The 72,089-nt window shown below is 46.4% G+C and overlaps 1 long non-coding RNA gene and 1 other non-coding gene across 3 annotated transcripts; both read left to right on the top strand.

The window, feature by feature from the left end:
- The first annotated feature begins 27,061 nt into the window (after positions 1-27,061).
- Positions 27,062-53,045, top strand: LOC139034849 (uncharacterized). 2 transcript variants are annotated; one of them, XR_011487443.1, is made up of 3 exons: positions 27,062-27,542; positions 43,086-43,174; positions 49,801-53,045. It is a non-coding gene; the product is annotated as an uncharacterized lncRNA (long non-coding RNA). The 2 variants fall into 2 exon arrangements; XR_011487444.1 differs by lacking the exon at positions 49,801-53,045 and adding an exon at positions 43,603-46,345.
- TRNAC-ACA (transfer RNA cysteine (anticodon ACA)) lies at positions 36,718-36,789 on the top strand. The gene has a single exon. It is a non-coding gene; the product is annotated as a tRNA-Cys (tRNA).
- Positions 53,046-72,089: the final 19,044 nt, after the last annotated feature.

Genomic DNA, 72,089 nt, shown 5'->3' with positions numbered 1-72,089 from the left:
CGCCATGACACTCAATCACCCATTAACAGGACTAGAAGGTATGTTGATTTAAGCGAGTCTGAGACACTAAAATTAACCATTGTATATCTGCCTTTCGGGTGGCTATGAAAATTCATATTTCCTTTGTCATTATATTTCTTAGCTCTTGGGGTCCAACTTTAATACTGCATAAATTTGGCCATTTTCCCAACATCTGTATGCTCTGCACAACCATCATGCCATTCAAATTATGTGTTCAATGCATATTTTGTAACAAAGAAAAACCAGTAGAGGAGGTTCTGAGTATTTAGGCCCACATTTTACTTTGTGGTTGCATGGTCTGTGGTCAGAATTTGTCAGTGGAGACTTCTGGACTTTAGGCAGCTGGTCCTATGGCCCCATCTCCAGGCCAAATGTTCCTCTGGATGTATTATTTTGTTACTCCTACAGATTTTTATTAATTTTTCAAAGCACGTACAGTGATTATGGTGTCCTAGGCACTGTTTTAAGTGAAAATGAAAGGTGCTCAGCCGTGTCCGACTCTTTGCCACATGAGTCAGACTATCCAGTCCATGGGATTCTCCAGGACAGAACACTGGAGTGGGTAACCTTTCCCTTCTCCAGGGGATCTTCCCAACCCAGGGATCGACCCCAGGTCTCCCACACTGTGGGCGGATTCTTTACCAGCTGAGCTACAGGGGAGTGTTTTAAGTAGTAGCTATGTATTAACCCATATAACCCCCACAACAACCTTGTGAATTAGACCCTATTACAATCACTTTCATTTTACAGATAAGAAAATTGAGGTGCAGAGAACTTAAGTCACTTGTCCAAGATCACCCAGGTAGCAAGTGGTAGAACCAGGATTTGAACCTGGCTCTGGAGTGTGTCTGCTCAACTATGGTGCTGTTCTATTCCCCACTTCTCATCTGTTCTAGCTTCCCAGCGTGACCCGAGGTCTGAGGTCCTGTCCAGGTGAAAGAGACTCTGCAGGGGAGATATCTGGAGAAAGCAAAGGCACCTCTGAGGTTCTGATGTTCACACACCAACAGGCTGGCAGGCCCACTGTTAGAGGGATTTTCCTGATGTTGAACAGCCCCAGTGCCTCTGTGAAGCATCTCCCTCCAGCCCTAGGTCACCAACTGCTGCAGAACCAGACCTCAGGACCCTCTGTCATGTCACCAACAGCCCAGTCGTTGTCCCTTTGCTGAAGCTCAGACAATCACGACTTTCCCCTCCCATCTCCTTCTCCCTCTGAGTACTGTGGCGACTTTAAGAGGATACAGGGTGTCAGAAGAGGGGATGATACATGAACTTCTGAATAATTCTGCTTGTATCAGTGCGTAGGCCAGGCCACCGTCAGCCCCTGGAGGCTTTCCCAGGAAGATTAATGATGATCCGAAATCAGCCGGAAACACACCAAGGCCAAAGAGCGGTGAATCAAGCCCCCGATGAACACACACTCGGAAGGCTCGGCCTTGGCCTGTACATCAAACAGCAGTCAGAGCTGTGAGACACGTAAGAAAACTGGAGAGGAAGGGGTGGAGGGTGGTTGGCCGCGCCCATTGGTGGAAAAGGCTTTACTCCTATCATCTCAAACGAAACGGAAAGGCCCACGGGGGAGAAGCTGAGAGCACAATTTATCAAGCTGTTGACAGCCCAGGACCCTTCATTCTGGGTTCTACAGAATTCTGTCAAACACTAAATGGAATCACATTCAGACAGTCATTGCCTGGGATGGATACCCTGATAAACTGACTCTGAGATGGAGATTAGTGCGCAGGAGGTATATCAGGAGGATTATCGGGATCACCACCCCTAGAAAGGAAGGAAAGTAGCCGGCCCGGGCAGAGGAAGGGGTTGGGCTGAGCTTGTAGTCACAACCGAGGCCCCAGCCAGCCCCATGGGGAACTCTGCACTGTAGGGGCCCCGCAGAGCTGGCAGGGTGGGCGCGCAGGGAGGCCAGGCCGTGCGCCCTCCCACCGACCAGCTCCCAGATGGTGGCTGCCCTGGAAAGAGGGCATGGCCTTGGGGGAGGCCGCTCCGCCCAGCCAAGCGAGGTTCTGATGGGGGCTGCAGGCTGTCTGCTGACTGTACTCCCAGCAACTGAGGAAATGGGTCCTTAACCCCGAAGGCAGATCTGGGTGCTGTGCAACGTCACTCACTCCGTTTCTTTATCAACATTTGCTGAGCATCAGCTGTGTTGGGCATTCGGCTCGGGACGGTGAGAATAGGACTAGAGATGAGATATATGTATGATGCTAGTCCTTGAGGATTTTCCGATATCCAGAATAAGAAATCTTCACTCCATAACAAGAGCAAACCCAAAGCCTTTGATTTAAAAAGCACTAGGAGTCAGTTTGTTTTTGTTTGGCTTCAAAGCCAATTTGTTTTCCCTTTCTCTATTTTGGAGGGGAGCTTCAAGAGTTCCTTTAGGAAGGATACAAATCTGTGTCCCTTGGAACTCATTTAGATGGCTTGACTTTTTATTGAGATCAAAGAATCATGGAATTTTAGACTTCAAAGAGACATTAGGGCTTATATGGTATAACCTCTCTCCCAAAGTTGGAGATGTCCTTACTGCAGCATCTCTGACAGGTGGTAATTTGGCTTGACTTGCATACCTCCAAGGACAGAGAACTCACCACCTAAACAGGAACCCCTTTCCATTGTCAGATAGCTTCCACTGTTACTCACGACCTCCACCCACTGATCCCAGTTCTGCTGTCTTGAACAATGCCAGATGCCATAGTCCTTTAAGGATCAGAAGACACCTGCTCATCTTATCATCTCCTCCAGGTTAAACATGCTCACTTTTGGCTGTATCTCATAGGATTTTATCTTTTTAGTATCTTCCTAGTATTTCTCCTGTGTTCTTTCCTCTATAACTCCTGGACTTAGTTCAGATCTTAGCCTTATGCTGTATGTTGCCTCCAACAGGCTCTCCACTGCCCTCCCCAAAACCATGGTATTAAAGGCCAGAATCATCTTTTTAAAACACAAACCTGGGACATCGCTGGTGGTCCAGGGGTTACGAACCTGCCTGCCAATGCAGAAGACACAGGTTCGACCCCTGCTCCGGGAAGATCACACATGCCTTGGAGCAACTTAGCCCAGGCTCCACAGCTACTGAAGCCCACGCACCCTAGAGCCTGCGCTCTGCAACGGAGGAAGCCTCACAATGAGAAGCCCACACAGTGAGGAGCAGCCCCTGCTCACCACACTAGGGAGAGACCACGCAACAGTGAAGACCGTGCAGCCAGAAATAAATAAAAAGACGAAAAAAGAAAACCTCACACGTCTGCTAATCACTCTCCACACACACCTCCCCCCAATGCCATTTGTCTGAATCCAAGACCCCAACCCCTAACATTACAGAAGACCTTTCAAGGTGGGCTCCTGCCTAAACTTTGGGCCTGAACTCCCGCCACATCCAACGTGCACGCTATGCTCAAAACATCCTCCCGCCTTCATCCACATCGTCCCCTCTGCTCCGCCTGTTCTGTCTTTCCCGTGAACTCCTATTTAATCTCAAAATCCAGTTGAAATTTCAGCTCCTCCATGAAGGGAACGCAGAGTTGTTCCCTTCTCTGCTTCTGCAGACCTGCCCAGCCCTCTCCTTCACCGCTCACCACCTTGTTCAGCCATTACCAGTGACTATCAGCAATTATCAATAACTACCAGCAATTATCTAATTACCAATTAGAATGTAAGCCTTTGAGGGCCAAGAATTCTGTGTTACTCTTGCCATATGATAACTGCATACATAAGTAAATAAGTGCATGAGTAAAAAGTAAAAGGATATAAAATACTTTTTCAGAACATTCATCTGCATAATAACTCCCCTCTGAATTGTTATGTTTCTCTTAAGATTTCTTAAGGACATCTTCACTCTGAGTGTACAATACATTTTTGAACCTGAGAACAGAAATTTGCATTTCTCCTGTAAAGTTTTATTTGTAGATTTGTAGCCTGTCATAACAAAGTCCTATCTTAATTCTGATACGTGTTATGTTAGCTAGTTCTGTCTCAGATTTGTAATGTGTACCGCTCTATACCAGAAAAGGGATAACTTTATGTCTTTGAATAAATTACTGACAAAACTGATGACTAGAATTGGGCCAACAGCTCATAACTTTCCTCTTGCAGCTTCCTTCCAGATGCCAAGACAACAAGCTATAATACATCTGCTATAAAAAGTTCAATCATCTCCTTATCTTGATACCACTGGAAAACTAGCCAAGTCATACATTTTTCTTCGTGTATGGTCTATCATTAAAGCTCAGTATTTGTTTTAAAGAGGAGGTTCTAAAGTGATTAGGAAAGCAAATTAGGGACAATTTTCTTAGATTTTTTTCCAAAAGTATATTTCAAAAGTCTTATCTTTATTCTTGACCCCATGCTCAGTTCATACTGATAACGTGAGTCATATCTTGAACCAAGAAGGAAGAGAAAAAGATAATTCATTAACTCATTCCTGGTTCCTTCCGAGAGCCAGAGCACATTCCTCAGCCCCTGCTTCGCGTTAACCTTCATAAGCTTTGCGGTGTGCTCTTACCTTTACTCTAAAAACACAGGCCTTTGGGTATTTAATCCCTCCCTGTAACAAAATGGCATAGCTAGGTTACAGATTAAATCTTGTCCCCTTAATCAGTTTAGAGTATGTCTCTTACTCCAAGGCGAAAAACCTTGTTCTCTTTTAGCAGTTTAAATGTGGGCTCCCTCTGGAAAGGTTCTGATGGTTCTTTCCATTGTTAAGTGTATGCCAGGATCACTGTACTAGAGTCTGCGTCTGTCAAATGGAAAAACAAGGTTCATTCGTAAGATCTAAGAGTTATATGGGGGAGAAATAGATAAGCTGTGCTCACTTTTCCAAGTTCAGTGATGGAACCACAGCTGATGCTCCATAAAAAGTGGCTGAGGAGCTAAAATAGCATGGCCCCACTGGCTTAAAATAGGGACCTTCAACCCTATCTTAGGCCTTTTAGAAATGTTTCTGGTCCGTTCATAATAGGAGCCAAAAAATGTTACACTCAATGGGAGAAATCTGGGAATGAGGGTAGGGAATATACAGAGGAATGAAATTTAGAGACGTCCAAATCCCACTGGAATGTACAAATTAAGAGACATGAAATTCATCCCCATCATGGGTTTCATGCATGTTTTTTACTGACCTTTTCATCATGATAGAGCTTTTAAATCCACAAAGAAAGTTGAAATGTCATGACACTAATGTATTTTCATGTGTATTTTGACTTTGAATGAGTCAATCTAACCTTGTTTTTTATTTCCTAAAAAAGCCATTGATCTATTTGAAGGTAATTGTAACATTGATTCCCCCAGAAATCATTCCCACCAAGGTAAAAATGAGATTAAAGCAATTATTCATTAAATTAGGACATCTAAAGAAAACTCAGTGCTAAATTCAGATGATGCCAATACCTTGGTTGTTCAAATTATATGCAATTTTTTCCAAATAAGCTGGTTAGGCATCTAAGAATGAGGCTGTAACCCATTGCCTTGGTGAAAAACGCTAGATAATGTCCCTTCAGCAGTAAAACATTCATGAAGTCCAAAGCACAGAATTACTCATTCCTCACTTCTGACTCAAGTTTTCGGAAATAATCCTTCTTTAAATGTTGCTGCAATGGGAGATATAAAGAGCAAAGTTGTTTTCGCACAACCTTACTCTTGTTTTGTTCAGTTATGAACTGTGTTTAGTTTCACACTTTTGATCTTGTGCATTCTAGATGATATATTTGCACACATACAAGCATCTCTATATACATTAAAGATAAACCTGCTATGACAGCTCCTATGATTTAAAAATTCTCTATGCAGCTACTCACAGAAATGCCTTTTACCATAATCTATTATTTTCCACCATGGAAATACTTCATGCCATCAAAGTAAGATAAATTTCATATAACATATGTTATAATACCCTTTATTTGAGGGTATGACATTGCAGTTATGTATAAGGAAGAGTTGATGGGAAGTAAGTGTTTATATACAGTTAATTTTACTTATGGAAATAAAAAGGGAAAATGGATTTACAAATGTCAGTGCTGTCAGGACATATCTCCCTAACAATAATAAAAGAAAGAGAAGTGCCTGTCAGTCTAGGTCAAAGGTATTCATTTCTGGGAAATATTTCTAAACCACTCTGGTCTGCTATGATTGTACCCTCCTCTGAAGTCCAATGAAAACTGAATGTTGTTTCACTCATCTTGGCCCTTAACTATAGCCCATCTCATATTCAAACATGGAATATGAAGTCAACTGGGGATAGGCTTGAATCTCATCTTGGTCTTCCTCAACAAAAAGGAGCAACCTTCCACAAAAGGTTATTTTAAGGATTAATAAGCTAATGAATGCAAAGCATTCATCCCGGGGCCAGGCACACAGTAAGAAGAATAAACCTATAGCTATTACTACGATTTGAGGATTATTGTGGATTATAAAGTCACTGAAACATTGGAAGGTGAAGTGTCATGATGTTTGCGACTTACTTTCAAATGGTTCCAGGAAAGAAAAAAAGTGTTTTGTTTTGCTTTGTTTTAATCCCATGGGTACACCACATTTCATGATGTACATGAGACCTCACTGTCAGATGGCTCCCCAATCGCTCCCTCCGTGCGTCTGCTTTATTCACCACGTCACACTCTCAGCTCACCAGCTCTCCAAACCTATGACTCCATCCTCTAGCTCTTAATACTCTTCTGATGGGACTTCTGTTTTGATAACTGATTTAGTTTCTGGCTTGTGATGAATCCTTTTTCATGATTTTGCCAATTCCCTAACTTTTTAAACTTAAAATGTAACCTTTCAATGTATATTTGTGGTAAAATAGACAATTCAGTGTATCCTGAAACATAGAGAGGAAAACAAATAAAGGTCGGCCTCCTCTCCACTTCATGGATCCACTTCTCAAAACAACCACTTTTCATAGTCTAGCAAGTATTCTCTCAGATAATTTTTCTATCCATATTCAAAGATAGGTACATTTCTATTTTTAAAATTTATATATATATATATATATTCTTATCTTATTACATTGGCTTGGACTTCTATAATGATGTAAATTATCAATAATAAATAACCTTAAATTATTTCTGACTTTCCCCTTTTCCAGTCATAGTCCCATTTTTAATTATATTTCTTTTTATAATCTCTGCCAAAATAGTCTTATTTTGGGACTATCCTAATTTCTCTACAGGTAAGAGAAATCGACCAATTAGATTCTTAACTCCTTAAAGCAGGAACTACTTCTTACGCTTTGCATTTCCTTTTGGACATATTCATTCATTTGCTATCACCACTTGTTCAGTAAAAGGACTAAATAAAAGTTACCTTTATCTGGAAGTGAAGTCAGTTTTGCTACAGATTAGTTCTGATGTACTAGAAGTGCGCCATGCCTGTTCTGCAAAATGCTGTTGGAGGCTGAAAACTGAAACTTAATAGCTTTTAGTAAAACATACTTCAAGCAAGTTTTGTCATTTTATGCCTGCTATGACTAAAAATTAGGTGACCACATGCAATAATTTGCCTAAATAAAGGTGTCAAATGAAGAGCTAACAAGACCTGCTAACTCATTTTAATTCATTATTTTTGTAAAATCCAATAAAACCTATGGACATACCCATTTCTAGGGCTGGAGTTGAGATCAGCAGAAAGGATGATTGATGAAAGTAGGACATCTCTATAGTAAACCACAATGCATCCACAACAATATATTTTTCCTGCAAAGTCAGACAGTGAGCTGACCACACAGGCATAATATCCAGTCTGTTAAACAATAGGAATATGGTCTTCCTCAGGAGAAAACTGCACCTAGTCATTAAGTCTCTGTATTTTGCTCTAAGGAGTTTGAGTGGATGGAGTCACTGAACTTTTTGTTGCTGAGTCATGAGAGTATGTTCTGGAGTGAATTTTATCATATTGAATTATATCTTTAAAAGGCGGTTATAAAAAATCCTAAGTCAATGTATCTTGCTACCACTTTTGCTCTTGTGGTAATGATGCCTTTTCAATTATTAGACTTATGTATGAGAAAATTCGTACTCTTGGAAAACCACTGAAGTTTGTCAAATTAAAATACAAAGAAAAAAACTGATATTTTCTTTTAAGAGGTAAATGATTAATTCTGGGTTTTTTATGGTGGAAGAAATGAGTTTTCTCTTTGACAGTGATTAGCTTCATAGTATAGTGATACTATGTAACATAACTGAAACATATGGAATTTCAACCTTAATTTAACTTGCATATTTGCTTTGCTTTGCATCCTGTAGTCAAAAAGAAATGACAGCCTAAAACCAGGTAGAATTTTACGGTACTACATCAGAAGACTCTTTATGTTAGAAAGGAAACTGATTTCTTTGATCTGAGCTTAGGTTTAAAGTAATCGAATTGTCTGTAGAATTCAATTCTCTACTAGATTATCTCAGCCTATCTTCAAAGTTGCCCCCCTCACAGGGTTTCTCCACCTGTTTTTTCATTATTACCCCTCTATAAACCTTTTAAGACAATTTTTTCCCTAATTGCCCCCTCTCTCATGAATTTTAACACTACACTCTATACGTAACATAATCTATGCTTTATCCATAAAAAGGGTAGGTTTTTCACCAACAAAATCAATTTTTACTCCTTTGGGGTGCTATCATCCCTGTTGAGAACGCATGAAGTGAAGTCAAAGTCGCTCAGTCATGTCCAACTCTTTGCAACCCCATGGAATATACGGTCCATGGAATTCTCCAGGCCAGAATATAGGAGTGGGTTGCCTTTCCCTTCTCCAGGGAATCTTCCCAACTCAGGGATCAAACCCAGGTCTCCTGCATTGCAGGCAGATTCTTTACCAGCTGAGCCCCAAGGGAAGTCCAAGAATACTGGAGTGGGTAGCGTATCCCTTCTCCAGCTGATCTTCCCAATCCAGGAATTGAACTGGGGTCTCCTGCATTGCAGGTGAATTCTTTACCAACTGAGCTATCAGTGAAGCCCGTGAGAATGCATGGTGTACCTTTAAAATTCATGTGTGTGTCTGAATGTATGTATTTTACTTTCTTTCCCCTATGCAGAATTCAAAAATTCTTTCAGCAACTCAAATTTAACATTTAAAAATTTAAGTAGATAAAATTTGATTTAAATAGATTAAACTTAGGAAAAATTTGGAAAAATACATAAATATTTTTAGATATGGTAAGCTTGGATAAAACATCAGGCAGACTTCAAAATTATTTTTTTCTGAGAATATTCATTGACCTCAGCACTTGTTCATGCTGTTAACTGGGGGAAAAGCAACATACAAAATTATATAAAGATAGTTTATAAATTTTTTAAAAATATAGACATACATGTATACCAATGATTGGAAAACACTCATTAAAATGTTAAAAGGTCCCCCTGGAGTGAAAGATTGCAGATGAGTGGATTTTCGTCTCAACCTTAAACGTATATGTCCAAGTTTTCTATTATGAGTTTGCATCACCATTATAGTTGAGGAAAAATGGTTAGCAACAAAATATTTATTGATATTAGCTCATACCAGGGGAAAATGGAATCATGTGTATTTTATAATACTTGACGTAATGCATTTCTGTAGCCTTTGGGGAAAAGTTTTGGTTTTTTGTTTACATGTCATAGATAATGGTACACAATTTCCAGTCCTTTATCTCCTTTGTATTTTCAATGCTTCCTCAGCAAAAGCATTAACACTTAACAAATGACAAATTGACAATGACCTAGGGTTTTAGAAACTATCCTTCTGTAGAATAAGCTTTGATGTATTTCAAGGCTACGGGGGAACCAGTCAGCAAGCAAACGTTTGCTGATGAGCTTTTAAAGAGAGTGAATCCCCAAGCAATGACAAGCCATTATGCACTTGATTTCAACAGAGCCTATTTAAGTAATGACTCAGATCCGAATAGCAGCAACTGTGGGGGCTACCGAAGGAAAGACACTTCAAATATCATTTGAGCACACAGTGCACAGAGTCCTCTTACTTGATGCTCCCAACAGCCCTGAGTGTCACTTGATTATCATTTGTGGATACACATGGGGCAAATGAAAGAAGTGGTATCCCAACCCAGGACTTTGACGTCAGGTTCTGCATTCTCTCCTTCTTTGGACCATTCTTCCTTTCTAAATAAAATCAGTCAGTACTTTAAGCATGAGTAAAGTAACTAAAGCAATTAACCAGGACTTGCAAGCTTACCAAGAATGGTTTGTTGTCAGTTCAGTTCAGTCGCTCAGTCGTGTCCGACTCTTTGCGACCCCATGGACTGCAGCATGCCAGGCCTCCCTGTCCATCACCAACTCCCGGAGATTACTCAAACTCAGGTCCATTGAGTTGGTGATGCCATCCAACCATCTCATCCTCTGTCGTCCCCTTCTCCTCCCACCTTCAATCTTTCCCAGCATCAGGGTCTTTTCCAATGAGTCAGCTCTTCGCATCAGGTGGCCAAAGTATTGGAGCTTCAGCTTCAGCATTAGTCCTTTCAATGAATATTCAGGACTGGTGTCCTTTAGGACAGACTGGTTGGATCTCCTTGCTGTCCAAGGGACTCAATTAACCAGGACATACAACCTCAGCAGCCCCGATTTGCTGCAGCGCAGAGTTTAAAGATGCCCCCACTCGCTCCCACACTCCTGGGGCCCCACAGAAAGCCACTGGCGGCAGACGGCGCGCCTGCAGCCAGCAGGAAGGCTGCGTCCAGACCGCCACCCCCAGGCTCTGCCTCAAAGCCTGGGTCCTCTCCTCCGGTGCTTGCAGGATTTAGAGGAGAGGCAGGATGGAGCGAAGGGAGCAGGGATGAGACCACAGCGTTTCAGACGGTCGCGCAGGGAGCCCGCGCCGTGGGGGACTCTCTGAGGACTCTCAGCGCCTGGCGTGCGGCGGGCAGCGGGCGGCGGGCAGCGGGCGGCGGGCAGCAGGCGGCGGGCAGTGTGCCGCAGCGCACGCCGCTCGTCTGTGCAATTCCAGGTCAGCCCCGCTCACCCACCCACGCCTGCATACCTTCAGAACACCAGCCCAAACGCCAAGACACCCGCAGACTACACCTCTGCATGACGGATCCACTCAGTCTATCCTGGGATGGAAAAGCAGCTTCCATGTTAAAAATATATAGGACTTCCCTGCTGAGCCAATGGTTAAGGGTCCTCCTGCCAACTCAGGAGAGGAGGGTTCGATCCCTGGTCTGGGAAGATTCCACCTGCTATGGAGCAGCTAAGCCCAGGAGTCACAACGGCTGAGCCCACACACTACAAGCGCTGAAACCCGTGCCTGCCTGGAGCCCGTGTGTCACAGGAAAGGAAGCCGCTGCAAAGAGAAGTCCATGCACCACAACTGGAGAAAACCCGTGTGCAGCCACGAAGACCCGGTGCCGCCAAAAACAAACAAGAAATATAGGTGGATGTGCACAACAGCTTTGTTCATGACAGCCCCAGGCTGAAAGCAACCCGGATGTTCATCACCGATGAGTGAACCAATTGTGGTATGGATTACTACTCAGTAATTTAAAAGGAGCAGAAACACTGACACCTCAATAATATAGATAAATCTACATAAATCATAAATAAGGTATATAAACAATGTAGATAAATGTCAAAACCATTATGTGAATGATGCAAAAGAATATGCACTGTATAATTCCATTTATATAAAATTCTAAAGCCGGCAACACTTATATGCACAGTGATAGAAGTCAGCGCAGTGGATGCACAGGAGAGGGGTGAGGGGAAGAAGCAGGGGTGGGTGGACTGCCCAGAGGCGGGATGGGCCTGTACTGGGGGATGGGGACAGACGCGACGAGTGTGTGCTGAAGAACAGGTGGACACGTGGGTCACCTCATCAAACACGATACTTTAAGTCTGTGTAAGGACTTCCCCGTGGCTCAGACGGTAAAGCGTCTGCCTACAATGTGGGCAACCCGGGTTCGATCCCTGGGTCGGGAAGATCCCCTGGAGAAGGAAATGGCAACCCACTCCAGTACTCTTGCCTGGAGAATCCCATGGACGGAGGAGCATGGTCGGCTACAGTCCACAGGGTCGCAAAGAGTCGGACACGACTGAGCGAATTCACTTTCACTTTCACTAAGTCTGTGCATTTAATGACAAGCAAATCATGCCTCAATAATTTGATTAATACCAAGTTTTAACACACGTGTTTTCTAAAAATAAAATGTACAATACTGTAACTCAAAGGCAACAAGAACATTCCTTTCACAGAAGCTACTGATTAAAGTCTATGAGTCTTTCTGTCTGGGCACATATAAGGACATAGGATCTCACCTAATCAAGACTTCATTGCATGTGTTTAAATCATATCTATCCTCTTAAGACTGTGGGATCTAAAGCTTTCATTATATTACCTTCCTGACCCCTCTGGGTGTGTGTGTGTATATATCTGCGTGTGTCTATGTGTGTGTTCCCATAAGCAACAGATAGCCAGTTATGGGTCAAAGACGGTCAGGATACATCTCTACTGACATGCAGATAGGTAACACATTTTGAGCTCTGAAGTGACAAACTTAAATCATTTTATTTCAAGGCCTGTGTTTTGTGTGAACCATGGTAGGTACCCAACAACCGTTATTGAATGAATGAGTTATTGAATAAGTGAATAAGTCAATCTTCATCCTTCACTCACTATAAACATTTTATTTAGTGAGCACCAAAAAATTTTACCTGGCTTTCATGTCCCTTGCCACCTAGTCTATGTCAGCATATAATAAAAATAAAGCAACAGCAAAAAAAAAAAAAAAAAACACTGAGAGTGATCAAAAGGAAGTATATATGATACGAACAGGGGAAAGCAGAGATAGCATCTAAGAGGATATTTTCTCTCCTTTCCCCCGACACTTGTTTACAACTAAATGTCTTCTGATTCAAAGAGAAAAAAGTTGGGACTTCCATGGTGCTCCAGTGGTTAAGATGTCCCCTTCTAATGCAGTGGGTGCAGTTCCATCCCTGGTGGGGGAGCTAAGATCCCAAATGCTTTGGGGCCAAAAAACCAAAACATAAAATGGAAGCGATATTGTAACAAATTCTATAAAGACTTTAAAAAAATGGTTCACATAAAAAAGTTTTTAAAAAAGAAAAAGTTGTTTAGTATTTCTAATTAAATTGTAATTCTGGCTTTGACCCTGGATAGATGGGGGGGCATGATAAGATAAAAATTTGAATATGAATATGAATGGTTCAGTATCAATGTTAAGTTTCCTGATTTCAGTAACTTTGCTGTGGTTGTGTAAGAGGGTATCCTAGGTCTTAGAAAATACATGCTGAAAGACTCACGGGTAAAGAGAAAAAAATACTAACAAGTCTATCATAAATAGTGTGGGAAATATAGGAAAGTATAAAGAACATGAAAATTACCCACAATCCCATCCCCCAGAAAAAAGGTACAGTTTTGGAGACACATCGTTTTCATTTCTCATTTAAGTATATGCCTACATCACTAAATATTCTTAGAAAAAATTTTTTCAGTGGTTGGATAGTGCCATGACTGGTTTTACCCTGTACCTATTATTACATACTGTAAATGTTGCAACATCTTCACTATTGAAATTACACGGTGATAGCCTGTCATACATCCCCCTGTCCTAAGAGACTAGCATTTCCATATGATGTTAAGAATGAGGAAGGGAGGTCGGCCTGCGTCACAGGGCTAATGGACGGACTGGTTAGATGGTGGGAGACCAGTGGTCCCTTGAAAGAGCCACGGTCTGTGGTCTGCGGTCTGCGTGAGGCGCCTGCAGAAAGGTGGCCACCCCCCACCTCTGTCCCGCCCAAAACTGCGCTAGTCACGATGCTCACAGGGAGACAGTGGCTACGCTTCACACGCATCCAGCTTTCTCTGTTCAAACTCACTGTATGTCTGTTTGGAGGAAAATGAATTATCACTAGATTCGGTCATCTTTTTTTTTTTTTGCCATATAGCATGTGGGAATCTTAGTTCCCCAACCAGGGATGGAAATTGTGCCTTTTGCATTGGAAGGGAAGCACAGAGTCTTAACCACTGGACCACCAAGGGAGTCCCTGCTCACCTCTTTTTAACACCACGGCAAGCGGGATGTTACTACGGACCTAGGGAAGGCTCGAAGCACACGCTGTCCAAGAGGACTGGCTGTGATAAAAAATGTTTTTTAAACGTGCTGTCTAACCCAGTAGCCCACAGCATGTATGACAAGCGTGCTTTCAAAATACGGCAGCTTCGAGTGAGGAAATGGAAGTTTTAACTCTATTTAATTTTAAGAAATTTTAAAATTTAAACAGTGGTGCGTGGTTGCTGTGTTGGACAGTGAACAGTATGGCCACGAAAGGTGTGGTTCCTGGGCCTGCAGCTTGTTAGAAGAGGGGAGTCTCAAGCCCTGCCCTGGCCTGCTGAGTCAGAACCGGCATTAACGAGACCCCCGGAGACTCACCCACGGTCAAGTCTAAGTAAGTTGCCCTGTATCTCGAAGGAGGCAAGTCCTCAACATCATCTTCTGAAGAGGCCTGAGCCGGGAGCTGTGGGGTTAGAGGAGATGGGAGAACACTTGGAGATTCTCCTTTTTATATCCGTCGCTGTTTCGATTTTGATTCAACAAGTATGTATGGCTTTTAAGATTTGTAATACAGTCAAGATAAAAAGGATGGTGGACTCACCCCCACAGGTGTATACAGTTAACACTCCTGTCTCATGAGCCAGTGAACATGAAAGTCGAGTGCACACCTTCTTCTGATGAGTGGAGCCAATCTGAACTCAAGGACAGAGGCAGGTAAAACAAAGGAGTGAGGGTTCTCTATCTCTCCCCTCATCCTAAGAAAACCCTCCGTATTTAACATAAATTTAATTAATTACACTTCTCGACACCCTGTTGCCTGCCATCCAAGAGTGGTTAATGAAATTCACCCTTTCTGAGCCAACAGCCTAACCACCAGGACTGGTTTGCATCCAGAAGATAAATAGTGTCTGCGGAATTTAACTGAAGCAAGTACTTACGTGAATTCTGGGTTTAATGAGGTTTTTCAGCTGAAGAACACATTTCCTTTCCATGTTGCTAATCCACAAAGAGAAAAAGTTCTAGGAAAAAGTAATTTAAAAATTCCTGACCTTGGGGTTGGGGATAGAAGTTGAGAAAAAGAAATATTAAAACTGAATCAATATGATCTTCTTAAAAGTACTCATCAGAAAAAGATTATTAGCTATATCAAATAATAAAGAGATTTCTTCTTTATTATTATTTAATTTCTTATTATCTTACTATTATCTTATTATTATCTTACTATTATCTTCTTTTTATTATTAGCTATATCAAATTAAAAAAAGATTTATTTATTATTTTCTTTCTTGTTATTATCTTACTATTATCTTATTATTATTATTATCTTATTATTATCTTATTTCTTATTTTTAGCTATATCAAATAATAAAGAGACATAATTTGTAAATTATAACCCAGTGGCCTTCAAACTTTTTGGTTACACTATACAACATGAAAATAATTTTACACACAGATATTTACACCATACATATAACTTTACTAAACACAAAAGTTTATCCCTAAGATGCAGTGTTTTCTATTTTATTGTACATTATTCTATATATTCTATCCTATTTCAGTGTTTTGAAAGCGCTTGTTGTAACCTGCAACACTAGCTTCATAACTTACTAATAAGTCAAGAACTGTAACTTGCAAAACATTTTTTTAGATAAGAGAGGAAAAGGGGGAGAAGAGAAGTTGATTGATCAATTGATTGATTCAAGAAAGACAAAAAGGAAGATAAGGTATCCAAGAGACGGGAAGAAGGACAGATAATGTCAGAAATAGAAGAGACAGAGGAAGAGTGATCCATCCCAGTCCCTTCAGTCTGTCTTGCTCAGGTCAATGCCTGCTGACCCTAGGGGGTGTCCTCTCACCCACAAGCCTGACCACATTCTCCTGCTCCGGGCTTCCATGTCCTCCCAGTATCCCCGATTCCCTTATTCTGTGGCCTGGTACCTCTTAGTCACCTGAAGGCATTTTTTTTTTTTTGCACTAAGATTACCAAGTCCCCCCGGGGGGCCTCTGACGGGTTGCTCTCATCTCCAGTCCTTTCTCCATGCCTCTGCTGATGGTTCTTTCTCCTTGTCTGCTTTCCCCTGACTGTCTAACCTTCTCTTTGCCTCCACTTCTTCTCTCTCTTTGGTTCCTGACTGTGCTTCTCCCATGACTGCCTACACCAGATCCATGTCAAACACCGTGTTGGGTTCACAAATCCAACTGCACGAGCACCGTGGAGGGTAAGCGGGTCAAGCGAAAAGTTACGGGGTGCTGCTTCTGGAACGCTGGGCACCCCTAGGCCTTGCAGCAAACCCTGGCAGACCACCAAGGTGGCCTGGCTTCCGTTCTAAGACACCCTGGCCTGGGAGTTCTGTGGTCTGTGGCTGTGAACAGAACTGATGTGATCGTGGTATTCAAGAGAGAGGACGAATAACCGGAGAGGCTTCTGCAAATGGCGGCCTGTGGAAGGAAAAGTCTGTGAGGATACAGTGGCAGACTGTGGGTAGGAGTCTCCAGCAGGAAGCCCCGTTAGCAGGCGGGACCAGTGCCCACCCCCGGGACAGTCAGGATCCAAACCACTTACAGCAACGGAAGGAAAGACAGGAGACGAGAGGTGCTTTCAAAGAAGAACCTCAAGTTACAGCATCTTGGCCTCCTTAGCCTGGGCCAGGTTAGCATGGGAATCCTGCGAGAGCCATTCCAAAGGTAACCCTGAGCCCACTCTCCAAAGCTCTCGAAACCTCAGAGCACACAGATGAAAATTAAATTACTCCAAGGAGAAAAAACACAGGAGAGGAGTTTTCTGAGGATGCAGAGCTGAAGCCTGGTTCGCATTCAGCCAGGAACAGCTTGCCAGCCTTGGCTGCTAGTTCCTCTTCTGCATCCCTGAGACAGGAAATTACATGAGGCCCAAAATACGCTCCCCCACAACGCCATGACGGAGCGCAGCTGTCCCACAGCGCTTCCTGCGTCCGGGCTCCGCACATGTGTGCGTCGCCAACACGTTTGCTGAGCACCTACCCTGGGCGAGGCGGGCCCGCCGTGAGCACTGTGTCAGCCCTGCGTGTGAGCCTAGCCCAGCAGAGGAGGGTCTGGGCTTCGGGAGGAAAGGAGTGCCCTTCGCCCTCTGGCCAAATCCCCTAGCGCCCCTACTGCCTGGGTCATCGCTGCCCCTCCTCCTAAGACCTGGGGATCCCTCCTACCTCTAACCCCACCCTGGACCCCAGGACCAGCCTCTTTCGCCTGAGGCACTCTCTACCGGCAGGCGTTTTGACGCACCAATGTCTATGAGTGTTTAAGAAGCTCCAGAATAGAAGGTAACACATCGAAATTGTTAAACATGGCTTTCTAGAAGACATGAGGGTGTTTACAGCTCACGAAGTGAGATCTGGGGCTCTTTTTTCCCTGAACTCGTCAATCCACTGCCTGGACCCTGTGTTTTCTTCACCGAAAGAGAAAGATGGGGAAAGAGAAAGAAAAGAAGGGAGGGAAGAAGGAAAGATTGTGAAATATGAAGAAAAAACAGACCTTCCTTCTTTCCCAAAGTGGAAAACACTTTTTTTTTTTTCTTTTAGTGCCTGGCAGAGAATGTATGGTTACGAATGTTACCCGGTACTAAACCTGATTAATTTTCCATTCAAAAAGAAAAGCAAGCAAATTGGGCTAAAAGAGGCGAATTGCATTGCATGGACCTATTATTTAGCATGTTTGAAATGAAAGCCAATACTGCTATTGAAGTGCAGGCTGAGAGCTTTCCCTTCCTCTATCTAACGCCCGCCCACAGGTTGCCTGGCAACCGCATTACAGTGCTGAGAACACTCCCCAGCGATAACTGACCCTGCATTTTAATTTTTGTGCTGATGCTTAAGTGGGACAAATAAATAAATGCCGTCGCCCTGAAACGGTACTCATCTCGACTAAAGAGCTGCATGTGTAGATTACAGGATGGCAAATAGAGGGGTTAAAAAAAATTGGTGAAGTCTTTCTCTTTTCAGGAAGATGTTGTTTAAAAATTATGAAAACTCTGGGTAGGCGTGTGGAAAAACCTAATCAAACGGTGGAATGAAGTTAAGAACAAATGATGAATTTCACCAAAAGACTTTTAACATCTATAGTAGCATAAAGAATTAAATGTTAATTTTTATGATCCCTTAATTGGAATAGTTCTTCCAAAACTAGGAAATAACACTAGATGTGATATGCTAAAAGGATCTGGTGGGCCACATATGAGCCTAACATGACCCTCACGTGCAGGAAATACAATCCTTGAAGTGCATGGTAGAAAAACAGAGGCAGGTTAAGTTGGAGGGTTTCACGTCCACATGTAGACGCTGCTATGTGTTTTGAATAAAAGACTTCAAAGGGAACAATCTCCGTCCATCGTTCTTTATTGACAGCTTTGAAAGATGTGTCCCCTATAGTTATTTAAGTGTTCCTAATCTGGGGGCTAAGAATGTTTTTGCCATTTCTGAAAATCCCATCCTTATAGTTCGCCATGAAGATGAAAACGAAGCGTGTCACGCCACTTATCACACAAACATGCAGCAGGATTTCTGCCTGGAAACTTAAGCTCTTACCTGAAAGCACTCTTTATGTACTTAACCAAACAGCAAAGATTTAGGATTCAAATTCTGGCTCCCCAGCTTATCGGCGGTGGGACCCAGTGAGTAGCTGGCCATCTGATGTCTTCATTGGTAAGGAGGATACCTGTAATAATCACCTCCCTGAATAGTCGTGGGCTGAGATCCCTGAACACACTGCTGTTGTGTGGTCAGTACTCGGTTTCAGCTATCATTCCGTTGGCCATGCGTGTGTGCGCAGTCAGTCGCTTCAGTCCTGTCTGACTGTCTGCAATGTTATGGACTGTAGCCTGCCAGGCTCCTCTGTCCATGGGATTCTCTAGGCAAGAATACTGGGGTGGGTTTGCCATGCCTTCCTCCAGCAGATATTCCCCACCCAGGGATTGAACCTGGGTCTCTTGCAGGTTCTTTGCCACTAGCACCACCTGGGAAGTCCACTCTTGGCTATGAAGCATGGTCCTATGAGTGCAGAGGCTTTGACCTATTGCCCATATCCGCCCTCTCTGGCGATGATGGAGTTATTCTCCTAGCTTCTAGGGATACTACTCCAAGACAGCCATCAGCTCTGAACTTTCTTGAAACTCCCTCAGCTAAAGATTCCTACCTAGCCTGAATCATGTGAACTTTCTGGGGCAGTCTAGAACCAGTGAGCAGTCACCCTGGGGATATAAAGGCCCAGCCCCCTCACTCCAACCCAGGACAGCTGGGGAGGGCCACTGCTGATCCAGAGCTCCCCACGGGGTTCCCTGAGGCCTTTGGTGGCCTGTAATGGAGCAGGACTGCGTGGGGCCTTCCCAAGATAGAGTTCCCCCACCCCACCCATGCCCTCCACCTGCCTATTGTCTGTAGAAAAACGTTAGCCAAAGAACAAATTCAATCAGAGAATGAAAAAATGCAAAAGCAAAGCAAAGCAGTCAAACAGGACAAAACAATAATAGCTGAGTCATTAAATGGGCTTCTCCTCTGGTGGCACAGTGGCAAAGAATCTGCCTGCAATGCAGAAGACACAGGAGAGGTGGGTTCAGTCCCAGGTCAGGAAGATCCCCTGGAGGAGGCCATGGCCACCCACTCCAGCACTTTTGTCTCGAGAATCCCATGGACAGAGGAGACTGGTGGGCTACAGTCCTTGAGGTCACAAAGAGTCAGATATGATTGAAGCAACCGAACACAGCGGCGTGACAGGAGTCACTCAACAAAGGCAAAGGTCTGTAGCTCCTTCGCAAGGGCCACAGATAATATCCTGAGTCACGCCCTTTGAGCGGCTTTACAGATACGCAAACTTCCACCCGGTAGAAGAAGTTACCGGACTGTAGCTATGACACAATCCGCTTTATCTTACACACTTCCGAGAGCTGGACTCCAGGAGATGGGAACAAACCAACCTGGGAACTGAAGATTAACTGCACTTCAAACTATCAAGGTGACGTGATCAGACCACTGCAGGATCAATTTCAAGACGACTGCACATAATTCCCACCCCCAGCCCTGTCCCTGCACCCCTGAAATTTCCCTTTTAAAACTCTTGACCCCTGATTGGCGGTAGGCTTTGGGACATGAGTCTACCTTCTCCCCAGGTTGTCAGCTTCCTGAATGAAGCAATCTTTCTTTAGCTACCAACCCTTGTCTCTTGAGCATCAACTTTCGAGGGGCGAGCGGCCAGACCTGGGTTGGGAGCCCACCTACGTTCAGCTCCTCTGTCTGTCTTGTCCTGCCTCCTTCTCTCCCTTTCTGCAGCTGCAGATTTCAAGGCCTGCACCTAAGAAATACCCTGCATACCAGTGCGCATCTCAGAGTCTGCTTCCTGGAGGATGAAACTTCATAAATGTATTTAGGAGGAGTGTTAGCAATTGTGGTGTAATTACCTGTGAAAAGAGTAGGTTACCCAACTCAGCATATGACCTGATCTCAACTAGGACAGACTATCTATCTACCTGAGTGCATACGGCTGGAAGTCTGGAAAGCACACGAAGGTTAGCAATGCTTTTTTGTCTGGTAGGATTAGCGATGATTTGTGGGTTATTGATATTCTTCTGTGCTTTCCAAGTTTCCCTCAAGGACCAAATTACTTTCTCTGTGGGGCAGGGGTGGATTATCCCAGGACTGTTTGCCCCAGTGGCTGAGCTTTCAGACAGTCACGAGTGATGACAAAGCCAATCTAGAATGCTCCTCTTCACCGCGACCCGGCAGCTTGTTGCCAGGCTTCCAACGGCTGGGACCTGGGGATTTCAAGCTTTCACTAAGGAATCTTTTCTTCAAGTCTCTCAGATGTCACTTGGAAAAGCCCGAATCAGAGGTAGGGTTTGTGAATGTCACAGAGCTCTCACTTCACTCTCGATGATGCTATCTGAAGGGCAAGACATGAACTCCAACTTGAGTCTGGTCGGAAAACACACGGAAGAGACAGCAGACATGAAACGAGCCGGCGTTGTGTCACCATAAACAGAACAGTGGGAGGCCAGAGAAAGGGGACGTGCCTACAGGCTGCAGTCATCAAAAGGGGGCTTTGTAGGGGAAGTAGGTCTTGACTGTGTCTTCAAGGAGTAAAATCTAGCAAAGCAGAAGGCAAGGGTGAGGTCGTTCTGGATAAGGGCAGTGGCCAAATCACAGAGGGAAGAAAGGATTAGGTTTTTCCATAAGTAGCATGCCGCCTCCTTACTGGAGCTGAGGATGCACTTGGAAAATGAGAAAATATGGTTAGATCGACACTGTGGGTGAGACTGTGGGAGGGAAGCCAAGCAGTGAAGTTTAGACTTCCTCTCCAGGTGAAACGAGGACCCCGAGGGCCCCTGACTAGTTGAAGGTGGTCTATTAAACAGCTTTTTCTGACTGTCATCTGCAGGGTGAGAAGGGAGAACTAGACGGAAGCGCCAGGTGGAGGCTGCGGTCTCCAGCTCAGGGTGCCTGGCCCAGCCTGCGGTGGGCGCTGGCAGGAGCTGACACCCTGAATCTGGATGCAGCCACTCTGATTTTCTCTTGCTGATGTAAACCAGCCATATCACACACGAATATAGTTAAACGTCTTACCTTCCAGCACTCCAAACAGTGACCCCACTGCCGAAGAGTAAAAGAAGCAGGAACAGATGGGGGGTGAGCCAGAAACCCTCAGCCCTGAGAATTACCCCTGGGGCTGGGCTCTCCCTGGCGTCTGCCTTGTGGGACAAATAAGACCTTTAACAATTCTGCCCAGAGTGATCCGGAATAACATTGGAACTTCCCTCATTTTATGGCCTCCATTGAATGCACGAGTGGAGAGATAGTGGAGGCCATAAAATCATGTATGGGGTTTCCTGATCCCACGGGTGCTCGTTCAGCTCATCAGATTAGAATCAAGCAACATTTATGGATGGCTTACTACTTGCTAGGTAGTTTGCACGCACCTCGCTTAATCCTCAGTACTCTCTGAGGTCGATATTTGCAGCTCCATTTTGCAAACAATTGGCATTTTATAGACATTCATCTCTATTCACCAACATAATCTAATGTTTTCTCAGGACTTTTGTTTTTAAAATGAACAAACAATCCCTTCTTCTCTTTATCTCAGGACATGTAAAGGGTAGGTTTAGATCACAGGGCCTGGCTCTGCAGTTAACAGGGGAACAGCTGTTCACTACCTGGGCACTTTTTCCATGCATGGTAAATTTTTTTTTTAATTGGAGGATAATTGCTTTACAATGTTGCGCTAGTTTCTGCTGTAGAACAAAGTGAATCAGCCATATGTATGTATATATCCCCTCCCTTAGAACTCTTGCTTTTGAATTGTGGTGCTGGAGAAGACTCTTCAGAGTCCCTTGGACAGCAAGGAGATCAAACCAGTTAATCCTAAAGGAAATCAATCCTGAATATTCATTGGAAGGACTGATGCTGAAGCTGAAGCTACAGTAAATACTTTGGCCACCTGATGCAAAGAGCTGTCTCACTGGAAAAGACCCTGATGCTGGGAAAGCTTGAGGGAAAGAGAGGAAGAGGGTGATAGATGATGAGATGGTTCTGTGGCATCACTGACTCGATGGACAGGTTGTTTAGTCGCTAAGTCGTGTCCAACTCTTTTGCAACCCCATGGACAGTAGCCCACCAGGCTCCTCTGTCCATGGATTTCCTAGGCAAGAACACTGGAGTGAGATGCCATTTCCTTCTCCAGGTGATCTTCCCGACCCAGGAATGGAACTCACAGCTCCTACCACCCTCCTGCATTGCAGGCGGGTTCTTTATACCACAGAGCCTCGGGGGATCAATGCACATGAATTTGAGCAAACTCTGGGAGACAGTGAAGGACAGGGAAGCCTGGTGTGCAGCCCACGGGGTCTCAGAGTCAGACACGACTCTGTTGTTTACAAACAACAACAAACAACAACATCGCCTCCCCTGTGAGCCTCCCTCCCCCATCCCACCTCTCAAGGTCATCACAGAGCACCGAGCTCAGCTCCCCGCACTCAACAGCAGCTGCCCGCCGGCTACCTGTTTTACACTTGGTCGAGTATATACGACAGCACGCGTGATACTTTAACTAGGGCCACTGGGGAAGGAAGTAAAGCTGGGTAGAGGCAATCACTGCCAAGAGTTAGATAAATACTCAGTGCATAGAATGACATTACATAGCAGTTAAAGGCGGTATGTGAAGGGATCTGATGAAGCTACATCTAGGAGGAGTCCCCTTCCAAATTCCAAATCTACAGATATTTCCTAAACTCCAAACATCTGAAACAAGCAAGCCATCTTTGTCTACACTTCTGCTGCTATTTTCCCCCCTGTTCAGTCAAAACCTGTCTTCCTCATTATTGCCTCTCTTTCCATTGCCCTTTGCACTGACCTATTTCTGGTCCTTCTCCTTTCCTACCTGGATTTTTCCTGTAACCTCTGGGCTGGTGTCCCAGCAGAGATGGCTGGGTTCCTCCAGTCCAGTTTTTTTAACCCCTGCCAGACTCACCTGGCTTCCCTGGTGACGCAGAGGGTAAAGCGTCTGCCTGCAATGCGGGAGACACGGGTTCGATCCCTGGGTCGGGAAGCTCCCCTGGAGAAGGAAATGGCAACCCACTCCAGTATCCTTGCCTGGAGAATCCCAAGGATGGAGGAGCCTGGTAGGCTACAGTCCATGGGGTCGCATGGGGTCGAAAAGAGTCGGACACGACTGAGCGACTTTACGTTCACTTTCAGACTCACCTTGGCAAAACGCTACCTGTGGGATGATGCCTTCCTGCTCACAACCATTCCGTGGCTCCTGCTCTCTATTGGAAAAAGTTGAATCATCTTACATTGTCACTCAAGTCCTTCCAAACTCTGACCCCAGCTATTTCTAGTGTGACTGCCAAGTACTGTTTCTATCTCACCTAGGGCAGCTGCTTCCTGTTTCCCACCAGGCCACACCTCTTTCTGCCTCTTTGACTCAGTTCTACTCGTGTCTCCTGTCCTGGGAAAGTCAAGCATCACCGCTTGTTTTCAGATCCACTCCGCTCTCACAGCCTCTCACTGGGTCTTCCTCACACTCCTCAAACTCCTCCTTGCTGTTTAGTGTTCTTCTACATACTTGCTATCCATCCAACTCAACGGCAAGCAATTTGGGGTCACTGATTGCATCTGCCAGACGTTACTATCCTCCCTAGAGCCGCCAGTCTAGAGCTCTGCAAAGAGTAAGTGTCTAGTTACTTAATAATAGCCGTGGAACAAAAAAATGTAGAGTTAAGCTTTATCATCTAAAAGCAAAGGTACCCTTTACCATTTCCTAACTTTTGTGCTCAATTCTGCAACATCCTCATTGCGCGACTTCTGGATTTTGCCATCTCTGAGCATCTCAATTACAGTCTGCAACTCTTTTTTTTTTTTTTTATGTATTTTTGGCTGCACTGGGTCTTCATTGCTGTGCGTGGACTTTCTCCAGTTGCAGCGCTCAGGCTTCTTGTTGCTGTGGTTTCTCTTCTTTGTCTTCTGGGCTCCAGAATGCATGCTCAGGAGTTGAGGTTGCAGGAGGCTTTGTTGCCGTTTAGCATGTGGAATCTTCCCAGAACAGGGATCAAACCTGGGTCCCCTGCACTGGCAGATCAATTCTTTACCACTAGTCCACCGGGGAAGTCCTAGTCTCAACTCTTAATAAGGAAACCTTAGACTCTATGTCAGTGCTGTCTGGGGGACGGTTCTACATCTACGCATCTGGGCTCTCCAGCGTGGTAGCCAGGAGCCACGTGTGGCCAGTGAGCACCGGGAATGTGCTAGGGCAACTGAATCCTCCCGCCTGACAGAGTAGGGCTGGTCTCAAGAAGCCAGCTCCGACCTAAGGGCCCCGCTTGAAGCATTCTGCCAAGACCCCTGTTTAATTCATTACATGTGTTTTCCTGTTTTAGGTTCAAGGAAGAATTTTATAAAAGTTAATACAAATATCTGTCATTATTCGTGTCAGTGGAAGGCAGGCATGACAAAAATAAATGATGCTCCCTCATAAGCCATAGGTTAGACAAACATGCCCATCCTCCCCAAATATACCCGTCAAAAAGTGGTGGACAGAAACCAACACAATATTGTAAGTCAGCTATCCACACTCCAACAAAAATCGATCTAAAAGTCTTTAAAAATGCAGAAACATGTGGTTGAGTTGGCAAATGTCAACTTCAGGTCTGAACAAAAATAATAGATAACAAGTGCTGAAGATTTACAATAGCTGGAGGCAATTTACATACATCACAGAAGACATGCAACAACTCTTGGAGGCAGGTCCTGTTACCATCCCCATTTCGCAGATGAGGAAACAGAGGCCCGAGAGGCCCCAGTGTATGCCCAGACCCAGGGAGCTGGCGCAGAGCAGAGCCAGGATTTGCCCCGGGGCGAGTCTGGGTGGACTCCAGGAGTCGGTGATGGACAGGGAGGCCTGGCGTGCTGCGGTTCGTGGGGTCGCGAGGAATCGGACACGACTGAGCGTCGGAACTGAACTGACCTGACTCTAACTGCAGTGCCTGGGCTCCTAACTGCTCTGCTATTCTCCTGCTGGGCCACAGCCGAGGTGTTAATGGTCATTCCTTCCTTCAAACGCAGGATACAATGAGCTCTAGCTGCCCTGTGTGCCAGGCACGGGACATGGAGCGGAGAAATCCTAGCTGGAGCCCAGGACCGGAGCTCAGCCACGGGGCCTGGCCACCGCCACCAGGCTTGCTCCGAGAGCCTTCGCACCTCCACGGCGGGGAAGGATCCCTGTGAAGACCCTTAAGCAGAAGGATCCGTGTCGGGAGGGCCAGCAATGCATTCCTCAGAATATTGGGTTTGACACCGAGTCCTACAGAATGAACTAAAACCTAGTAGAATTAAAAGGTAAGCCCAGGGCCACTTCAAGGCCCTCCAATGAAGCCTCTCTCACAATTCAACCTCCCCCACGTCCCCAGTGGCCCACCTGGAGCGTCCTGGCTCTCAGAACGCCCTGTCCCACATCTGCACCTGCCAAGCTTCTCCGGGGTCCTCTCCTAGGTTCTGCCCCTCGCGGCGTGGGCCTCCGGCCACAAGGAGCAGCATCCCCTGGGGGCATGCTACACACGCAGTGTCTCAGGCTCCCCTCCAGACCTGCTGGACAAGAACATCGCCTTAGCGAGATGCCCAGGTGGTGCCCAGCCCCATCAGAGTCCGAGGTGCACTCACACAGCTGGCACCTCGCCCCCTGAGCTGCCGGGAGCGCCCGCGGCCCCCTGGCCTTCACTCCGTTACTGGGGCTGCGGTCTCTGCCTCCTCCCCGGATTCCTGAGGGCAGCTGTGGTGTCTTAATTCTCCTGGTTGCTCCAGCGGGCCCATGGGCGTCCCTGGTAGCTCAGCTGGTAAAGAATCCGCCTACAACGTGGGAGACCTGGGTTCGATCCCTGGGGTGGGAAGATCCCCTGGAGGAGGGCATGGTGACCCAGTCCAGTATCATTGCCTGGAGAATCCCCATGGGCAGGCTGGCAAACTACAGCCCCAGCGGGGGCAGAGTCAGACACGACAGAGCGACGAAGCCCAGCACAGCTCCAGGGCCTATAGGACTGAGCAGGCGCCCGCTGAACACAGGAGTGAACGGCTCTGAGGAACGTGGCCGTGCTTTGGAAGGCTAGCCTGGACGCCGTCTGGAGAGTGTCCTTGGCCTCTCTCCCTCCCAGCCGCCCGGGGCCACCTCCTGGACGGGCGAGGGGCTTCCCCCCACCCCGCCTAACCTCAGCCTCTAGGCTGGAGCCCGGCCAGGGGCTGGCGAGCCTTCTGCTTTCAGCCACCTCGCCACAGAGCCCGGCAGGAAAGCCCCAGCAAACAAGGGCGGGCCCTCGGCACTGCAGCCTCAACAAAAGCGGGGTGCTTCCTGTGGGGCGCGGCCCGAGGCCTCCCCCCGCGGGGGTCCCCGCGCTCAGGAAGCCGGCCGCTCCGTCTCTGGGGTTTGTGCCGGCGCTGAGGGCACACCCTGCCTTGGGGACCGCTTCAGAGGCGGAGGCTGCTGCAAGCAGGGGGCCCCGCAGGCAGCAGAAAGGGCTCCGAGCCGCCTCCTGCTGCTCCTGGAGAGGTCCCCTTGGCCTCGCGTCCTGCCTGCAGGGAGGCGCTGCGGTCCTGGGCAGCCTGCAGAAGGCGCTTTCTTTTGCACGCAGTTGGCGCTTTGTTTTGCTCGGAGCGTTCTTGGTAGCACCCCGAGGTTGGGTAACACCCAGGGCTTGGCCAACGCCGCTGCGCTCTTCTCTCCGCTTGTAACACGTGTGACCACGAAGCCACCGCAGGCGTCACGTGGGCCGCTCGGCGGCCCGGACGGAGGCACGCCTCTGGCTTCCCTGGACGCGGGGCTTCGCCGTGACCCTTTCCTGTCGGTCACTGGCCGTCAGGACGAAAGGACCGGAGGAAAGAAGGAACTGCCCACTTCCTTTAAAAGGCGGTAAAGCAAATGGCTTTTCCACCTTGAAAACTCTCAGAAGGATCTTACGCCCACTGTGGAAAAACCAGATACCGCAGTACAGTGACTATCTCACGATTTGTTGATACTTCGGTAAGTTTTTCCCTAAACATCCGCAGCCCTCACCTAATGTGATCTTGGACGGAGGGTGACGAGGGATGAGCTGGTATGCGCCTTCCAGGCCCCACCTTCACTTTAGGAGCTCGGGGACCACAGGAACGTACAACTGATGCGGTCTGGTGTTCTGGCCCCTCCTCACAGCAGGAAGGTGGGTCTTACTGTATTCAAAGAGTTGAACTAAACCTACATGCAATTTTGCATGCTAATCGTTTTTAAAAAAATATCAAAGGTATTCCCTCATGTTAACTGTCTTTCCCATTTTTCATTTGTCAAAGAGGTTTAAATGAGATGATAAATTGTTGGAAGTTAGGAGGTTACTGATCTGTCATAACAAGGTTTACATGACATAATGTATATTCAGAGTGCTTAGCCTGTAACCCTGCATATGTAAACTTTTCATAAATAGTGGTTTGGCCATAGACTCTTGCTAAAATCTCATTTCAATGCCAGCATAATATTTCACTCTAAGGAGCATATTTAAACATCCTTTTATTGTCCTGAGCTTATTTCTAATTCTTCCTGTTTAAAATTGTAGCAGTGGTACAGGCATCTCTGAACATAACTTTTTATTCGCTTTAAGAAAGCATTATCTCTTTAAAATGGATAACTACGTTGGATGATATGAGTATCTCAAAGGCTTTTTATTATATATCAGCAAATAATTTCCTGGTGATTGCACTAAATTTCCTTCCAGCCTCGAGTGGAATTACCTGTCTTTCTGCACCCTCACTAGCAGTAAATTTTCTTGTTTTTAAATCTGCCAATTTGGTGAAAATTCAATTTCTTCGCTCTTTGATATTGCATTTTGAAAAGTTGCCAGTGAAAGCGAAACATTTTTTCATATTCATTAACCATTTGTATGGCCTCTTCCACAGTAAAACATCATTTATCAATCAAATTTGCTAATAAGGTTTGGGTTTTCTTTTTGTGTGTGGCGTTTCTCATGTCAAAACTCAGAAATAATCTCATTCTATACACAGCTGGATAGGCGAATCGTGAGACCATTTGGGATTTGATGAGAGGTGTCTTTAACTTGAAACACACAACTAGTAAACATTTGGCAACGTCCCAGTCACTGTGCATGCCCATAGAGTGGTCTGTCTTAAAATCAGCTTTCACTGGAGTGTAGCTGACTTACAATGTCATGTTAGTTTCTGCTATATAGCAAAGGGAATCAGTTATCCATACACAAATACCCACTCTTTTAGAGTTTCTTTTTGCACGCAGATTATTACAAAGTATTGAGTAGAATTCCTACTGTGCTATGCAGTAGGTCCATATTAGTGATCTCTTTTATATATAGTTGCGTGTAAATGTCAGTCCCCAAATCCTAACTTATCCCTCCCCTCTCCCCGCTTGGAAGCCGTAGATTTGTTTTCCACATCCGTACAAGGGTCTGTAGCACAGGTTCCATCCAGGAGCCGCCGGAGAGGAAGGGGTAGGCAACGGGCAGGGAGTCTAAGCAACCGCCTGCATCCAGCAGGTAGGTGAATGGTCATCCTGTCCTATAGGGGGATGGTCAGCAGATAGGTCATCCTGTCCGTGTCCCAAGCGATCATCGGAGCCCATTCCAGGCGCAGACAGGCTCAGAACCCAGAGGTAACACACCAGCTCCCCGCCGGCACCCAGGGATTGGCTGATCCCTACGAGTGGGTGATGACTTGATGCAGCACATTGTTCAGGCGGGGGCTGCCAGTTCACACCACCGCCTCTCACCAGCCCCTTTCCACAGATGAAGACACCTCGGCTCAAATACGTTAAGTCGTCAAAGTTCACAGAGGAAGTGGCAGAGCAAAGATTCAACCTTGGGCCAAATGGACCCCAAAGCAGAGGCATTCAGCTACCAAACTGCACAGCTTCTCTTAAAAACATGTCTTCGGACATGAGAATGAGCAGAGTTTACATGTGGAGAGCCAAAGAAAACTTTTGTGAGCAAAGCAATTTGATTTTTTATCCTCCGAGTAAAATGACTGTCTCCAGGCAAGAAGCCCCATTTCCCAGAGAACTTGCCAAAGGAAGGATGGGAGGATTTCTGGCACCTCCCCTGCCTGGGTCTCACACTTCCAAGAGGGAAGCTGAGGTCAAGGGTCATCCTGGCTTCGGAGAGCGACTTATTCTTACCAGGACTCAGTTTTCCGTCCTGAAAAGGGGGATCCAACTCTAAACCCTCCCTCAGAAAGCTGGTGAAGTTGGCTTTGTCAGTCCTTGGATGAAGAAAATGATCATGGGGTGTATGGGACGGTTCCCCACACCCTGTGCAACGTCTGTCATTCACAGCACCCGTTGATGAATGATGGCTGAGATCACTATCAAAGTCATTCGCTACTGCAAAGCCAAGAATTCTGCATATCAATCCCAGCAAAGCTTTAACCACCAGAGTAGGCATTTTCCCCACCAGCCCTTCAACCCCTACAGTGCTGGGACATGCAATAAACAGGGTTACCTACAATCCACCACTTAAAAGCAATGAGTTGAGCTCTGAAGCATGGATTTATGAAACATACATTTGAAGTATTCATAGCCTGATTTCTCATGGGGCTGACCTAATTTCTGGGAGGTACCAATCCATTATGCCGTGTTGATTCATATGATGGAGGTAATATTTCTCTGGCTTCCAATACTTGGGGAGCTATGAAAATATTCATCCCTCTGAGCTACAGAAATCAGTTTTCTTGTTCATGTTCTGTTAGAAGTACCCAGTGCTATTTGTCAGGAAGGGATTGAGAAACACATCCTTCTGTCTCTGAATCCTGATCAGGAGGGAGAGGCAAGGCGTATTGCACAGACCCCATGACTTCAGACCATGCTGTTTTTAATTTTCAACCTGTGTCTAAACTTGGGGACCAATTTGACTACCTGGAGTGTACAGAACGGTTAACTAGGTTTGCTTCCGCACGCAAGCTGGAGTTAACTGCTTCTGCCTGAATTGAATAAACTCTGGTAGTGATATCCAGACCTGGCATGACCAGATGGCAGTTGCCACACCTTGCCAGTTGCCAATCAGCATTCAACAGCTGGGCTTGACCAAACAACAGCTGCCCTTGACCCTGGCTTCTGATTATCTGTCAGCTATAAATAGAAGCGGAGTGTCAGAAAAGGGAGCAAAGTACTTGATGCCAGCAATTCAGGAAATCCATCTGACAGCAACAGAACCGGCTCAATGTACTGAGCTAGTTTCAGGAAAACGTGAGAGTGGAAAAACATGAAGTCCAATGCTCGATCATTCCAATACCGGCAGCAAGAAACCATGGGTGCTCTTGTGAAATAAAGGACATTTCCAGATACATAGGTTGGCATTTTGAAAACATCACCTATCAGTGTTTGCAGTCCCCTGGATCTGACAGATAGCAACTGCTAGAATTTGTCCAAGAAATAGAAGAGCATATCCAAAATTCAGTGTCATGTTTTTCCCATGCAAAAAAAATAAATAAATAAAATAACAGACCAAAAAACCTTGCAGTGGCTCACCATTCTGTTTCACAAAACATATCAAGACATGTGTCAGACTTCATAGTAGAGCGTAGGAGTGTCCTGGGAACTCAGAACTGGACCGGCTGACTCTAAAAGAGACCACTGGCTAAATACGCATATTTTTCAAAGATAAGAGATGAGGGTAGGGGAGCAGAAAAGGACAGTTTTAGAAACAAGACTGACATTTCTGCTGGATGAGATGGGAACCGCGCCTTTTGAAGGAAATGCAAACACAGCCCAGCCAGAAAGGAAGAAAGTGGAATAAAGAACCAGAAAAAAGAAAATAGCTGAGTTTAAGCTCCAGGGATGCTTTCACTAAATTGCTGCCCAGCTAAGCGGCTGTGCTTGACTAAAGGTTAAGGCCACACCGGGGCAGTCCCGGCGCCTCTCACCCGGGACAGCTGGACACGTCTTTCACGGCCGACAACTGCGGCGGGGGAGTGGGGGACAGAACCAGCAACTGTGGGCTTGGCGGGGCTCCACGGAGCCGGGGGCGGGCCAGCTGGGTGAAGCCCCGTGTCTCTGAGCTCCTCCATCTCCCTCTGCAGAGTGGGTACCACCTGGGCCGAGGCCTGCGGGACCACTGCGGCTGTTCCAGCAGCTGGGCTTGGGGGACCATCGTTCAAAGTCAAGAGCAGTGTGGAGGCCTCCCCCCGTGTGAACACTCGGGGTTGTCAAAGGACTGATACCAGCCACAAGGAATTCGTAAGGCTTTAAAAAATAATTCGTATTTTGTTCCTCACCGCGCCGTCCATATAGATCTGGGAACGAGGCATACTAAAGCTACGAACAAGTTATTTTTCCATCTGGAGATGGATTGCAGGCCCCTGGCCATTCTAAAGCACAGACAGAACATGGGATGATAGAATCTGACTTCGGGGCTGACGGCTTGATTAGAAACTGCATTATTTATGCCCTGCCGGGATTGCTGCGGCTTTGGAGGCTTAAAACCACCTTCTGTGGCAGCTTTTCCCCTGATTTTAGGTTCACTGACCTTTCCTGGATATGTGCCTCCACGGCAGGACTTGAAAGAGAATTAATTAATCCATTCTCTTGATCGCTTTTCATTAATTACTCCATCAAACTAACCTCAACCCAAATTGGGAGGTGGCCTTTTTCCTTTCCCTCACACACGTCTTCCTTTTCTAGGCGCTTCCACACTCACATACTCAAAGTTTCAGGTCACGATGCGCTCACTGAGATGCTGAGAAAGACCAGTGTTCTCTCAGCAGCGAAGGTGTCTCTACAATCTGGTGCTCGAAAAGCAAACGGGGAAACTGTGATCAACAGTAATTGGCAGAGCTTTCCGATTCTGAAGAATTTCCAGAATTGTACACACGTCTCTCAGGAGGCAGGCTTTCAAAATATTAGGAGACTGCAACCCCCCAACACACACACACACACTGATCAGGCTGGTTTTTTATCAGTTCAGCTTCTCTGAGGAGAGCCTGTCCAAATCCACGACCAAACTTTATTACTCTGAAAAACATTCTAGTTCACATGCAAGCTGTTGGTTAATAAAGAGGATCAGAGAAAGCTGGTCTTGGAAAGAACCCTGCGGAAGCCCACACATCAGAGTGTTTACACCAGGGATGGAAACCTGAGCTTTTAGGGCCCGGAACAGGCACTCACAAGGCCATTCTCAGTGGTTTCCATGAGGGTCTCAGTGGTATGGACCTGTTCCACCGTAAGGTCTAAAATGGAGACGAGCTGATTCCCTGAAAGCAAGTAAGGCGGGTCTTCTCCGGTGTGACCCACCCTTTGCTTCGTTGATGGGGAGTAATGACTTGGCTGGCTGTGCTATTCAAGGCCTTTTGGCCTCTTGATGGTTCATCACACCAGGGGCCAACCGTGGACTGACATCTAATTTTTCCATTTTGAGTTCCATCTCCATGTTCTACCCATTCCCAGAAACTTAGAAGTCACCTGAAATCTGAGATCTGCAGTTGCCGGCTGAGATCTCAAGGGGGTAGCATCACCAAGGGGGCCGACCAAGTTGCTTAGCTCACCTGGATGCAACGCTTTCTCTGCGAGCTGAAGGCTGATGAAAGTGAGTACAGCTGAAACAGGTTAATTCAGAGATACGAAGCACATATATTAGGGTTAACTAGAGAGTCCAAACCGGAGAAGGCAATGGCACCCCACTCCAGTACTCTTACCTGGAAAATCCCATGGACGGAGGAGCCCGGTAGGCTGCAGTCCATGGGGTCGTGAAGAGTCGGACATGACTGAGCGACTTCACTTTCACTTTTCACTTTTGTGCATTGGAGAAGGAAATGGCAACCCACTCCAGTGTCCTTGCCTGGAGAATCCCAGGGACGGGGTCGCACAGAGTCGGACACGACTGAAGTGACATAGCAGCAGTAGCAGAGAGTCCAAACAGGAGGAGGCAGGGAGTAGAAGACTCATCACAAGGAACTGGCTCCCGTGATGCAGAGGGCTTGGTGGGAGGGGATGAGGTGCACGGGGGAGGCTGTCAGGAGGGGCTGGTGCGAGCCAGAGCCGCAGTCACAGGTGGAAACCTTGGCTCTGCTTCCAAGACTCTTCACCAGAGCCGAGACCACCCGGATTATTGAGGACATTCTCCTCACTTAAAAGCAATTGATTTCGGACTTGATCGCATCCACAGAATACCTCCAGCAACACCTAGACTGGTGTCTGAGCATCTAGGAGCTCTGGCCTCGTCAGGGTGGTGAGCACTGACTGTCACAGGGACTCAGCTCTGTGTTCCCTACAGAATAGTCCCGCCCAGCCGTTCCTCCGTCTGTGTTGGGCACAAAGCTGGCAACACGCAAACATGAATTGAATGAATGAATGAATGAGTGAGTGGAGGAGATCGTGGCAGGGATGTGTGGCATGGGCTACAGCGCCTCAGCCTATCCTGGGGCGGGAGGGGGGGTTGGCCAAATCACAGTGCCCCCAGGACCCAGACAAAGCCCCAGGGATGGGCATGATGGTCCAGCCTGGGGCTGGGGCTTGTCACTCCCAGCAGTTCTATATGAGCAAAGGAGATGAGCTTTGCACCAAGGACCTCACTGATCGGGGAGAACTCATAAAGGACAAACAACTATGCCTGCGGAGAAGGAGGACACCCTTCGATGGATGGGAAGTCAGGGCAGGAGCAAGGCTCAGAGGAGGAACCGCTAAGGCTTCCCACTCTCCCCTGCCCAAGCCTCTTGGGTCAGAGAGACTGAAGCAATGAAAGCAACATCTGTGAACTGCCTGCCCCTAAGGAAAGGACCAGGGCTGAGAGCTGCTCACCTATCCTCTGGTCTCTGTAGGATGATGGCAAAGGGACTTTGCTCTGTGGGCCTTATTTCTTGATCTGCACGGTCTTAAGAAGAGCTCACTCTCTGGACCATGGGAGGATTATGATTTCTGTTGAGAGCTGTGGTAGATTTCATTTGAAGTTAATGAAGCTGAAGCTTCAGGACTCCTCACGTGCATGGGCCACCCACAGCTCTGAGCAGCCCCCAGGGGTGTGGGAGGAAGCAGCCCCACAGAGCACTGGCATGTGGGGGGCTGATGCAGTGGGGGGCTCTCCTCTGGGCCCGGGCAACCATCCGGGGGTGATCAGCACCGTCTCCACGCCTAGTCACCTGCCCCTTACGAACTAAGAGAGTGAGCTATTCATGAGAAAAGGAAGGCAGACCAATTTCCCCAAATGTTAGAGACTAGTATTCTTTCAATCCCTTACACAGTGTTTGGGCTTCCTTTGTGGCTCAGCTGGTAAAGAATCTGCCTGCAGTGTGGGAGACCTGGGTTTGATCCCTGGGTTGGGAAGATCCCCTGGAGAAGGGATCTACCCACTCCATGTTCTGGCCTGGAGAATTCCAGGGACTGTACAGTCCCTGGGGTTGCAAAGAGTCGGACACAGCTGACTGACTTTCACTTTCACTTTGCTTTTACTTACACAGCATTTGAGTCAGTGCAGGGTAAAGAGTAGATGCTAAGTTTAACGTCCAGCTCTTAGATTCTCTCAGGAGTGGAATTCTGACCTGCCAGGATGTTCATTTTCCAACTAAAATGAGCTGTTATTATGGATCTTCAAAGGGTTTTCTTGTAATCGGGATATGATGGGTAAAAAAAGGGTTGGTTTGTGGGCTTAGGGTTAAAAATAAAACATGATCCTGATTATCCTAAACATCTTTCTCCCCATTTTAGTTCTAGATCCCACAGACTAGTTTCCAGCTAACAAGAAAGTGAGAACAGGGTTGAGTGGGCAGAACTGAGAGAAAATGAGCAAAGGCAGGAACATTTAAGGCAAAGCTCAGTCAGTGCTCATGGCTTCCAGAGAGCAGCCTAATGCTCTTCTCCACCGAATGAACTGTTCACAGTTTTGCCTCCAATTACTGGAAAAATTATGGGAGAAGGTCTAGTGCCATTTGTTAGAACTTGAATAGATTGCCTCCATTAATATCAGGAGGGCTTTTGGCCCAACTTCACTGAGTGCCTTCCGGGAATTATGAAATGTGCCCACACTTCTACTATCATGATCCCAAAAGTGATCAGAATATTCGAAAAAGCATAAACTGTCTTGTTAGGTAAGGAGACAACAGCAAGGAGAATTAAACTCGAGAGGCAGCAGTCAATTTCCAACTATTTTCTCCTAAAGGAAATCTGTCCTGAATGCTGATTGGAAGGACTGATGTTGAAGCTGAAGCTCCAATCATTTGGCCACGTGATGCAAAGAACTGACTCATTTGAAAAGACCCTGATGCTGGGAAAGATTGAAGGAGGGAGGAGAAGGGGATGACAGGGGATGAGATGGTTGGATGGCATCTCCGACTCAATGGACATGAGTTTGGGTGAACTCTGGGAGTTGGTGATGGACAGGGAGGCCTGGCGTGCTGCAGTCCATGGGGTCACAAAGAGTCGGACACGACTGAGCGACTGAACTAAACTGAACTGAACTGAAAGAGTCTAGCGCTGTAGTGTGTATTGTGAAGCTCTGTACTTGTGAAAAATGGGGGGAAAAAGGCATAATAGGTTGGAGTCAAAATACCTGCTGCCCCCAAAGAGAAATCCCACTGGCTTGAATTCAGCAAGTGTTTGCTTCTCGCTCTTGGAAAGTTCAGGAGCTCCTGTTTCACATCGCAGCTCCCCTTAGGGGCCGAGCAGGGACCCTGTGACCTGCTCTTGCTCCCTCCTGCTGCCGCAGCAGCCCCAGCAAAGCCACGCCTGAACTTCTTGTCTGACCTCTTACTGTTAATAATTTCTATTGATTAAGGAAGCCAAGAACCCTGGTCTGCACACTATTATCTGACTTTTTGATGATGGCTATTCTGATGGGTACGAAGTGGGATATCTTTGTGGAAAACCAGAGACGTGGAAATCAAAAAAGATTTGTGCTTCCCTGATGGTTAAGGGTGCTGAGACTCTTTTCAGGTGCTTATTGTCCATTTGTGCCTATTTTGTGGAGAAACGCCCATTCAGAGCCTCTGCTCATCTTTTCACTGGATTATTTGTCTTCTTCTCATTCAGTTGTAAGAGTCCTTTACATATTCTAGATCTCGAGTCTCTTAACAAATATTCAATTTGCAATAAAGTCCAAAAGCTTTAAATTTTAATAAGGGACAATTTATGTGTCTTTTTTTCTTTTGTTGATTGTGTTTTGGGTGCCATACCTAAGAATCCAATGCAAAATCCAAGATTGAGAAGATTTACCCCTATGACTTCCCTGGTAGCTCAGATGGTAAAGCATCTGCCTACAATGCAGGAGACCCAGGTTTGATCCCTGGGTTGGGAAGATCCTCTGGAGAAGGAAAGCGCAACCCACTCCAGTACTCCTGCCTGGAAAATTCCACAGATGGAAGGGCGTGGTAGTCTATAGTCCGTGGGGTTGCAAAGAGTCAGACACAACTGAGTGACTTCATTTTCTCTTTCACTTTTCTTCTGGAAGTTGTATAGCTGTGGCTTTACCTTTAAGTCTCTATTTTGAGTTTGTTTTTGTATATGGTGGGAAGAAGAGATTCAAATTGGCTCTCTTTCCTATGCCTATCCAGCTGACCTATAAGTTTATCCTAAGCCAGTACCACAAACTGTCTGACTACTGTTGCTTTATAGTAAGTTTTGAAATTGGGAAGTGAGTCCCCCAACTTTGCTCTTCTTCCTAAAGATTATTTTGACTATTCAGGACTCATGCGAACATTAGGATCAGCTTGCAAATTTCTACAAAGAAGCCAATTGGGGTTCTGACAGGGATTGCACTGAGTCATAGATAAATTTGATAAGTATTGCCTTCTTAATGATATTAAGTTTTCCAAGGGACTTCCCTGGTTGTCCGGTGGTTAAGACTCTGCCTTCCAATGCAGGGGACACAGGTTCGATCCCTGGTCAGGGAACTAAGACCCCACGTGCTCACGTGCCAAAGGGCAACTAACGCCTGCACATCTCAGTTACTGAGCCTGCATGCTCACATATCGAAGGGCAACTAAAGCCTGCACACCTCAGTTATTGAGCCCACGTGCTCTGGAATCACGCTCCACAAGAGAGCCCCATGTGCTGCGACCAGAGAGAGCCTGGGCGCTGAGACAAATATGCTTTGAATATGTTTTGAAATGCCCTTGTTAAATTTATTCCTAAGTATTCCAGTCTATTTGATGCTACTGTAAATGGCATTGTTTTTAAATTTCCTCTTCAGATTGCTTATTGCAAGTATATGCAAATACTCTTGAGTTTTGCGTCATCTGGTCAATCCTATATTCTGCAACATTCCTAAAAAACTCTTTTATTAGTTCTGACCATGTTTTGGTGGATTCTGCAGGATTTTCTATGTGCAAGATGTCATCTGCAAATAGTTTTATTTATTAATTTCCAATATGTCTTTTATTTCATGTTCTCATTCCTGTTATTCTTGACTTTTCTTGGCTCTATTATTTTTCACTGGGCGGATCATTACCAAATATACTGTTTGTTTATAACGGCCCTTTCTGGTACATAAGCTCTTAGAAAGCAGGTGCTTCCTCTTTTCTGTTCACTGCCTTCCCAGATCTTCTAGAACAGAGCCTGGCACATAGTAGGTGCTCAATAAATGTTTATCTACTCTGTTAGCTTTCAAGGTGAGTCCTCCAAAGGAAACTGACCTCGTGACCTCAGCCTGCTCTCAAGACCCAGCACTCCCTGGAGTTAACCACAGCTGAGTGGGAGCAGGTCAGGGCAACTGGGGCCACTGGTCCAGGATGGGCACCCCTTCCAGGGTCACTGTAGGCAACACCAACAGCAAAGTTCCTTTCCATCTGTAACTATTCCCAGCATATCAGCTTGCGTCTCAGGCTCCAAGGTGGGGGTCTACGAGATGCTTGACTGCTTGCCTGACTGTAGGGACCATGCCTCTGACAACCTAGGGCACAGGGACCTCTTGTGGCCCCAGAGCAGCGCCAGGAGCTGAGGGGCCTTTTGAATGTTACCCCGTGGAGGTAAGAGTCTCCAGGATAAAGACTTATTCAAGAGTTGCTACAGTCACTGCACTGGACAAACTCCACGTGAACCTGGACGCACGCCTCCCTATCACATTTCCTGCCAATAACTTCTAGCCAGCCAGCGTTTCTGTAGCTTCTCTGGAACCATCTTTTATTAGGATTAACAAAAGATGATTAATCAGAGCCATGGAGAGGTGAGAAGAGCCGGTCTCTGTTAAAAAGAGGAAGCGCTAGTCAGGAGCCAAGAGTGAGTGCTTTGGGCTCCAGGAGGCCAAGTGAGACCTCATATCCAGGCAGGCAGCCAGCGGTGACCCAGGAAGATGGACGGGGGTGAAGCTGTATCCCTCCCCCCACCCAGGTCAGGGCAACAGAGGGAGAAGGGGGCCTTTGCACTCTGCTTCATTTATTAAAGGAAAATAGTCATTTCAGGTAACATGGCAAAGTGAAGTCAAGATTACAAGGCAAAAACAGAAGACATTTGCAGACATTTAGAGTGTATAAAGAACCATTCTCTAGGAGGTCTTCCCAGGTGGTCTGGTGGCTAAGACTCTGTACTTCCAATGCAAGGACCTGGGGTCAATCCCTATTCAGGGAACTAGATTCCAGCCACTGCAACTAAGACCCAGCACAGCCAAATATTAAAAAAAAAAAAATTATTTTCTCTAAAGGTCGGCCCTAAGCTCTGGCTTTATCTGACCTAGAATAAGCTCAGGAAAAGTAAGTGCAATTTTCCATGTCAAATGTAAGAAAAAAAACAAAGAAAGGGAAACCTTAAGAGTTCCGAAGGAAATGGAGGAAAACAAGAATTGATTAGATACAGATGATAAGGTCTTTCATAAGGTAGTTTTTACATGTTGATGGGTTTTGTCTATTTTAACCATACTTTGTCACAGGGACAGGGAAGCCTGGCCTACTGCAGTCGATGGGGTCACAAAGAATCGGACACGACTGAGCGACTGAACTGAACTGAGAAACCTGTATGCAGGTCAAGAAGCAATAGTTAGAACTGGACATGGAACAACAGACTGGTTCCAAATCAGGAAAGGAGTATGTCAAACCTGTTTATTGTCACCCTGCTTATTTAACTTATATGCAGAGTATATACATCATGAGAAATGCTGGGCTGGAAGAAGCACAAGCTAGAATCAAGAATGCTGGGGGAAATATCAATAACCTCAGATATGCAGATGACACCACACTTATGGCAGAAAGGAAAGAAGAACTAAAGAACCTCTTGATGAAAGTGAAAGAGAAGAGTGAAAAAGTTGGCTAAAAGCTCCACGTTCAGAAAACTAAGATGATGGTATCTGGTCCTATCACTTCATGGTAAAGAGATGGGGAAACAATAACAGACTTTATTTTCTTGGGCTCCAAAACCACTGCAGATGGTAACTGCAGCCATGAAATTAAAAGACATTTGCTCCTTGGAGAAAAACTATGACCAACCTAGACAGCATTTTAAAAAGCATTACTTTGCCAACAAACGTCCATCTAGCCAAAGCTATGGTTTTCCCCATAGTTGTGTATGGATGTAAGAGTTGGACTATAAAGAAAGCTGAGTGCAGAAGAATTGATACTTTTGAGCTGTGGTGTTGAAGAAGACTCTTGAGAGTCCCTTGGACTGCAAGGAGATCCAACCAGTCCATCCTAAAGGAAATCAGTCCTGAATATTCATTGGAAGGACTGATGCTGAAGCTGAAACTCTAATACTTTGGCCACCTGATGCAAAGAACTGACTCATTAGAAAAGACCCTAAGGCTGGGAAAGATTGAAAGTGGGAGGAGAAGGGGACGACAGAGGATGAGATGGTTGGATGACATCACTGACTCAATGGACATGAGTTTGGGTGAACTCCAGGAGTTGGTGATGGACAGGGAGGCCTGGTGTGCTGCAGTCCATGGGGTTGCAAAGTCAGACACAACTGAGCGACTGAACTGAACAGGCAATTGAATTATAAAATACAATGGGATTTCAAAATCTTAAAAATGAAAATTTATTGTAAGCTATTACATTTAAAATGTCAGGCTTAAATTTTGTATTTAAAAGAAGAGACCTAAAAACAATAACTAATGCATGGAGTTTTTGATAGGGATCATGTACTGTGCATTTAATTCTTCAGCAACTCTCAGAGGCAGCTATGACTATTAATTAACCCATTTTCCAGAAAAGCAATTTGAGGCGAGTGATATTATGAGCAAATTTTCCAAGGCTTTAATAATCACACTCCCCTGGTGGCTCAGACAGTAAAGAATCTGCCTACAATGTGGGAGCTGCAGGAAACGCAGGTTCAATCCCTGGGTTGGGAAGATCCCCTTTAGAAGGAAATGTCAACCCACTCCAGAATTCTTGCCTGGGAAATCCTTTGGACAGAGAAGACTAGGGTTTTCTCTAGTCTTCTCTAAGATTAGAAGTTCATGGGGTCACAAAGAGTCGGACACAACTGAGCAACTAACACTTACAATCAGTCTGGCAGGGCCTAAATTTGGACTTAGTCATCTAATTTCAGAGTCTGGGTCATTGCTACAGTTTATTTTCTATGCCATTATAGTTCATGATAAGGATTCTACTCTGTCTAAAAACTCCTGGTGTGTTCAGTTCAGCTCAGTCGCTCAGTCGTGTCCGACTCTTTGAGACCCCATGAACCTCAGCACGCCAGGCCTCCCTGTCCATCACCAACTCCCAGAGTTCACCCAAACCCATGTCCATCGAGTTGGTGATGCCATCCAACCATCTCATCCTCTGTCGTCCCCTTCTCCTCCTGCCCTCAATCTTTCCCAGCATCAGGGTCTTTTCAAATGAGTCAGCTCTTCCCATCAGGTGGCCAAAGTATTGGGGTTTCAGCTTCAACATCAGTCCCTTCCAGTGAACACCCAGGACTGATCTCCTTTAGGATGGACTCATTGGATCTCCTTGCAGTCCAAGGGACTCTCAAGAGTCTTCTCCAACACCACAGTTCAAAAGTAGCAATTTTCTCAGCTCTCAGCTTTCTTCACAGTCCAACTCTCACACCCATACATGACCACTGGGAAAACCATAGCCTTGACCAGATGGACCTTTGTTGGCAAAGTAATGGCTCTGCTTTTTAATATGCTGTCTAGGTTTGTCATAACTTTCCTTCCAAGGAGTATGCATCTTTTAATTTCATGGCTGCAGTCACCATCTGCAGTGGTGTGTAAATGACCATTTATCTGTTTTCAGATAGAGAAGTGTCAACCAGACAAATGTCTCTGCTTGTGGGCTACTGAGAATTTAGCCACAGGATACACTTGTACATAAGCCAATCACCAATGTGTATGCCAAAGACATTGTTTATAGGATTATTTTCTTTTAGTAATAGCCAAAGTCTCAAGAGAACCTAGATATCCAGTAATGAGTAGTTAAGTAAATTATCCATTAAAATGGAATATTTGGCAGTCACTAAAAGAACAAGCAAGACTGACCTATGCTGATGTAGAAACTTTAAAAGGTGTAAAAAAATATATTTGTATTAATAATAAAGAATGTGCATATAATTTTCTGAAAGGACATAGAATACAACTGTGGTTAACACTGGGGTTAAGATAATGAAGTACAATATGTAAGTACACTTACCACTATTGAATTGAACACTTAAAAGTAAAGATAGTATATTTTATGTTGTGAAATTTTTAGCACAATTAAAAAACAACAAAGAAGAGACATTTACTTCTCACTTCAGATCTTTCTACTCCTTGATACTTGTTCATACTACTTTTATTTGCATTATTAGGCCAGTAAAAAATGAAGGAAATGCATAAAAGAAAACTGTGAGTAGTCAGAGGGACTAAGAATCACCGTCCAGCTGCTGTATTTTGATTAACGTCCCATATGAAGAGTTCCCAGGTGGCTCAGTGGTAAAGAACCTTCCTGCCAATGGAGGAGACGAGGGTTCAGAGTTCAGTCCCTAGGTTGGGAAGATCCCCTGGAGGAGGAAATGGCAGCCCCCTCCAGTATTCTTGCCTAGAGAATACCACGGACAGAGGAGCCTGGTGGGCTACAGTCCACGGGGTCGCAAAGAGTCAGACACCACTGAGGTACTGAGCACATATACACACAAGAAGAGCTCTGAGTCAACAACACCTAAAAAAGGTATGTGTGATTTCCAGCGACTATGTGGTCATCTTAAATGTCTTAAATAAACCTCCCAGCTCCCTGAGAACTTCACATCCTATCAGGAGAAGAGGGTTTTATTGAATGTGGTCTGTGGGAAACAACAGCAGACTCAGTACCCACCTGACATATTTTCCTGGAATTTATTTCAGATTATCTTGTTTTGAAGAACAGGTAGTTCTTCTGCAGTTTCAGACTGTCCTTCTGAGAACGCATTATCCCATTATCTCTACTCTTGACCATGCAATTTCTTCATCCCCTTTTATGGTTTTTGTTTTGTCTCTGCCTTCGAAAAATGAGCCAGAATATAAAAATGAACCGGGAGGATGCGGAACACTGTAAATTATGTGTCAAGGGGGAAGACAAAACGTCTCTGTGAGAGGCAAGCGTCTCTCGGAGAACATTGTTGTTTATTAGTTTGACCTGGATGGTTCCTAGCTCTACATGAAAATATTGACTGAGCCTCAATCTCTGAGACTCTGTCTTTGCCTTCCAGGTTTTAAGATGCTGAATCAAAGAGGAGTCTCAGCTTCTGGAGGAGACTGTGGAGATCCCCTGATTTCCAGTCCCCACAGGGGCCAAAAGGTAAGGAAACAGCTACAGTGACCAGTGGGGGACGGGGAAGCCTGCAGACCAGAGCCCCGTCTAAAGAGAGCGCCGGCCCTCAATGCCAGCCCGCACTTCCCTAGGGGACCAGCAGGGCAAAAGCATCTCTTCCAGTTATTCAGGAGAAGCTGGAAATCTAGACTTGATGTAAATGATTCCAATTTTTTAATGTTGGCAATTAATTCAAAAAAATGTGAAAGTCAGGGCCAAACAAAACATGTCTCTTGGCTGAACTGAGATGTGACCTCAGATTGAATCCAACTCTCCTCATTTTACGAAAGAGGCCTGGAGGGTGGTGAAGTGGGCCGCCTGGAGTCAACTCTAGGCTGGTCTGGGGACGGAGCTGGGACCAGATAGAGTGTGCCTTCCCATCCTGTGCTGTTTCTTCTGCTTTTCGGCCCCTCCAGTAGCAACAGACTATCCAGACAAGCATGTGACAAGTCTCCATCCAGGCACACATGTCAGGAAGACTTCTGCCTAATGGACTGGACCTTGACCACAAACAGAAGATCCAAAGACAAACTATACCTTCTCTCCACTTAATTCCAGATGGAGTCCAGCTCCCGACATTTTGGGGTGGACACGGGGAAGAGAAAGGAAAGGTTGAAAAATCTCACCCTCAGAGAGTCTGTGGGAGGGATGGGAAAGTCTGCATTTTCTGGCAGAAATTATTTTGAATTACTAATTATAAACATGGGCTGGCTTGGGAAGATCTTTTCCTTGGCTTCCCGGAAAGTAGTTACAGGGTCTCCATTCCTGGCTCCGTGGCCACTTGACAGCACAGGGCTTTGCCAAGAACTTATGTTTCCCATGTCACAAGAGGAAATGAACCTGCTGGCTAAGAGCGTGGACTCTGGAGCCAGATGGCCTGGGTTCAAATCCACATCCTGCGAATCACCAACCGCGTGATCTTGCAGAGAGCACGGGACTCGGCTGTGCCTGCCTCTTCTCATCCATGAAACGGGAACAGAGTCCTCACCTCTCTCCTAAGAGAGCCACAAGGATTCAACGTGTGGATATGCAGAAGGCACAGGCTTCCCTGGAGGCTCAGTGGTAAAGAATCTGCCTGCAACACAGGTGACGCAGGAGACTCCTGTTGGATCCCTGGGTCAGGAAGATCCCCTGGAGGAGGAAATGGCAACCCACTCCGGTATTCTTTCCTGGAGAATCCCATGGACAGAGGAGCCTGGCAGGCTGCAGTCCATAGGGTCACACAGATTCAGACATGACTGAAGCAATTTAGCACTCACACATGCATTAAGGCATACGGCAAGCGCCGTGTATGTTGGCTGCATTGTGGAGGCTTGGGTCTCAGCCCCAGAGGTTCTGGTTTAACTGGCATGAGGAGCGCCCAAGCATCTGAACGTGTCAGGTCTATCTGGGTGACTCCCACCTGTAGCCAAGATGCAGAACCTCAGACATGAGTGCTTATGAAATCAATGAGGGCCCTCCCAGTGATTAATCTGGGGGCTGCTGGAACAACGGAATTTTATTGTAAGTCTGAAACCAAGTGTGGGCAAAACCACTCTTCCTCTGGAACATCTAGGGAAGACGCATCCCTGCCTAGTCCCGGGGACGGTGGTGGTCTCTGATCCTTCCCATTCCTCACTTGCAGCTGCATCTCTAAGGGACTGATTTTTAAAGACTCCAAAATCCTCACCTTCATTCAAGCCCATATTTTGTAACCTCTTTGCAAAGTTCCCCAGTCATGAAATTAAAAGACACTTACTCCTTGGAAGAAAAGCTATGACCAACCTAGACAGCATATTAAAAAGCAGAGACATTACTTTGTCAACAAAGGTCCATCTAGTCAAGGCTATGGTTTTTCCAGTGGTCATGTATGGATGTGAGAGTTGGACTATAAAGAAAGCTGAGCACCGAAGAATTGATGCTTTTGAACTGTGGTGTTGGAGAAGGCTCTTGAGAGTCCCTTGGACTGCAAGGAGATCCAGTGAGTCCATCCTAAAGGAGATCAGTCCTGAACATTCATTGGAAGGACTGATGCTGAAGCTGAAGCTGAAACTCCAATACTTTGGCCACCTGATGTGAAGAACTGACTCACTGGAAAAGACCCTGATGTTGGGAAAGATTGAAGGTGGGAGAAGATGGTTGGATGGCATCACTGACTCGATGGACATGAGTTTGGGTAAACTCAGAGTTGGTGATGGACAGGGAGGCCTGGCGTGCTGCAGTCCACAGGGTGGCAAAGAGTCGGACACGACTGAGCGACTGAACTGAACTGAACTGACTTACAAAGTTCCCCAAGTGGTCGTCTCTCAGTGGCAGCGTGGAGGGTCACAAGGGCTGGAGCCTGCCCTTCTCCACAACCCTTTGCCACCTCTGCCCTCGCTTCAGGGTACTCAGGCAGCCCTGGAGGTCCCGATCCAGCCCAGTGGTGGGAGATACCCCAGCATGAATTCTCATAAGGTGAATAGGCATGCATTTTTTAAACTTTTCCCTACTTTTAAGCATTTATTTTTATTTACTTATTTTTGGCCACACCATGCAGCTTGCGGGATCTTAGCTCCCTTAGCCGGGACTGAATCTGGGCCCTCAGTGAAAGCACAGAGTCCTAACCACTGAACCACCAGGGAATACCCTAGGCATGCAGTCTTTTTTATTTTTTTAAAATATTTGATTTAATTGATTTATTTATTTGGCCGCTCATGTCTCAGTTGCGGCATGTGGGATCCTCAGCTCCCAGACCAGGGACCAAACCTGGGCCCCCCACATTGGGAGCTCAGCATCTTAGCCACGGGGCCACCAGGGAATTCCCTGGGTATGCGTTCTCATAAGAAGGATCTGTACATCCAAGCAGTCTTTAATGAGTGGAAGAAGCCTGTGAGCACGTCTTCTCCCACACCTCCGAGTTTTACCAGTTCCAACAACCCAGGCCTATAGACCCGGGTCTCTCACATGGCTCTCCTGCATTAAAGATGGTGCCTCTGGAATTCCTGTCTGAGATGCTGACAGGTTGACTCAGAAGTCCTGCTGATACAGCAAACGCTTATCAACTGATTGAGTGACATCTTAAACAAGCAGTGTGCTCTCCAAATGAAAAGGCAATCAGTGTGACGTCACTCCATCAGGGAGGCGTGTCTGTTGGTTACCTGTCCCATTATCTTTGATGTTTTCATGAGCAGAAGCTCTAAGGCCCTGGGGTTGGGGTGGGGGCAGAGGGGGAAGGGGAAGATGTTCACGTGATAGAGTGTCTGCCCTAAAACGGGAAATTTGGGGGGAAGCTTTGACACCAACTGAAACCTCGATGAGGGGGTGGCAGCGTCTGTGGTTTGAGGCGCGGACTCACCGAGTTCCTCTGTAAATGCCTCTGGTGCTTTTTATAAGCCTCCGTGTTTCCCAGGCCTTGGTATCTTATTCGTAAGCACTCGGCTGCACACATTTGTTCTCACAATAGGAATGTGAATCTGAAAACTTCCCTGGAGATTCCAGAATCGGCCACTACAAAAAGGAGGAAGTTCGTCGACCAAAGGGAGAGTCATTTTCTCACATTTCCAAACAGGAGCGTCGTGACTATCTCTGCACTCAAGCCACCAGACTGTGGGACTCAGGCTAGAGCGGCCTAGACCACTGGCCACACCCAGACCTTTTCTCTGTCCTAGGCTGTCAAGGCTTCTGGGATTTCAGGAACAATAATGAAAACGATGATAAGAGTCAATACTTGCATCGTTGTTGTGGTTTTGGTCCCTCAGCCGTGTCCGACTCTTTGCAATCCCATGGACTAGAGTCCGCCAGGTTCCTCTGTCCATAGGATTCTCCAGGCAAGGATACTGGAGTGGGTTGCCATTTCTGTCTTCAGGGATCTTCCCGACCCAGGGATCAAACCCGAGTCGCCTGCACTGGAAGGCAGATTCTCTACTACTGAGCCACCCAGGAAGGCCAATACTTGCAGAGTGTCAACTATCCCAAGCCCGCTCCATAAACTAAAAGATCCAGTCCTTACTTGACTCTATGAAGTAAGTAACCCTGTTTGTCAAACGGGGAGACTGAGACACAGAGAGGGTAAATGAGCCCCCCGAAGTCCCGCAGCCAGGATGGCAGACCGTGGACTAGGATCCAGCCCGCCTGATTCCAGCTACCCTGCCTTCCCAGAGAGTGTGCACAACAGAACTTTTATTAGATTGTGTGGTCAGGGACCCGATTTCAAAAGCCTGCTTCCTCTCTGTAAGCCCCTAACAAGTACTACCCCTCTGCCACCTGCCTTTCTGCGCTTCCATGGGTGTGAACATCTCAGCTGTTTCCTGGGAGATCCCTCAACTGCCCTGATTTCTCTGCCCCCTTACACTCGTAAGGTTCCCTGGTGGATCAGACGGTAAAGAGTCTGCCTGTAATGCGGGAGACCTGGGTCAGGAAGATCCCCTGGAAAAGGGAACGGCAACCCACTCTGGTACTCTTGCCTGGAAAATGCCATGGACAGAGGAGCCTCGTGGGCTACAGTCCATAGGGTCACAGAGAGTCGGACACGACTGACTGACTTCACTCTCTTTCTTCTTAACTCATAGGTCCTCTTTCTCTCCTGCTCCAGAGACCTAGACATCCCATCTCACAACAAACACTGGCTATTCTTTAAATCTCTCTTACATTATCTCTTTTTGGAGCAGCATCATTTCTCAAGTACTGTATATTGTTCCTCCTGCAAACAAGCTGGAATCAAGACTGCCAGGAGAAATATCAATAACCTCAGATATGCAGATGGCAACACCCTAAATATCAGAAAGTGGACAGGAGCTAGAGAGACTCTTGATGAAAGCGAAAGAGAGAGAGAAAAAGCTGGCTTAAAACTCAACATTCAAAAAACTAAGATGATGGCATACAGTCCCATCACTTCATGGCAAATAGATGGGGAAAAAATGGAAACAGTGACAGACTTTATTTTCTTGGGCTCCAAATTCACTTGAATGTTGACTGAAGCCATGAAATTAAAGGATGCATGCTCTTTGGAAGAAAACCTATGACAAGCCTAGACAGTGTATTAAAAACCAGGGATATCACTTTGCTGACAAAGGTCAGTATAGTCAAAGCTATGGTTTTTTCAGTGGTCATGTATGGATGTGAGAGTTGGACTATAAAGAAAACTGAGTGCTGGAGAATTGATGCTTTTGAACTGTGGTGCTGGAGAAGGCTCTTGAGAGTCCCTTGGACTGCAAGGAGATCCAACGAGTCCATCCTGAAGGAGATCAGTCCTGGGTGATCATTGGAAGGACTGATGCTGAAGCTGAAGCTGCAATACTTTGACCATCTGATGCAAAGAACCAACTCATTGGAAAAGACCCTGATGCTGGACAAGATTGAAGGTGGGAGGAGAAGGGGACAACAGAGGATGAGATGGCTGGATGGCATCACCGACTCAATGGACATGAGTTTGAGCAAACTCCTGGAGATAGTGAAGGACAGAGAAGCCTGGCGCGCTGCAGTCCATGGGGTTGCAAAGAGTTGGACACGACTAAGCGACTGAACAACAACTCCTTCCCAAATGCCCACAAAGCATCTCAAAAAGTACACAGCCAGGATGTCTGGGTTTGAATCCTGGATCTAGACTTTTCCTCTGTGTGACCTTCGGCAAGTGTCTTAATCTCTCTGTGCCATCTGTAACTCGAAGATAACAAGAGTACTCATCCAATCAGATGGCTATTAAAAAAAAAAATGTTAACCCATGAACACACTTAGGATAGTGCCAGGCACATAGTAAGTGCTTTAAAGGTCATTATATTATTTTTGTCTCCTCTATTGCAGATAAGTCTTTGACCCCATCACTCTGTACGGTTACCTTCCCCTTTTTAAGTTTAACTTTATTTTTAATTGGAGGCTAATTGTTTTACAATATTGTCCTGGTTTCTGCCACACATCAACATGAATCAGTTGCAGGTATACACATGTCCACTTCCTCTTGAATACCGCCCTCCCCATCCCACCCATCTCGGTTGTCACAGAGCGCCAGATGTGGGTTCCCCGTGTCAGACAGCAAATTCCCACGGGCTATCTGTTTTACATATGGCAATATATATGTTTCCTTGCACGTCTCTCAATTCATCCCACCTTCTCTCTCGCCCACTGTGTCCGAAACTCTGTTCTCTATGTCTGCCTCTCCGCTGCTGCCCTGTAGGTAGGTTTACCAGTACCGTCTTTCTAGATTCCGTATTTATGCATCAATATATGATATTTGTCTTTCTCTTTCTGACTTACTTCACTGTATAATAGGCTCTAGGTTTGTCTACCTCCCCAGAACTGACTCAAATTCATTGCTTGTCTTCGAGCCCAGTGACCTAAAGGTTACCTTCCAAATCAGAACCCTTCAACAAGCGAGCCGCTCATCTAACCAGTAAGATAAGTTGGTGTCCAGGGCTCGGCGTCCCTTCCTCCAGCTGGAATGCTTTCTCCCTCCTTCCCTGCCTGATCCACCCTTAAGGCCCATTTGTCACGACGCCTCCTCCTACAGGAAGCTTTCCGAGACCACATCGTCCGTCCCCTCTTCCTTCCCGAGGCCCCTTGTTCCTGCTGCCCTCCGCCTCTTCTCAGGCACAGTCCTCCAGTACACACTCGCCTTCCCTCCTCGCACGTCCACTCCGTTTCTTCTCCTCTCCCTACAGTTACCTCTACGGCCGGGTCCTGTCGAGGGTCGCTCAGGGCTGAATGCTGAAGTCCTCTCAAAAACCGCTGAGTCCTTATCCACACTTGACCCGGGAAACCTGGAGAGCTTCCTAACTCACCCGACGTCCTGCAGCTGGTGAGTGACGGAGCGGAGACCTGAAGCCAGGCCACGAGCACCGCCAGGGTCCCCAGCTTGACGGTGAGCTTCCCCAGCCCCGGCCCAGAGCGTGTGTGGCGGAGCACATGGGCAGGCACTCAGGAATAATCATAATGATGACCCGATCACTCATCCGCGTGCTTACTGAGCACCTGGCCCCTTGCTCAGTGCTGTGTGCCCAGTAACCAACGCACTTCTCACAACCGCCATGTGACGTGGGGACCATTTTCCTTGTGTTTGCTTTTCATTTATTAACTTTTAAATTTTTTCATGTGTTTTATTTATCTTATTTATCTATTTATTTATTTTTTAATTGGGGTATAGCTGCTTTACAATGTCGTATTAGCTTCTGTTGCACAATGAAGTGAATAAGTTACATGTATCCATCTATCATATATTCCATTCCGAAGCAGGGACAGTTTTTATTCCCATTTTACAGATAAGGAAACTGAGGCACAGAATGTTATGTAACTTGTCCAGTGGCAGAGCTGAGATGCAAACCCAGGAAGTCTGGTCCCAGAGCCCAGGTGCTTAACCAGTGAGTTGCCTCCTTGCAGGTCTATTTTGAATGAATGGGTTGAAATGCAGAAAAAAATACAGAAAAATATACATCATTTAATTTAGAGACTTCCCTGGTGGTCCAGTGGGTAAGACTCCATGCTCCCAGTGCAGGGGGCCTGAGTTCGATCCCTGATCAGGGAACTAGATCCCACATGTCCCAACTAGGACCCAGGGCAGCCAAATAAATAAGTTGGACTGCAAGGAGATCCAACCAGTCCATCCTAAAGGGGATCAGTCCTGGGTGTTCATTGGAAGGACTGATGTTGAAGCTGAAACGCCAATACTTTGGCCACCTGATGGGAAGAGTTGACTTATTGGAAAAGACCCTGATGCTGGGAGAGATTGAAGGCAGCAGGAGAAGAGGACGACAGAGGATGAGTTGGCTTGATGGCATCACTGACTCAATGGACATGAGTCTGAGTAAACTCTGGGAGTTAGTAATGGACAGGGAAGCCTGGAGTGCTGCAGTCCATAGGGTTGCAAAGTCAGACACAACTGAGTGACTGAACTGAACTGAATTTTAAAAAATAGAATTGAATGACCTTGTGCCTTGTAGACATCCTCTAAACTGGAAGACAGGAACTGAGCTAGGACGTTTAGCCCCACATCCTGCTCTGAGGACAGGCAGGTGAGTGCCCAAGGGCAGGGTGCCCACAGCCATGGAGAAGCTGGTGGAGGGCAGGAAGTGGCCCCCGCCCCCCGCCACAGCTCCCTGCTTCCTCCACCCTCTACGCCAGGGCACTCCCTCAGGTGGCCCTTGGCGGTTCTGTTTGACTTCCTCAGGGGGACGTCCAGAAGGCCCGCCGCCCAGCTGCGGCTCTGTGCCAGGAAGGCAGTCACCCAGCACCGTGGTGATGCTGTGAGGTGCCAGCAGGTCCACAGAGCAAGTCCCTGCAACCTCCGTGCCATGCCCAAACTGTGGTGTCGTGGCCCCCACTCGGCAGGGCCCACACCTCGTTTGGGTCTCATTCAGGAATGGACTGACTGTGGGAATGGAAGGGGAGGGAGGGATGCACAGACACCCTCACTTCCCTGTCTTCGTGACGGTCGGGACTCGATTTGGACAGACAGTCACAGTTCTAGCAGTTTCATCGATACGCATAGCAACTGCTTGCTTTGCTGATAATGAAGCATCCTGTTCTTTGCTTACGAGGATACTAACCCCTTCGCTGTAACTGCTCTCTAGTGGCCATTTACCAGCACATGGTAAGTGAGCTCCGTAAGGCAAGAAGCTTGCCTTTATCCAGGCTCTATACCCCCAGGCTCACCAGCATGCCTGGCAGATGTTTAAATATCTGCTGAGTAGATGCTCAAGGAAGTAAAAGAGAAAGCGACTGTATAAGCAGAGCTAGTCAACAGACCTGCTTGCTGAGACCCAGTTTTCCTCTCTGAAGTTCCTAATCCGCCGCAGTGTGGTAGGATTCCACGACTCATGCATGGAAACAGCAGGTCTTTTCTGGTTGGCGCATCAGTTATTCATATAAGACTCACTCCCTTTTCCTCTGTCACGTGATTGACATGGTGGTTTTTTGTCTCAACCTGGATCCCATAGTTTGAGTAAGAAATAAATCTTTGTTATCTGAAGCCACGAAGGCTTGGAGGTCATTTGTTATTTCAGCAAAGCCTAGCCTATCCTGACTACTAGATATTCAGCTCACACTAGTTTGTCAGGGACCTACAGAACTGAAGACACTCAGCCAAAGATCTCCTAGAACAGCTCAACAAAACCTTCTGCAATGACAGAAATGTTCTATGTCTACTCCATCCAGTACAATAGACACGGGCCACATGAGACTGCTAACTCAAGTGCTTAACTTGAAATGTGGCCACCATGACTGAGACTCTGAATTTTAATATTAGCTAATTTAAACATAGCAGGTAGTTACGGTATTGGAAAGCACAGTTCTAGAATGTACCGTGGTAGCCGATGCCAAAATGCAGCCTGCTGAAGCCCCTCGTTCCTTCTGACCCAGTGCAGCCGTGGTGGACAGTTCCATGCCTATAAACCCACATCAAGGGCATTAACCCTAACCCTCTGGTCTGCCTTCTCTGAGCCTGTCAAGTACACACAGCTGTGCATAAAAGCCCAAAGCCGCAATGGCGAGGTGATGCTGCCAGAGGCAACCTCCAAGCCTTCAGGAGGGCAGAATTCAGTGAGGAAGAGCTCCAGCATCTGCGTCCTCCCGGGGGAAAAATCTGAGATGTGGGTGACACGGGCTTGGCATGGTTCCTTAGAGAGATGCCAAAGACAGATCTGCAGAAATGAGGCGGCTCCTTCACACGTTTCCCTGGGCTTTCTCGCTTTGCTTCCCTCCTCCCTGAGTCCTGCTCTCTGGGGTCACCTGCCCCCCAATCCTGCCTCAGAGTGCCTGCAGTAAGAATCCAAACTAAGACGAAGTTCTCCTTCTCCAAGAACTTCACAAGGAAAGCCGCTAAGTCATTGCCTTTGAAAAATCTGTTAAACTCTGACTAACTGTCCAACGAAGGCTTGTCTCACTGCATTTCTGAGCTTGACTCTGTGACAGGGGAGGGTATTGGGGGCTGACTACCAAGGCAGCCCCCCCCACCCACCCAGAGGACTCACCGACAGCACCACCTGCCTTTGGCTGTAAAATGCCAACGAAAGACAGAGCATCCTTATTAAAGCCATCTGTAATGCAGATCTTAGTTTTTGTCAGCTTTGGGGAAAAGAGACAGTTCAATCTCAATGTAATATTTAGAGGCAGAGATCAACATTTCAAAGCTTCTGATTGCATTTTTCCCATCCTGAAATTTAAAAAAAAAAAGTAACCTAATGATGAAGCCTGCATTCAGGCTCTGTCTCCCAGGCCCCTGCAGGAGGGGGCTGTCCTTCGAACCCATGAACTAATTTGCCATATAACAGTGCAGTCTCTCCCCATTAGCAAGCCTCGGCGCTAAGGGAGACCAATTTGTTGTGAGAAAGAAGGTCTGTGCAAGTGGCTGATTCTATGGAAAAGCCCCGGTCAGGAAAAGCTCCCATGAATATAATTAGTACCCAGTTCATCTGCGTTCTTTAAGGGCCCATGACATCCTGCCTGCAGCCACTGGTGTATACAAGCTTATGTCCTTGTGAAAGGAAACTCAGTTGTGAGGGCCCTTCACAGCCAGACTCTGTACTTGGTTCATACACAGGATCTCATTTAATCTGAGAGATGGGGATTATAGCGATCACTTTGTACCTAAGGACTGAGGTCCAAAAGTGATAAGGCAGGTGGGATTCAGATGTAACTCAACTTGCTCGCAGATTTCCTGTGTTGTCTCGCTTTTATACAATATTCAGGATGCACGCTAAGTTGCTCAGTCGTGTCCGACTCTGTGAACCTATGGACTGCAGCCCGCCTGGCTCCTCTGTCCTTGGGATTCTCCAGGCAAGAATACTGGAGGGGGTTGCCATGCCCTTCTCCAGGGGATCTTCCCGACCTACGGATCGAATCCACATCTCCTGCAGCTCCTGCATTGCAGGCGGATTCTTTACCACTCACCCTCTGTGGAAGCCCATACCGTTTAGGTTAGTGGCACTCCTATCACTCTTTGAACAAAATGGGAAAGCCCCAAAATGGCAGTAACTGGAGGGACTTTTGAGTTATTCAGAAAGACTTGGGAAGAGGCACGTGATAGGAGAACAAACCCTGAGTTAGGAAACAGAATTTGCAGGAGCTGACCGGAATGCCTCCTTCCCTCTGGGCCGCGGTTTCTTCTGTAAAATGAAATGGTTTGATGGAGTCATCGCTATGGTTTCCAACACAGCTCAGTATTTCCACCCATCCGGTCAGGCAGTCCTGGAGACTGCCAACATCAACCTTCTTGAAAACTCACCGCAAGTTAGACTTTGTTTAGTCCAGATGCTTTTAGGCTAATAAAGTTCAGGCTCAGGGTTGACGGTGATATAGTCACAACCAGCCTAAGTCAGGTGAGAGTTTTATGGCTTCACTGAAGAAATGATTGTTTTTTTCTTAACAAACATTTAACTTCAGTTTTAGATTTAGAGGAAATTTATAAGGATGGTACAGAGAGTTCCCTATGCCCCGCACCCAACCCCCTATTATTGGCACAATGTCTTATTGGGTTGGCCGAGAAGTTCCTTCATGTCTTCCGCAGCATCTCATGGAAAAACCCAAAGGAACTTTTTGTCCAACCCAATATTATGGTACATTTGTCACGACTCGTGAACCCACAGTGATTCAATACTGTTAACTAAACTCTACGCTTTATTTTTATTTTCTTCATTTCTTCTTATACTCTTTCTCTATTCTGGAATCCTAGGCAGGATACCTCATTTCACTTAGCATCTGTGTTTCCATAGCCTCCTCTGGGCTCTGACAACTGATCTGGCTTTCTTGTTTTTGATGACTGTGACAGTTTTGAGGAGTACCCATCAGATACTCTGTAGAATAGTCCTCAGTTTGGCTGGGGACGCAGTTAGACTGTGGTTATCTGCTTGGGGGAGGAAGACCACAGAAATAAAGCACCCATCTCATCACAGCGTCTCAAGGGTGCCTTCGTCAGCATCACTTATTACTGTTGTAAACCTTGATCCCACAGCCGAGGTAGTGTTTGCTCTGCTTATCTGAAGCCTGGTGGAATACAGTCCATGGGGTGGCAAAGAGCAGGACACGACTGAAGCGACTTAGCACTTAGTAATCAGTACGAAAAAAAAAAGTACAATTTATTTTTTCAAATGAGTGAAAGAAATGGACAATAAATTCACATAGGAACTTCCCTGGTGGTCCAGTGGCTAAGACTCCATGCTCCCAAAGCAGGGGGCCCAGGTTCCATCCCTGGTCAGGGCCCTGGAGCCCGCATGCCACAACAAAGGGTCCACACACCTCACCTAAAGATCCCGCATGCTGCAGTAAAGACCTGGTGCAGCCAGATGAATAAACAAAATGCTAAAACACATATGATGAAAATCAAGCTAAAAATGATGTCAAAAGCAAATTCACATAAGAGACACAAAAGGATAATAGATGTACACATACATGCCAAATGACAGAGTCTAAGGTGGGTATGGGCGTGGAGTACCCTCACTTCCTGCTTTATGACTTCTGGGCATTAAACGAGGCATGTTTTGCAATCGCTTTGGAAGAGTAATACTATAATTTCCAAGTAGCAACATTCAAATATCAGTATATGTGGTGTGTTTTCTTACCTGATACTGGCTATAAAACCTACAATTTGCTTTAGACTGTCTTTCACTTAACTGTGTCTTGTAGGGAAGAAGAATCCACTGGCTTTGAGAACAGATGGCTGGCATTGTGAAACATGATGTGACTATTTATTTGCATCTTTTAATTGGTAATCAAGCATGCAAGGTCACTTCACCTTATATGCTTATGATAAGAAGTTACAGATATTTTTCTCTGCTAGGTTTACAAGATTCATTAGTTAAAGCTATGCCAGAGGAAGACCATTGTACTAGGCAACTTTAGTTCTACTTGCCATTAATTGGGGGGCGAAGCATTGTGCCATTTCTGAGGAAGCATTATTATTATTCTGCATATTCTTGTTTTGGTTACATTACATTAAGTATGGATGTAGACATCCTTCCATATGAAGAAGGTGTTAAACTAAGACCATTCTGATAGTCCAAAGGAATCATATCTGTCATTTCTATTTAACTTGTATTAAGAACAAGAAAAATTAAGAATAATTGTATATAAAACAAGTATAAATTTATGTTTCTGAAAACATGATCCCTAAATGAATGCGCTGATATTTGGAGACATCTAAATAAGAGAAAAATGATGTGATATTAAAATTCAACCTGTCACAATGGAGTACTAAGCTTGTGATCTGAGCTCGCGCTTATTAAAACGTTGTAGCAGAAAGAAGTGAGCTTGAGTTCTTGGCCAGGCAAGGGCAACACTACTTCCGCATTATCCCCAGAGAAAGGGCTGAAGATTAATGCAGACAGAGCAAGAGAAATCAATGCCCACTTATTTTAAGGTGTGATTTTTATGTGCAGAAAAGATGCACACAGAAGTGCTATGCATTTGTTTGTCTGACAAAGGCTAGAGCCGTGGTCACAAGCCTTGACCTGTGAGGGATTGAATTAGCTTTGACAGTATTGTTCTGGGGCTCTGAATACCTTCGAGTCTGCTTTTCAGTGATTAGCTGAAGAAAATACGTTTGCACACATAATGAACCCTCTTCTATCATCAAGTTTCTATTTAACGGTCAGGGTTGAGCAGCCAAAATAACTTGAGAAGCTACTGAGAGTGTGAGGCAACTACGATTATTGAGGCTTAAGGGAGGCATGTGACTTAAGCCATCATGGACATAGCCAGACCTTTTGAAGCATTCCTTCAGGAAATCTTATTGGAAAATAGCTTGAGGTTTTTTGTTTTGTTTTTTGGATTTGGTGTTGACTCCATTTGGAACATTTTAAATCATTTGGATGCTATTTTTGAACAAAAGTTTTCTCCCGTAGAAAGAATCAAGATGAAAGAAAGGAGCTCTAAAATTATTTTTACCAATTCCAAACCTTCAAACAACAATGGAATATTTTATTGGCGGTCCACAGGGTGACGTTGCCCAATTTGGTTACAAGCTTTCCACTACAGTGGACTGCCAGGCTGAAAAACAACCAGGGCGGTGATGGAAATTTTTTTCATCTGGCAGAGACTAAATACAAAATAATACTCTGTAATGTGTCTAAATCAGATCTTCAATATCTCTGAAGTTCTGATTCATCATCAAACCCAGCCCAAGACAAAATCTCACTAATTGTTGGGCAGTTTATTTTGGAGAACAACCTCCTCAGATGTACATTCCATATAGACAAATGTTCCAGTGATTCAATGTTCAATGATTCAATTCAAATGATCCAATGATTTTCCAATTTCTTGCACCAACTCCCGCCAGAAAATGGTCTTAACGTCCCACCAAGCTGATGGGGTTTCTCTTGGTATATCTAATAATGTGGAAAATATTCTCACTATTGGGATTAAAAAAAAACAAAGATGTTCTCCCTACAAAGATCAAAGTTCTGCCAGCTCTCCCGAGTGCCTGATTTGCAATTTTCCTGGAAGTCTGTGGTCCCTTGGGCCAAGGAATTTTGATGAATGGATGTATTCAATGGACATCTGACAAGCTGTAGCTCACATCAACTCTTTACAGATCACCTTTGCCGTCAACAACAAAACAAATGGTTTAAATAAGCATCTTCCATGTTTTGGTCAAAAAAAGACATGAAGAAATGAAAACCCCCAGAAGATAAAATACTTCAATTAGAGAGTTCCCAAACTTTAGTTATCAGCATGTCATTTTAGAAACCTTCATATTATACTATATATTCTGTTATACATATTAGGTTATGTATAAGTCACTTAGTCATGTCCATGACTTTATGACCCCATGTCTTTATGACCCCATGGACTGTAGCCTGCCAGGCTCCTCTGTCCATGGGATTCTCCAGGCAAGAATCCTGGATTGGGCTGCTATTTCCTACTCCAGGATTCTATTTAGGTTAAACTATATAAAGCTGCCAAAATCTGGGCACAATCTACAAAATCAGAGATCTCATATGGCTCAATCTAATGTTTTTTACCGAATGTTGTTTTAACTGTAAAACCTTAAATTCTGCCTAGCAATTATGCTCTTTGGTATTGACCCAAATGAGTTGAAAACATCTGTCCACACAGAAACCTGCACAGATGTTTATAGAAGATTTATTCGTGATTGCCAACACTTGAAAGCAACTAAGAGGTCCTTCAGTAGCTGGAAGGATAAATAGACTTTGGTACATCCGGACAATCGAAGATTATTCAGCACTAAAAAGAAATGAGGTATCAAGCCATGGAAAGATAGGGAGGAAACTTAAATGCAAATTCCTAACCAAAAGAAGCCAGCCTGAAAAGGTCATGCACCCTGTGATCACAACTATATGGTGTTCTGGAAGAGGAAAAGCTATGAAAACAGTAAGATGATCAGGGACTGCCAGGGGTTAGTGGGAGAGAGGGATGAAGAGGCAGTGCATGGAGGATTTACGGGCCAGTGAAAGTGCTTCATACAATGCCAGAATGATGGATATATGTCACTGTTCATTCGTCCAAACCCATAGAACTGCAGTGAGGGAGCCCTAGTGTCCACTGCTGTCGATGGTATTCAAGATGTGTCAGTGTACATTCATCAGTTATGACAAATGTACCCCTGGGAGGGGAGGGGAGCCTTGATAATGGGGGCGGCTTCCCAGGTGGTGCTAGTGGTAAAGAAGTCACCTGTCAATGCAGGCGACATAAGAGTCAGGGTTTGATCCCTGGGTTGGGAAGATCCTTGGAGGAGGGCATGGCAACCCACTCCAGGATTCTTGCCTAGAAATCCCATGGACAGAGGAGCCTGGCTACAGTCCATGGGGTCACAAAGAGTTGGACATGACTGAAGTGCATCACAAGGGCAGGGGGTATATGGAGAATCTCTACCTTTCCCTCAGTTTTGCTGTGAAACTCAATTGCTCCTTAAATAATAAAAAAGAAAAGAAAAACCTGTCCACTGAAAAACAAAAGTTTAAATTGGTGCTATTCTAGACTTAGAGCATACTGTGGTGGAAAGTATACAAATACGGCCTCAGTCGAGTCCTTCCCTGCCTGCACATGCGTGCTGCTTCCCTCACCAAAAGCAGCGTCCGTTTCTCCAGCCCTGGAGTCGAGACCAGCTTTGCGACTGTCCTGGTGGAGGTGAAATGCTTTCGGATCTGAGCATCCCTTCCAAGAGACCTGGCGGCTTCTACCTTGCTCACCAAAGAGAAGCCAGCAGCTATGTAAGAAATCCAACCCCTGTGCTGTGAAGAAGCCCAGGAGTCAGGCACGTGGGGAGGTCATATGGGGAGGTCACATGGGGGAGAACACAAGACCCTCAGCAGATGGTTAGCACCACGCCCCCAGACCTATGACACCAGCTGAACCACCCCAGCCAGCTGTCAGCAACTTGCGTCCTTCCAGCCCAGCCCCGGACAAGGGGAAGTCCAGGGGCGCACTGCTGTGCTATGATTGATCCGAATTCAGTGCCCACTGAGTCAATGAATGGAGTAGAATGCGTGTTGACTTAGTTCCTTAAGTTTGCAGACAAATAACTAAAACACTCTGCGTGAGGAGGTCTGCCTGATGGTTTAGACCAGGTTCGGGAGCCAGGCTGCTCCAGATCCCGGTGTGCATTCTTACTAGGGTGAAAAGTGAATGTGGTTCAGCCGAGTCCAACTCCTTGCGACCTCATGGACTATACAGTCTCCAGGCCAGAATCCTGGAGTGGGTAGCCTTTCCCTTCCTCCAGGGGATCTTCCCAACCCAGGGACTGAACCCCAGCGGACTGCACCTTCCAGGATTCACACCCTTGTGCAGTTCCACCCACACCGACTCTGGACTTGGCCATGTGACTTGCTTGGGCCAATGGGAGCCTAGCTAGTAGGACGTAAGCAGACTTAACAGGCACTTGCACAGTGAGACTTGTCCTTTTGGAGAACCTGGAGCCCCGATCCACCATGCAAAGAAGTCCGGCTGCCTGGCTGAGACAGGCAGAAGGAGCGAGCTTCCCGACCGAGCCCCAGCTGCTCCAGCCAGCCCAGCGCAGATGCCAGACGTGTGACTGCAGACGGGCATGACCAGCTGGCCGAGCCTGATCCAGTTCATGGACCCAGAGAAGTGGCAAAAGTCTCCATCGTATGAAGCCACAAAGTTCAGGGGTGGTGTGTAATTAATATTTAGAAATGGATAAATAGAAACAATATCCATAAAATCATAAATGTAATAAAATTATACTTTTTCTAGCACAGGTTAAGGCTTTTCAAAAGTCAATCAGTGTACCACTGATAATTATCTTAGGTCGTACCAAACAATCCACTTAGACTCTGGGACGTACTAGTTTAATGGGACAGTAACGATGATAGGAAATATAATTGCAATCATTACTACTCTTTTCTACATTCTAGGCTAAATGGTTTATACACATACTCTAATTTTTCCTCCCAGCAACCCTAGTGCGTAGGCTAGTTATCATTTCCACTTTGTAGACGAGGAAAGCGAAGAACTTGCCAAAGTTCACCAGAGACATTTGATGACATTTACAACTTTTTTTTTTTTTTAATAGAATAGAAACTTTTCTGATCTGGAAGCAAATGAATGAACCCTGCACACTATATAAATGTGTTTTCTACCTTTTAATTATGAATTGCTGATATCTTTGTTGTCCATTCAGGGCCTAATTCAGATACAGCTGCGGTCCTTGAACAGAGCCTGGGCTCCAAAGTGGTTTTCTCCCCCGTCTCCATCCCTGGGGGGAAGCTGTCACGGCCAATGTCCCATCCTCACCAGAGCCACCCTGGCTCTAAAAACCAGCAGTATTGAGTGGATATTTAGTCTGTGCTCGGTTTGTCTGCTGAGGGTTGAGGTGGGAAAAGAGGGTGGGTTAAGAGAGATTCAAAGTAAAATACGAGTTCACACGCCCAAATAGTCACTAGACAAGTAAGTGAAAGTCACTCAGTTGTGTCCAACTCTTTGCAACCCCATGAACTACACAGTCCGTGGAATTCTCCAGGCCAGAATACTGGAGTGCGTACCTATCCCCTCTCCAGGGGATCTTCCCAACCCAGGGCTTGAACCCAGGTCTCCCACATTGGGGGCGGATTCTTTACCAGCTGAGCCACAAGGGAAGCCCATAATAAGGGCAGTATTCGCTGAAGAAAAAGGAGTTGGGGTTCTCTCAATGGGCACAAAGAAAGAGTGACCTGTGGAGGGTTTATGGACAGGGGGCTGGATTGGAGAAAGGAAGGCTGTCTGGCAAGGATGGACAGCCAAGGGCTCTGCAAGGAGTGATGCCGCGGCCGTGCCCGTGGTCTTCCAGGAGGGCCGCTGGCGGCCGTGCAAGGAGCCCAGGTGGATTGGAGGCCTGGCAGAGAGCAGCCTCTCCTCCACCGGGACCCGGCCGGCCTGGACAAGCGCTTCCCTGCTTTGTCCCCGCAGTGGTCCAAAACCCAGAGTATCACTCCACCTACAAGAGAGCTCAGTGGGTAACGTTCTGCCTGCAATGCAGGAGACCCAGGTTCGATTCCTGGGTCGGGAAGATCCCCTGGAGAAGGAAATGGCAGTCCACTCCAGTATTCTTGCCTGGAGACTCCCATGGACAGAGGAGCCTGGCGGGCTACAGTCCACAGGGTCGCAAAGAGTCAGACATGACTGAGCGACTAAACCACCAACAAGAGACATGGGAGGCTCCGGGCAGCTTCCGTCATTGGCCTCGCACGGAGCCCAGGACCTGCCCTCTCTCCTCCAAAGCTGACCTTGGGTTCACACCAACCTACTACTTCCCTCCAGCCGTGAGCACCTTCACGGTCCCCTCCGTCTTCCTCCCGAGTCTGAGCAGCGGTCCCTGCCAGCCTCCAGCCTGAAGGGGCCAGGAGGTCCCAGGCTGCCCTGAGGGGGTTCGGAACACTCACTGCGCCTCGGAGCTCTCCAAGTCTCCCTCAGCCCACGGGGTCTCCATGTCCTCCTCAGAGTCCGCTGCTCTGGCCAGACCACGTGCCTCACCCGACGCCCACCGATCAAGCCCCTTCTGGGGCCAAGTCAGCAAGATCCAGACGAGCCTCCTGACTTCCCTGCCCTCTGAGCCGCCCCAGGCACCCGCACCGTGTTCTTACTCTCCGTGTTCTTCAGGGAACAGTGCGCTTTGGCTTGAGGTTACCTCAAAGGAAAAACAATCTGATGTGTGATAAGCCTCTTTGCCCGCCTGCAGAACAAGAAGAGCCTATCAAAGGGACCTGGCTCCCCGGAAACAAAGCCGGGCTTTTCCTTGCGGGTTAAGGCTAAACCATAGCCCTAGTTTCTGGTGAAAAGAAGCCAGCCAAAGGCTGACACCTGGGAAACCTCCGAGGAGAATTATAAATGAGCAAAGGAAGTCGTTCTTCAGAATCTGCAGAACTAGAAAAGCAATTTCATAAGCGTATACATTTCCAACAGCACCTCTGCAAAACAGCTCAATCTGAAATATTCATTTGCATCAGAATAGTCATGAATATTCAAAAGTCAGCCAGTGTTTCAGAACCATTGTCTATTCCTGGCACTTTCCTCTTCCCCTTGAAAAGCAGATCATGGGTTTTCAGGAAAGGTGGGTTTGGCTGATCTTTGCACTGCCATTCTTGGCAGGAAAGGGAATGATTATTTTCTGTTTCTTAATTTTTTTTTTTTTAAGCCTCAGCTGGTGTTAACATCTCTGCTCTTTGTTCTGGCCAGGCTAGGAATCCCGCCACAGACCTCGAATCTGGCCTGGGGTGCATTTTCCAAACTGATAAAGCTTTCTGTTCAGAATTCTGGACATATTTTCCAACATGCAGGTTTCGCAAAGAGAAAATGTTGCCAGGGTCCCGTTCCAGAATGAGGAATGTAGATAGCCCTAAGATCTGGAAGACTCCTGCTCGGAACTCTCTGGGTTACTTTGGCCATGCCACGTACATACATATCTGCTGCACTTTAACATTCCCGTTGGTCAAAAAGAGACCAGCAGGCGTCCACCTCCCCTCTCTTTTTTTGCCTCATTTTGCAAAGCTAAATAAGATGATAACATGTAAGTGAAAGGGCTTTGAACTCCCTGGAGGAAAATCAAGAGCTGTGGCCAAGTCAGTGGCTCTATGTCAAAACTTTCCGTGCCAGAAAGTGATACACTCTCATGATTCACAAGAGATGATCTAAGCAGTTATAATGTTAAGAAAACAAATGCCATTGTGGGTGGAGGGGGGGAAAACTCACCAGTCCATCGTTCGCTGAGATGATTGACAGTTATTTCTCTCTTTCATGCTAAAATTTGATTTTCCCGACATGTCTTCCTTACACCCCAAACTGACAGATGGTTCAGTAACCGGTTTAAGGTAGATTATGAGAGAAGGAGATGCAGGCAGGTTGAATCGGCACAGACTTAATTTTCTGAGGATTTATCCCTCTACCCCACCACGGTCCAGTTGAAGATCATTCTGCTGTCGCCTCAGCTCTGTCTAAATGGTTCAATTTATGTGACAAAGTCTCGATGGTATCTCTTGAAGGCTGTCAGCAGAGTCCCGCTCTCTTGAAGGCTGTCAGCAGAGTCCCGCAGTGTCAGCGCAGCAGTGAGTCGCGGTTACAAAGATGCCTGCAGCTGAGAATTGACACTGTGGGAAGCCTTACCTGCTCCCCTACAACTGTTTCCGTCTTCAATTTGCAAGACAAAGGATGGGTGCCTCTGCACCCACCCCCGGCCTCATCAGACTGTGCTCTTTCCATCTATTGTTCAGCTTCCTCGGGGTTGGCCTTGATTCCCAGGTAGAGTCCTCAAATGTGAGCGCTGGGGAGGACTTTGGAGGTTTCCTAGCTGGTTTGCACTAGAGATGGGGATCCAGGAGATATAATTATTCAAAACAAATACTTGTATTGATCATGCATTTTAAAAAAAAGGTATGCATTTCTATCAGAAGACAAAAAGGGATCTGAATCAAGGGAAGAATCTGGGGATGGGCTGAGTCAGGATAGGAGGCCTGCCTGCCTGAGCACAGTTTGACAGAGGATAAATACCGCGCTTCCCTGCTCCCCGATGGGCCCACTTGTCGGAGTGTCTGCTCAGACCTGGAGGCTCCCACAGACCCTGACCCCTCTCCGCCCAGAGCAGTAACCTGCTCCTTAGCACTGGGTCCTCCCTTTCTGACTGACACCCCCAATCTCTCACACTGCTTCTTGAGATGACCTCCCAGATTAACTACCTGCACCCAGTTCTTCGTCTCAAGACTGCCTTCGACAGTGTGGAAGTCCACGTATCCAGAGGGCGCCTTCCCAGTGGCTCAGCCAGTAAAGAACCTGCCTGCCGAGCAGGAGACGCAAGAGATGCAGGTTTGATCCCTGGGTGGGGAAGATCCGCTGGAGAGAGGAATGGCTACTCACTCCAGTATTCTTGCCTGGAGAATCCCATGGGCAGAGGAGCCTGGTGCGCTACAGTCCATGGGGTCACAAAGAGATGGACACAGCTGAGCATGCCCACACACACACACATATCCAGAAGCACTCCCCTTGGAGGCTGATTTAGCCCCCATGGACACCTGGCAAAATCTGGACACATCTCTGGTTGTCACACCTGGAGGGAGGGGAGCTATTAGCAGGGAATGGGAAGGATCCAGGGATGCTGCCAAATATCTACAATGCACAGGAAATTTTCCAAAACCAGAATTATCCAGCCCAAAATATCCCCAATGTCAAGGCTGGGGGACCCAGCCTTAGAGAGCTGGCTCCATGTGTCTCATATGATCAGCTCAACTCAGTACCCTACAAATTGTGCATATGCCCACTCTTGGGAGATGAGCTCCCAGAGAGGAAACTTCCAAGTCACATCAGCTCCTCCTCTGCTTGTAACAGTAGAAGGTATTTTCTGAGGGTATGACGATGGTGTCCAGGAGGAGGAAATGGGAAACCACTCCAGCATTCTTGCCTGGAGAATCCCATGGACAGAGGATGCTGGCGGGCTACAGGCCATGAGGTCGCAAAGAGTCAGACACGCTGAAGCGACTTGGCATGCGTGTGTGATGATGGTGTGGCGTTTGCAGCTACAAAAGTGACAGGGGACAGAGCTGGCGTTTAGTCAGGGCAGTGCAGAGCATAACTGGGGACTTCAGGGATACCGCTGAGGTCTCATAGGCAAGGCGCCAGTGTGATGATTCTTCAAAAGTGACCTCACTTCTCTTCTAACTTGTTACTGCTGCTGTAAATTGCCAAGTCATGTCTGACACTTTATGACCCCATGGACTGTAGTCTGCCAGGCTCCTCCGTCCATGGGATGTCCCAGGCAAGAATACTGGAGCACATGCATAGTACATGCTGAAATCATTTTGGGGTTAATTGTGTTATTTTGAACTCAGTTTATCCAAACTCCTAAAATAGCGTTAGATGTACCTAAGTAGGTTCCAGACATTCTAGGTAAATATGGTCGAGGGCAGCCCATTGTATAGATGAAGAAGCTGAGGCCTGGACCAAGGAGGCGGTTCATCACACAACTTGCTGGGCGGCAATCAGGACTGGAACATAGACATCTGAACTCCCAGCCCATTGCCTCTTCACCCGGGGCCAGAGAGCAGCATATGGAGAGCCCAGTGTTTTATTGCTGGTGGATTATCTAAGCCCAGCAGATGGCTAACATGGAAGCCAGCAGTTTCTCAAAATCCCCCAATCCTAGTAAACACCAGTCTCATCATGGTAAATTGTGCCCTTCTCATATTGCACCCTCAACTGGGTACACACACACACTCACCCTGTACACACCCTATAAACCTTAGCCTGGAAAACAGTATAGGAAATTCTAATGTAAAAATCTTCTAAAGTCCAGGTGAGCATCAAGAGAGAAAAGTGCAATCAAACTGATGTGAAAACTCCTGAGGAATTTTGTCCTCGAGGTCTAGAAATCAGCCAACAACCAGCAAGAGCTCCTGCAAGGACCTCGCACATTTACATCCAGGGAGGACGTTCGATACTACCTCATCCAATGGTCTCGCTTCACAAAGAAGTAAACCGAACACAGAGAAGGCAAGGAACACGCCCAGCCCCCCTCAGCCTGGGCTAGAACGGCCCCGCCACTACTGTGAAACACTCCTCTGAAGGCCATTTTCTAATATGGTTCTTACTTCAAACAATGACAGTCATCAAACACAGACATAGTTCTAAGCTAGAGAGTTTCTGTGCAATCCAAGAGGCAACAAAAGCAAGAGGTGGAGGGAAATTTGTTGCCTTCCAGGAAATTCTGAATTATTTTCTTCTAGGGTCATCTATAATCTGAAGCTTCTTTATGGTTCCATGAAGAGAGAAATTCCTACCAAGTTCTGGATCACAAGCTTAAGAGAGCAGCCAGCATTTACTGTAAATGAAACAAATGTGTGGTGTGTCACTGCATAGGCTTTGGTCATATGGGAGATTGCATCTTAATTTTTGCAGCTCTATCACTTTAATTAGAAAATCAACTCAAAGCAACTTTTTTTCTTTAGCTCATTGATTTGTTTTTAATTTAGGAAAAATGATAGAAAATTCAGATGTTGGGTTTTTATATAATTTTCTCTTGTAACTAGACTACACAGTACTTGAATGCTAGAAAACATCATATTTGTCTCATTGCAAATATTACTGGGCTTATTAATAGACACAATGCCTGGCACTTAGTAATTATTCAACAGGTTTCTGTTGAATGAATGAATGTCAGTCATTGCTTTAGAAGGCTTTGTGCCTTGACAGGAATTATTAGTCAATGCAAGTTCTGTTTATTTTTCACAAGTGTGTTTGTTTGAATTTTCCCATTCTCAAACCTCTTATAATCCAAGTCAATCTCAGAACATTCATCTTTTATACAATAATAATTCAAGGAAGGAAGTATTGGAACAGAAGCCTGAATAGGAACGTAGGTCTTCGTTTCAAGAATCGTTCCTCCCTTCTTGCAGAAAGTAATCTTTAACTAGGAAATAAACACAGAAGGTAGGAGTTATAAAGCTTGAGTGTTAACTTCCCTGTCTCTGTTTATCCTTTGTTATTTTGTCTTGGTTCCTTCTAAGTAGTGGTGGCAGACTTGCCTGGTGGTACAGTGGGTAAGAATCTGCCTGGCAATGCAGGGGATATAGGTTCGATCCCTGGTCTGGAATGATTCCACATGCGGCAAGACAACAAAGCCAGTGCCCCACAAGGACTGAATCTGGGGGCCTGGAGCGCGTGCTCCGCACCAAGAGAAGCCACCGCAGTGAGAAGCCCGCACGCCACGGCTGGAGAGCAGCCCTCGCCCCCCGCAACTAAAGAAAGCCTGAATGGTGCAATGAAGACCCAGCACAGCCAAAACACAAATAAATTAATTTTTTTAAAAAGGTGCGGGCGGCAGTGTGGTGGTGTGGTCTGGATCAAGGTCTTTAGAATCAGACAGAAACAAAGCCATATACATAAGTTGGCTGGTGTGCACTAGATACCCACTAAATGTTAGAAAAATAAACTCTCCATCCACTTGTTACCTAGCTTTTCCACCGTCAGAGTGCATTCAAGACCTTGATTTTATCTATTTCTGTCATCTATTGCAGCATGAAAAATGAAACCAAAACTTAGTGGCTCAAGATAAGAAGGATGTATTATTTTTTATGATTCTGGGGGGATTGACAGGATGGTTTCTGCTGGGCTCACTCATGGAAAGTAGGCTGGGGACCAGACCCAGCGGGTACCCTGGGCTGCTGGCCTCTGTCCCAACATGGCCTTTCATCTGGGCTCCCCTGGGACGTAGTGGCCCCAGGGCAGGGCTCCAGACGCGCAAAGGCAAGAGCTGCAAGGCCTCTTCAGTTGCCGGCTCTGCGGGTGACACATATGCCTTCCAGCACATTCCACTGGTCAGAGCAAGTCACGGTGCCAGACTGGGATTTTTATCATTTTTTTTTTTTTTTAGTTGAAGTGCTGTTTGGGGGGCTTCCCAGGTGGCACTGGTTGTAAAGAACCCACCTGCCAATGCAGGAGACGCTAGAGATGCAGGTTCAATCCCTGGGTGAGGAAGATACCCTGGAGAAGGAAATGGCAACCCACTCCAGTATTCTTGCCTGGAGAATCCCATGGACAGAAGAACCTGGTGGGCTACAGTCCATGGGGTTGCAAAGAGTTGGACAGGACTAAAGTGACTTAGCATGCACACACGCACACACATAGTTGGTCTACAGTGTTTCAGGTGTAGAATTATAGGTTATTACAAGACATTGAATAGAGTGCCCTGTGCTATACAGTAGGTCCTTGTTGCTTTCCTATTTTATGTTTAATAGTGCATATCTATTAATCCCAAACTCCTAACTTATCCCTCTCCCAGCCTGCCCCCTTTGGTAACCATAAGTTTATTCTCTAAGTCTATGAGTCTGCTGCTGTTTTGTAAATAAATTCATTTATGTTGTATTTTAGATTCCACATATAGGTGATATCATACGCTATTTGTCTTTCGTTGATTTACTTCACTTAGTATGATCATCTCTAGGCCCATCCATGTTGCTGCAAACAGCATTATTTCATTCTTTGTTTACAGTTGAGTAATACTCCATCATGTATATGTACCACATCTTTTTATCCATTCATCTGTCGATCAACATTTAGGATGCTTCTAGGTCTTGACCATTGTCAATAGCCATGTTATAAACATTGGGTGCACATATCTTTCAAAGTAGAGTTTCCTCTGAATATATGCAGATTGCTGGATCACACGGCAACTCTAATTTTAGTTTTTTGAGGAACCTCCATACTGCTGTCCATAATGGCTGCACCAATTTACATCCCCACCCATAGGGTAGGAGGCTTCCAGGGCCAGCTGAGTTTAAGAGGGTGTGGTCTCCATCTCTGGATGGAGGAAAGTCACGTTGCAAAGAATGTGGGAATGGGGTGACTTTCTGCTCGTAACACTGTCTGCCACACCATCCTTTCAACGAGCCTCGTGTACCTCTTCCTGGACTGTCCCTCCCAACCCTCCACGCTTCACAAATCTCCCAGTCATTTCACGAGGCAGAATAGCCTTGTCATGAAGCCAGTGTCTGCTGGGGAATCATGCAGCAAGTCAGTGAGCAAAGAGCTTGTGCCTCAAAGTACGGTGGAATCGAGGGGCACGCAAATCTAGGAACAAATTCAGAAAGAGCCAAGAACCTAGGTGCTGTGATTGGGGTCATCTGTTTTCCCCGAAATAATTCAGACTTGGAATTTTAGAGTTCTTTTACTTAAGGAGTCACACGGTACTAGTGTTATGAAAAGTCACCAGCATAAATGTAGTTATTAAAAATAATCTATACACTTGTGGATTGAACTTGACATGGAGGTTTTTAGATATAAAAAGGGAGAGATGCAGTGGTGACAAATAAGGCAGAAATCACCTTCACAGCCTCCCTTTGAGCAAGATCCAGACAGGGCACCCAGGCTTCGCCCATCAGAGGCTCCCGTGGAGATGGCAAGGTGAGGCCAGTGCCACAGAGCAGGCAGAACCACCTGGAAGTCTTGCTGGTGAATAGATCCAGCTGCCAGAGCCTGCAGGCTTGGAAATTCTAGAAACCAGCGGTGTGGCCTGTGGTATCTGTGCCCACTGTGATTTCCACTGGAGCGATCATCAGGGTCATTTGGGGACCGTCGGGCTGCGTGACCCCATATTAGACTCTCTAGTCCTCCTAGACATTCCGTGAGCTACGTCCATGTCCTTGAATAAATGCATTTCTGCTTCAGTTCATTGCAGTCACTCAGTCGTGTCTGACTCTTTTTGACTCCATGGACTGCAGCACACCAGGCCTCCTGTCCATCACCAACTCCTAGAACTTGGCTCAAACTCATATCCATCGAGTCGGTGATGCCATCTAATCATCTCATCCTCTGTTGTCCCCTTCTCCTCCTGCCCTCAATCTTTTCCAGCATCAGGGTCTTTTCCAGTGAGTCAGTTCTTCACATCTGGTGGTGCAAGTATTGAAGCTTCAGCTTCAGCATGGGTCCTCAGATGCTGTAAAGAGCCATTTCCGCTTAATGGGTTTAAAAGGGTTCTGTACTCCATGAAAAAAAAACAATAAAAAAAAACCCTTCCTAGTATATCTGTCTATCAAGGTAGTTTGGTCAGGAGAGGGGTGGACTCAGGACAGTTTATTGGATTTTATCGGAGAGTTCAGGTGAAGCCAGGTCATCTTGGCCCTGCTACGAGGCAGCCATGGGAATGAGCCACTGAGGCCGCCTGGCGGAAAGAATCATGGGATGAACCCACCGCGTGCCTGGGACTCACCACTTGTCCCTCCCAGGGCCGCGCCCGGCAGAGAAGGAACGCGGACGGAGGGCCGGACACGGGTCGCTCTGGGCCAGGCTCCCCCAGGCCTGGCTGAGACGTCCTCCGAGCTGTCTTCCTCGTGTCTCATTTAGGAAACCATTTCTTACCCTGAAGGTCAGGAGAAAACATTAACCTATATTTCTTGCTAAGAAGTTAAAAGTTTCGCTCCTGTAATTAGAGACTTGAATTCACCTGGAGGTACCGTGGGGTGTGGGATGAGTGGAGGCCAGTTTTATCTTTATACTGTGGACAGTCATGTGTTTAGCTCCACTGACTCCAGAGTCCCTCCTGGTGCCCCCACCAAGCTGATCCGATCACACACCAGAAGACCCGCAGGGCTCCACTGCAGCCCATCGGTCAGTGTACCTACTGCGGGGACAGCCCCACGCTGTCTTATTACCGTAGCTGCATAGTGAGTCTGGTTATCTGTAAGGGAAGCCCTCTGCCGTCTTACTCACCTTCTTCAGAAACGCCTTCACTATGTTGGCCCCTTACCCTTCCAGATAACTTTTAGACTCAGCCTGCTGACTCTATGAACAAAAAAACAAAACTGTTAAGGTTTATTTGGATTGGAGTTGCATTGAATCTATGGATCAATGTGGGGAAATCTGACTTTTCTCCTTTGATTTTCTTGGGAGGGTGGGGAGGGTGGTCCTGAGATTAAACGCCCTGCTGTCTGCTGTTCCGCGGGCAGATGGGGGGACGCCCTGCCTCCTACACGAACCCTCAATTAACTCTGTGTTTAGCCTCCTTTCTCATTCCCAGGTCATCCGATTCTGAGTTTGGAGACTCCAAATCAGTCTCAGGGACCACGTCTCTTCTTCACTGTACGTTAGAAGCAATTTAAATTTTCTCACTTATATCCTTAGAGTTTTTCTACAGTGAATGTGCATTATTACTGTGACAAAACAAGCAAGATAATTATCATATTCCTTTGGTGACAACTCCCAAGCCCAGCATTCCACTTTCTCGGTTACTTCCGTGCCAGCAGGGTCAGCACCCCCATGGCCAGCACCCCCATGGTCAGCACCCCCACGGCCAGGATCCCAGGCTGATGGCAGACACTGATAACCAGTCACACCCAGGGCCTGTCGCAGCCTGTCATCGGAATCCTTCTCAGCACAGCCCCACCGACAGCCACTGCTACCGCATCGAAGTGGCCAGAGGAAACCTGTTTGCTTGTTGCTGGTCAGTCGCTCAGTCGCGTCCAACTCCTCTGTGACCCCATGGACCGCAGCCCAGCAGCTCCTCTGCCCACGGACTCTCCAGGCAGCAACGCTGCAGTGGGCTGCCGTTTCCTCCTCCAGGGGCTCCTTCTAACCCAGGGATGGACTCCAGTCTCCGGCACTGGCAGGTGGATTCTTCACCATCTGAGCCACCAGGGAAGACGCTTTGCCGTCCTAGGATGTGCTGAAGGTTCGCTCTTCCTTCGGGATGCACGGTCTGCATGATTTAATTCTGAAGGAGATGATCGGGGAAGGTGGGACGAGCCCTGCGCTCGGAGCCAGGCGCCCTGGTGAGCCCGCCCGCCGGGCCGCCTCTGACCGGGGGCTCTTCCCCCTGCAGCTGCCACGTTCCTCATCCTCTAGCTTCCTCTTCGAGAGGTGGACTGAGTGCTGGCCGAGGTCCCAGTATGCTGTAACACAACAGGATTCTCAATTCCCTTTTTTTCCCCCGTAGGTGTGTGACACAGGGAAAGACAACAATAATGGCAACAAAACCATATATCAAAGGCCTCCTTGGCAAACACTGTGCCAAGCAGTTCAGCTGCTTAAT

The sequence above is a fragment of the Odocoileus virginianus genome, chromosome 4 (assembly GCF_023699985.2).
Source record: "Odocoileus virginianus isolate 20LAN1187 ecotype Illinois chromosome 4, Ovbor_1.2, whole genome shotgun sequence".
Classification (NCBI taxonomy): Eukaryota; Metazoa; Chordata; class Mammalia; order Artiodactyla; family Cervidae; genus Odocoileus; species Odocoileus virginianus.
Note: the sequence above shows the minus strand (reverse complement) of the source record. Positions and strands in the feature narration are given on the sequence as shown.